Source organism: Pyrus communis, chromosome 9, assembly GCF_041283825.1.
Source record: "Pyrus communis isolate YQ-2024b chromosome 9, ASM4128382v1, whole genome shotgun sequence".
NCBI lineage: Eukaryota > Viridiplantae > Streptophyta > Magnoliopsida > Rosales > Rosaceae > Pyrus > Pyrus communis.
The window spans coordinates 21,102,880-21,174,968 of record NC_142573.1 but is presented as its reverse complement, the minus strand read 5'-3'; the positions used below and the strand labels follow the sequence as shown (position 1 = coordinate 21,174,968).

The 72,089-nt window shown below is 36.6% G+C and overlaps 2 protein-coding genes and 2 long non-coding RNA genes across 8 annotated transcripts; all 4 read left to right on the top strand.

The window, feature by feature from the left end:
- Positions 1-9,137: 9,137 nt before the first annotated feature.
- LOC148694390 (uncharacterized) lies at positions 9,138-10,946 on the top strand. The gene has a single exon (XM_088700049.1). It carries the CDS (start codon positions 9,138-9,140, stop codon positions 10,944-10,946), a length of 1,809 nt encoding a protein of 602 aa, XP_088556175.1.
- An 8,274-nt stretch (positions 10,947-19,220) lies between these two features.
- LOC148694389 (uncharacterized) lies at positions 19,221-21,819 on the top strand. 2 transcript variants are annotated; one of them, XR_015966961.1, is made up of 2 exons: positions 19,221-20,932; positions 21,256-21,819. It is a non-coding gene; the product is annotated as an uncharacterized LOC148694389 (long non-coding RNA). The 2 variants fall into 2 exon arrangements; XR_015966960.1 differs by having other exon boundaries at positions 21,035-21,819.
- A 27,343-nt stretch (positions 21,820-49,162) lies between these two features.
- LOC137739432 (pectin acetylesterase 8) lies at positions 49,163-53,720 on the top strand. Of its 2 annotated transcripts, XM_068478997.2 has the most exons (13): positions 49,163-49,513; positions 50,251-50,372; positions 50,506-50,588; positions 50,865-50,994; positions 51,187-51,266; positions 51,407-51,493; positions 51,574-51,698; positions 51,801-51,861; positions 51,945-51,998; positions 52,078-52,155; positions 52,748-52,853; positions 53,039-53,184; positions 53,268-53,720. In XM_068478997.2, exons 2-13 carry the CDS (start codon positions 50,252-50,254, stop codon positions 53,391-53,393), a joined length of 1,197 nt encoding a protein of 398 aa, XP_068335098.2. In that variant the 5' UTR covers positions 49,163-49,513; position 50,251; the 3' UTR covers positions 53,394-53,720. The 2 variants fall into 2 exon arrangements, with proteins under 2 accessions (XP_068335098.2, XP_088555860.1); XM_088699734.1 differs by lacking the exon at positions 52,078-52,155 and having other exon boundaries at positions 49,183-49,513.
- A 9,961-nt stretch (positions 53,721-63,681) lies between these two features.
- On the top strand, positions 63,682-69,348 carry LOC148694388 (uncharacterized). Of its 3 annotated transcripts, XR_015966182.1 has the most exons (6): positions 63,682-63,916; positions 64,670-64,736; positions 65,744-65,792; positions 66,220-66,733; positions 66,808-67,033; positions 67,110-67,739. It is a non-coding gene; the product is annotated as an uncharacterized LOC148694388 (long non-coding RNA). The 3 variants fall into 3 exon arrangements; XR_015966184.1 differs by lacking the exons at positions 66,220-66,733; positions 66,808-67,033; positions 67,110-67,739 and adding exons at positions 68,261-68,580; positions 68,661-69,348; XR_015966183.1 differs by lacking the exon at positions 66,220-66,733.
- Positions 69,349-72,089: the final 2,741 nt, after the last annotated feature.

Genomic DNA, 72,089 nt, shown 5'->3' with positions numbered 1-72,089 from the left:
CGTCAAAACATGAAGACATTACGTCGGTCCAAACCGACACTAATTCTGACAAACTAACATTTTTGGACTTTGCGTCGAAATATTTGGACCTTGCGTCAGTTCAAACCGACACTATACCTGACACAGACTAGCTACACCTAGCCTGTCATTCATTTTTACTGAAAAGCCTAACACACTTTTGACTAAGCGTCAGTGGCGTTGAAATAGGGTCACATTGCGTCGGATAAAACCGACATTAGGTTGACAGATTTCTGTGGCGTCGAATGATAAGAGCATATTTATCCAACTTAGTTAGCTTGTTTTCTTGCATTTACATAGCTAATTTCTACTTGTTAGAGTGTTTTAAGCTATTTTCGTGTGTTTTCAGGTTCAATTGACAAAGTTGGCAAGAAAGTGCAATTTGGAGCATTTTAGAGCAGTTTTGGGCTTGGAATGGATTGCACATGCATGGAGCAAGGTGAATGGACGAATTTGAAGATCAAGAGAGGCTAGGAATGTGATTAACATCTGGAAGAATTAAATTAAAGACTCGGAAGATAAGGAATTAGCTACAAAGAAGGAATATTATCCAAATTACCTTATCTTATCCAAACCTTATCCAACCTTATCTTATCTTATCATATCCTAATCTTTTGCTAACTTAATTCCAGCTGCAAAGAGGACTCCTTTTCACATTAAATCACCTAAATATTAGGTTCTAGAAGCCCTATTTTCGTGCCCTAAGTTTATGCCATATGTAACCCTTCTAGAAGTTCTAGAATCTGCCACAAGGACCATTCCTTGTCTTCCTTGGAATCTGATTGAAAGTGTCTTTGCTCTTTGGTGATTTGGAGTCCTAATTCCTCTCCTTTTCAGCCCAATTTCGTGCCTTCCCTTCACCCTATAAATACATGATGCCGCAACACTCATAAAACACCACTCTATACCACAATTTCACACCACACCATATTCTTTGTTTTCAATGCTTAAATTTAATTATCTTTGTTTTGCGAACATGAGGAACTAAATTCGTTTTAGTTAGAGGTGAATTCAAAGCCACGAACATATATGTGATATGAATTGATTTCATCCAATTATTGTTTCATAAATCATGAATGCGATTTACTTATCTGTTTAATTGATAACTTATTCTTATATGTTGATTAAGAAGGCCTACTTAGTTTGCATGCATGAATTTGATGCTAGAATATAAGGGAATTTCACGTAATAGTTATTCATTTATATTCACAAGTAGTGGAAGTCACTAGTCATGATTATGTGAAGTGAAACCTTGGCAGGAGTCTCATGCGTTTCATAGTGATGAATGTCTGGTCAATGCTTATGATTTTCATAGAACTTAATGACTTTTGATATGTATCTCTATCATGCATTTCATATAGGGAACTTGAGAAAGATAATTTGGTTGTAATGCGTATTCATTCAATTTAATGAAATAAGGAAAATCTGATGGTTGGTTGTGCGATGCAATTAACTTGGGGCATTGTCATTCATGGTTTAAAGGAATAATAACTGGAAATCGATTTGTATGCATGTGTGTCATGTGTGGAGAAGGACCCTCTAGCTAGCCATTCACCCATATTTCACCCAAGTTGTTTAAGAGTCTTTAATCTGCTTGTCTTTACTTTAATTTCGTCCAAAACCCAATCCCTTTTACTTTTTTGTGTCAAATAAGTTAGAATATGTCCAAGCTTGTGTTTTTAAGTGTTTTGAGTCAAAGTTAAGTTAGAATTCTCCAAATCACCCTTTAGAGTCTAGTTTGAGTCTATTTGATTGTTTTGTGTTGTTTTGAGTCTTTTTAGTTTGTTTTGAGTCATATAAGTCTATTTAAGTGTTTTTAAGTTTAGTTTTGTGTTTTTAAGTCAGTTTAGAGTAGATTAGCAGCCCTTCTAATCCCCGGCCTAAAATGATCCCTACTTTCATATACTACAATCATAGGGTTTTAATTTGAGTGTTAGAATATTTCACATCATTGAAATAAGGAAGCTTTGCGGTGAATTAATAAGAGGTTGCATCGATTAAAAATGATGCCAACTCTGAAATGATTGCAAAAGCTTTTCCAATCCATTTTCCCGTGCAAAAAAACCAGGAAAATTCCCACCCACAATATTTGAATTAAACCGACACAGATGACATATGCTGTCAGCTAAAAGCAATAGGAAGCAAGCCTTAAAAAAAAAAAAAAAAAAAAAAAAAAAAAAAAAAAAAAAAACCGTTTAACCCAAAGTTAAAAAAATAAGTTGTTATGTTATCTCATATAATATTTTAATAAATAAAATTTAACTTATAAATAATACTTAATAAAAAACAGAAATATAATTTTATGATAAGATATCATCACACACTAATTGAAACATGGTCTAATTAATATATAAAATAATTAATATACTTATTCCCTGTCATCATCTGTTAGGTCGTCGTCGGCATTGACTTGATTAACGAACTCGGTAAGCAACGGTAATGATTCAAGAAAAGGAGTTTCTTCCATGCCAACCCTTGTATGGAAATTTTCATTATTAAGAATTCGATCATCCAAGTTAGGTATGGCATAATCATCAACTGCATCACTATCTTCCAATACGTCAAACAAATCCCTTGACTGGGTTCGAACAACTACGTGCTAATCTTTTTCAATTGTGTCATCCACGTAAAATGCTTGTAGTGCTTGTGATACTAATATGAAATGATCCTCTTTAAATCCCAATTGATTGGAATTCACCATGATAAATCCATATTGATAGGTCTTCATTCCTCGTGGACATCTTGAATTCATCTATAATAAGTATGAAGATAAAAATTGATAGAATAACTATAAACATGTTATAATTAAAATGCAAGACAATAAATAAATAATGTGATTGTTATATTGTGACATCCCACATCATCCAGGGGAGTAATCCTTATATGTATATTCCCATCCCTACCTAGCACGAGGCATTTTGGGAGCTCACTGGCTTCGGGTTTCGTAGGAACTCCGAAGTTAAGCGAGAAGGGGGCTAGAGCAATCCCATGATAGGTGACCCACTGGGAAGTTGCTCGTGAGTTCCCAAAAACAAAACCGTGAGGGAATGGTAAGCCCAAAGCAGACAATATCGTGCTATGGTGGTGGAGCAGGCCCAGGAAGTGATCTACCCTGGGTCGGGATGTGACAGTTTGGTATCAGAGCTAGGTTATTGTGACATCCCATATCACCCAGGGGAGTGATCCTTATATGTATATTCCCATCCTACCTAGCACGAGGCCTTTTTAGAAGCTCATTGGCTTCGGGTTCCGTAGGAACTCCAAAGTTAAGCGAGAAGGGGGCTAGAGCAATCCCATGATGGGTGACCCACTGGGAAGTTGCTCGTGAGTTCCCAAAAACAAAACCGTGAGGGAATGGCAAGCCTAAAGCGGACAATATTGTGATACGATGGTGGAGCGAGCTCGGGATGTGACAATTTGGTATCAGAGCCTAACCCTGGCCGTGGTGTGCCAACGAGGACATCAGGCCCCTAAGGGAGGTGGATTGTGACATCCCACATCACCCAGGGGAGTGATCCTTATATGTATATTCCCATCCCTACCTAGCACGAGGCCGTTTAGGAGCTCACTGGCGATTAAAGAATAATCGAGGATATAAATCTCTCATCCGATCTTCAGTCTCCCAAGTAGCCTCCTCCGCTGAGTGATTCCTCCAAAACACCTTCACTAAATTCACAGTCTTGTTCCTCAAAACCTTTTCCTTCCAATCCAGAATCGTTACCGGTTCCTCATCATAAGTCAAATCCGAAATAATTTCTAATGGTTGAGGAGGTATCACATGTGACAGATCTGCAATGTATATCGGATTGTAGATGTGAAATGACGGTTTTGCCCCTAATGGTTTTGTTTTTGGGAACTCACGAGCAACTTCCCAGTGAGTCACCAATCATGGGATTGCTCTAGCCCCCTTCTCGCTTAACTTCAGAGTTCTTACGGAACCTGAAGCCAGTGAGCTCCCAAAAGGCCTCGTGCTAGGTAGGGATGAGAATATACATATAAGGATCACTCCCCTCGGTGATGTGGGATGCCACATATATCAACTCACATGTTGCTTGAACCATTTTGGAAATTCTTTCTTACTTAGCTCCTTAATTTGTCGCATAGTTAACCTTTCTCGACGATGTTTAGTTTTCAAGAATTCCTCATGTTGCCTAGACAATTATGTCCAAATTTAGATAATTAATTTTTCAAAGTTAAGAAAACCAATAAAACATTAAGATGTATGATTAAACGTTCTTACCATCGAAATGGGCTAACTTCATCACAATTATTTACACTAGTGGATACCACAAAACCTTATGTTATACTTAATGAAAGTATAAACAAACTCTTAAGTGGTAGGGAATCTATTGTTTTGATGGGATACGCATTCTACGAAACTAGTTTCAACATTCCAACCGTCAAACATGTTTGTATATACTTTGAGATCGCATATGCCAAAAATTGCAAAAAACAAACATTCAGAGATCAAGTAACAGGAGAAAACTTTTCGATGGTTATCAATGAAAAATCACAATTTAACGGTTATTTTAACTCCAATTTTGATGATTTTTTTACAGCTACACTCCTTGACCCTATATAATACATTGAATTAACTCGATCTTCAATTTAAAATATTTACACTAGTGGATACCACAAAATCTTATGTTATACTTAATGAAAGTATGAATAAACTCGTAAGTGTTAGTGAATCTATTGTTTTGATGGGATACGCATTCTACGAAACTAGTTTCAACGATCCAACCATCTAAGTGTTAGTGAATCTATCGTTTTCATGGGATACGCGTTCTACGAAAATAATTTCAACGATCCAACCGTCAAACTTGTTTGTATATGCTTCAAGATCGCGCCAAAAATTACAAAAAACAAACATTCAGAGATCAAGTAACGGGACAAAACTTTTCAACGGTTATTAACGAAAAATCACGATTTAACGGTTATTTTAACTTCGATTTTGATATTTTTTTACAGTTACACTCCTTGACCCTATATGAATATAATGAATGAATTCGATCTTCAATTTAAAATATTTACATTAGTGGATACCACAAAATCTTATGTCATGATGATCGATGAAAATTGAGGATTTTATAAAAGGAATAACTTGCAAGCTTTGAGTTCCATTGGCAAGGTTTAAACTTTTGAGAAAGGCTTCACAGCCTTGAAAACAAAAACTCTTTCATTTTGCATATCCTTGCACATTTAATATTTTGTAATAGACTAGTAGTGTATGGATGTTTGTTTATTAGGCTCTTATTTTCAAGTGCAGATGTAGTACTTAAACAACAAACGTGTTTTAATGTTTTGAAGTAATATTTATGTGGCAATGTGTGGTATGTGAAAATTTAAGAAAAAAAATACATTTTTCTTAACGGGTCATAACGGGTGTGATACGACATGACACGTTAAGATAACAGGTGTTACACGAAAACGACACGAACATGACAGACACGACCCGTTTGCCAGGCCTATCTACCAATGTAAGATAGGAAGAAGAAAACATGAGGGAGAGTATATAAGGACCATTAATCTGTCACTTACAACCATCACCGGGTTTCAAAATATTAAAAAAAACTAAAAGCGACACCCATACTTTATGTCGCTTAAAAGCGACAGTGTTTTGTTTAAAGCGATGCCAACACTTAAAAAATATTAAAATATATGTTGGTTATAAGTGACATTAAATGTTTACGTCGGTTTAAAAGTGACGTAGACATTTTATGACGCTTATAAGCAACAATAAATCCGACGTAATGTTCAGTTAGTGTCGCAAGTGTCTTGTCCACCACTATATTATATTAAACCGACGCCACCTACTGACACTATAAGGCCCTTTTGTAGTAGTGTTTGGTGCATTATTGTCTTTCAAGGCTACTTCGTTGCTTGTGGAAAATGTTTGGTTTGTTTGCTCCTTTCTTTCTATTTACTTTCTTTTGCTTCTTGGAAACACCTTCAAGCTCTTCGGAGTTGTCTTTTAGAGTTCCTACGGTGTCTGTGGGGAAGCACCGAACATCATGGTGGAAACATGTGAATTTCCTAGCACCTCCCTGTCCACGTGCAGACAAGTTGTGCCAGAAATTCCTTGACGAGCAAAATTCAACCTTCCCTGCAAAGAACACTTTCTGGCACCTCCATGTCTGCATGTTGACAAGCTATGCTGAGAAGTTTGTTAAGGAGCCTTGACCTTCCAATATAACTTTCCGGTACCTCCATGTTTGCTTGTAGGCATGCTATGCCGAGAAAATTCTTGATAAGTAGATCCGAGCCGCCGAAGATGAACTGTGATGACCCGTTCCTACTTTTCACTCTAATTTCTTTTCTGTTGGTGTGAGTTGATGATTTTACACCTTTTTGGACAAAAGTGAGATTAGACGTGGACTTGATTTTCGACTTTCAGTTTCTTCTTCCTGGTTTTGTACTTAAATTGTGCTCGTCGATACTAACGTGTGAGCACATGTTAGACTCAAATCGGACCTGTAAAGAAAAAGTTACGCTCCGTTAAAGTACGTTAATTACGGGTATTTTTGTGCACATGCGTACAAAATATCAGTGTCGGAAACACTGTTAAGGATACAGATTTTGTACATTTGGAATTGTACCAAATCTGAAAAATCCTTTCCCTCCCCTAATTGGTGGATCCGTGTCCCCCATTCCATCCACAATTTCAACTTTTCCACCATTTCCTCCCCTCCATTCCTTTCCCCCGTTTTCCTATTCACCAATAAAGTCATTTCCCTCAACTTTGCACCCAATCAGTGAGCACCCTCCACAAACCCAGTCACCAATCAAAACACTCAATCTCACACACACACTCTCTCTCTCTTCCTTCTCTCTCCGAAAGCACTCTCTCACTCTCTCACTCTGCAACTCTCTCAAACAAACACTAAACTTCACCAACATGACCTGAAACGTACACCATTGTGTTCATCTCGACTCCACGAAGACAACCATACCACTGGATCACGCACTGACCGAGTTTTGGACGTCGAACTCGAAAGGTCCGAACTCAGTGAGTTTTGTTGCCCTCACTACTGTGAATACTCTCTGAAAATTCTTCATTCCTTTCCCTAAGAAATTATTCAAATCTCCATTGAATTACATCATAAATCATATAATCTAACAATATCTCTTCCTTCTGTCGTTTTTTTTTTTCTACTGCAACTGATGCCTATTTATAGACATCCATGGAAGGCTCTAGAGTTATACGATGAGTAGAAGGAGCTCACTATGATGATTACCAAATTTTGGTGGAGTGGGTAACCTGGAAAAAAAAAAGACGCATTGGATAAATTGGCGAATTTTGTGTAAACCAATGACGGAATGAGGACTAGGTTTCCAAGACCTATACTCATTTAACCTTGCTCTACTTGCAAAGTAAGCTTGGCGGTTCGTCCACAATCCTCAATCTCTCGCCTTTCGATTGTTCAAGGCGCGATATTTTCCAAACACAGATTTATGCAAGTGCACTACTACAAAAGGGCCTTATAGTGTCAGTTGTTGCGTCGGTTTAATATAATATAGTGGCGAAAAAAAGACTTGCGACACCCAATGAAGATGACGTCGGATTTACTGTCACTTATAAGCATCATAAAATGTCTATGTCGCTTTTAAACCGACGTAAAAATTTAATGTCGCTTATAACCGACACATATTTTAATATTTTTAAGTACTGGCGTCGCTTTAGATAAAATAGTGTCGCTTTTAAGCGACATAAATTATGGGTGTCACTTCTAGGCGACACTAATTCTTGCTTTTAAATATTTTAAAGCCTGCGTCGGTTCTGAGCGACATATATTTTAGTTTTTTTAAATATTTTGAAACTCGGTGTCGGTTGTAAGCGACAGATTGATGGTCTTTATATACTCTCCCCCGTGTTTTCTTCTTCTTCTCTTGCACTTTTCTTATTTGTTCTTCCAATTTACAAAGCCTCCCCATGTTCTCTCTCTTTCACCTTTCTTATTTGGTCTTCCAACTTCATTTGTTCCTTCTTCACAACAGTAAGTTTTTCTTGCTTGTAATATTTTTATTTTCTCCTCTTATGTTTAATTTTTAGTTACAATTTATTTTTGTAGGGAATTTATTTGAGCTGGTTGAGTACATAAAGAATTGTTGACGTCGGAATTCTTCAACAAATCAAGTTTGTATCACTAACTTCTTTAATTTTTAAATTGTATAATACACAAGTTTATTTATTTAAAAATTTTAATTTAAGTACTTAGATAAATTTCTACTATTTTTGTTAAATTAATAAAAATTTAGTCGAATTAATTAATTTTGTCACTTGAATTGTTATGATAAAATGGAATGAATAATAGTTATAAGCATTTATGTTAAATTAACAATATTAAATATAACATAAACTTATAATATTGAGTAATATAAGAATATATTATGTTAATTTTTTTTTTTTTTTGCACTGTAATTGTTATTTTAATTTGTTGTTATTTTGATAATTTTTTGTTGTTATTTACTAGAATGGATTAGATGAACATAATTTGAATTGTTATGAGAAAATGGAATGAATAATATTTATAAGCATTTATGTTAAATTAACAATATTAAATATAACATAAACTTATAATATTTAGTAATATAAGAATATATTATGTTAAATTAATTTTTTTTGCATTCTAATTGTTATTTTAATTTGTTGTTATTTTGATAACTTTTGGTTGTTATTTACTAGTATGGATTAGATGAGCATAATTTGAATTGTTATGAGAAAATGGAATGAATAATATTTATAAGAATTTATGTTAAATTAACAATATTAAATATAACCTAAACTTATAATATTTAGGAATATAAGAATATATTATGTTAAATTATTTTTTTTTGCACTCTAATTGTTATTTTAATTTGTTGTTATTTTGATAACTTTTGGTTGTTATTTATTAGAATGGATTAGATGAGCATAATTTTGATAACTTTTTGTTGCTATTTTAATTTGTTTTTACTATAATAGGTGTTGAAAATTAAAAGATTGCAATCGTGATAGAGTTCGAGAGGTGAAAGATAGAAATTGAAAATTCTAATAGTTATGCCTACATGATAGGGATTGAAAGATTGTAGGCATCTTAGTGTCAACGTAATATTTTGCCTTCGTAAAGTGGTAAAACATGGACAAGAGTTGGTTGACAATACCCCGAAATTTTGAAGCGTATACAATTGGAATTAATTTGCTTTTGGATCAAGCAGTTGCAAATGGTGTTGGTCCTGATAAATTTAGATGTCCTTGCAAAAGATGTTGTAATCGATATACTTTTGTTAGGAACACTATTGTTGAACATCTCATATTGTATGATATGGATAAAGATTATAAAAACGCTTGTTGGCGACATCATGGGGAGCAAAACATTGGAGAGCAAAATGTGGCAATTGGAGAAGAAGAAACAGGAGATGAGGTGATTGGCATGCATGATTTTCTTAATGATGTATTTGTCCAACCATTAACAAAAGAAGGTGTTGGGCCGTCTACTAAACCCCCTATTGGGGAAGAGCGTCCAGAAGAGGTGCAGACTTTTTTTAAGTTGCTTGAAGAGGCAGATCAAGATTTATGGCCAGGTTGTAAGGAGTTTAAGAAATTGGAAGCAGTTGTAAGACTGTATCAGATCAAATGTTTAGCGGGAATGCCTGACGAGATCTTCACCACTTTACTGGAGTTAATTAAAAGAATGTTGCCTGAAGGGGATTGTTTGCCTGAATCCTGTTATAAGGCAAAAAAACTTATAAATGACTTGGGTCTGTCGTATGTGAAAATTGATGCATGTCCCAATGATTGCATGATCTATTGGAAAGAAACTTCAGATTTGACCGTGTGCTCGGTTTATGGTAAATCAAGATATAAAATTACCAATGCAGAGGATAACTCGAGGAAAAAGGTCGCAGCTAAGGTTATGTGGTATTTTCCTTTAAAACCACGATTGCAACGATTTTTTATGTCAAAGCATATGGTTGAACATATGAGGCGGCATGCAACTGAATGTCCTAAGGATGAGTTTATGAGACATCCTTTAGATTCTCTAGCATGGAAGCATTTGGATAATTTATATCCGGATTTTGCGTCAGAAATTCGAAATGTCCGATTAGGGTTGGCCAGTGATGGATTTAATCCTTTTGGGAAAATGAGGAATGATCATAGCACATGGCCTGTGGTGCTTTCGGTTTATAATTTGCCACCTTGGATGTGCATGAAGCAACCAAATTTGTTGTTGTCTCTGTTAATACCAGGACTGCGCAGTCCTGGTAAAAAGATTGATGTATACATGCGTCCATTGATTGACGAGCTGAATGAGTTGTGGGAGGTGGGCACTCCCACTTATGATGCGTATTCCAACCAAAGTTTTACGATGAAGGTTGCCGTGTTATGGACTATAAGTGATTTTCCGGCTTATGGAATGTTGTCAGGATGGAGTACACATGGCTATAAAGCTTGTCCACATTGCATGCATGATAAAGAATCTATTTACTTGCCAGCGAGTCGTAAGATTTGTTATATGGGGCATCGACGTTTTCTTGAAGATAATCATAGGTTTCGAAGGCAAACCATAACTTTTAATGGTCGCCGAGAGCATCGTAGTGCACCAAGGCAGTGGACTGGTTTACAATGTCTTGAAGAACTTTCTACATTGAGATTTACTTTTGGAAAACCAAACAAAGATGCTTCAGTTGGGCAACGCAAAAGAAGAACTTCGAGCAGTACAAGTAGTAATAGTCAGTGGAAGAAGAAATCTATTTTTTATGAACTACCTTATTGGAGGCATCTGTTGATTAGACACAATCTTGATGTTATGCATATCGAGAAGAATATATGTGACAGTGTGGTGGGAACATTACTAGATATAGAAAAGTCTAAAAATGGATTGGTTGCACGTGTAGATCTTGAATTCTTGAACATAAGACATAGTCAACACCTACGTAGAGAATGAAATAGAACATTTCGACCTCCAGCATTGTTCACATTGAAAAGAGAAGAAAAAACTGCGTTTTGTAAAGTGTTGTCTACTATTCGGGTCCCCGATGGATATTCATCAAATCTGTCGTGATGTGTGCACATGAATGAACGAAAAATACATGGGTTGAAAAGTCACGATTGCCATGTTTTAATGTAGCAGTTACTCCGCTTGCAATACGCCCAATTTTGCCTAAAGCTATTACTATGGTTTTATTAGAGTTGAGTGCAATTTTCAGACAGTTGTGTAGTAAAGATTCTGAGGAAGAATTTAAGCAACTGAATTCAATTTTTGACTCGAAAGGATGTTATATAGGTTTATGATAGGAGCATATTTATGCGACTTAAATGGCTTGTTCTCGTACATTTACGTTATGTTTCTTTAGTTATTTTAGTACTTTAAGCTATTTTCGTGTGTTTGTAGGTCCAAAGGGCTAAAGGAGCAAAAAGATGCATTTTGGAGACTTTTGGAGCACTTTTGGGCTAAGGACGGATAGCTTATGCTTGAAGCCAAAGTGTTGGACGAAATTGAAGACCTAATTGGAGCCAAAGTGTTGGAACCTTGTTCTCTTTAGTTTTAGGACATTTAAACCTTTCCTAATCCCAATCATGCCATGCATAACACACATCCATTCTAACACATTGTCATTGCACATGCATTTCCTTCATTAGTTAACCCACATGCACTTATCACTTATCATCACCACATATCATATCACTTAATCACTTATCACTTATCATCACCACTTAACCACTTATCATATCATAACCACATATCATATCACTTATCACTTATCACTTAACATAACATCCACCTACTTCACCTACAACATCCACTTCACCTACAACATCCACCTACTTCACCTACAACATCCACCCACTTCACCTACAACATCCACCTACTTCACCTACAACATCCACTTCACCTACAACATCCACCTACTTCACCTACAACATCCACCTACTTCACCTACAAATGACATAGCCATATGTTCCCTCCACTACTCCTATAAATACCCTTGCATTCATTCATTCATGGAGATCTCATTTCATACACAACACACCACAAACACATCCCTTTCTCTCTTAGCCGTGAGTTCCCCTTAGAATCCAAAACCGTGAGTCCCCATTCCACCATTCCTCATCCATTTCCATAATTCCCCAAACCTCACCTTAGACCTTGTGCTACAACAACGAGGAAGATAAGAGGGCCTAAACGTTCATACAATTCACGTTTGAGTTGTTGGAATGTTTACGCGTTTCTTTGATTTCAATGTTTAAATTCAATTCTCTTTGTTTTGTAATATGAGGAATGGAAGAGAAGAGTGCCTAAACGTTCATACAATTCAAGTTTGAGTTGTTGGAATGTTTAGGTGTTTCTTTGATTTCAAAGTTATGAGGAACTAAACCCTTTTTGGCTAGGGGTGATTTCAATACCATGATTATTTATGTGATATGAATTGATGAATTCCGGTTATGAACTCTTGATTCGTGAATGCAATTGGCTTAACTATTTGATGATTAACTTATTTGTGTTTGTTGATTGAGGGTCGACACTTAATTAGCATGCATGAATATGTGGCTAAAGTTTAAGAAGGTTTCACATAATCGTTACTAACTTATACTTGAAAGTAGTGAAGGTCGCTTGTCACGATCGCGTTAAGTTTAATTCTTAGCATGAGTAACATGATGTCATAGTTACAAATGCTTTGTCAATGCTTATGGTTTTCATTATTCTTAATGATCTTCGATTGTATCTCTATTATGATGACATGTAGGGAACTTTTGAGAATGTTTTGGGTTGTCGAATGATGCCATCCAATCCAATAATATAAGGAAAATCTAAGGGTTAACTAGTGATGTCACGGTTAATTTGGGGCATTGTCGTTCATAATTCAATGAAGGAATAACTGGAAATTGATTCATATGCATAAATATCATGTGTAGAGAAAGAACCCTTAGCTAGCTTCCCATCCATTCATTTCCGTCAAATCCATATTTACAATTTGTTTTAATTGCAATTTGTTCATTTAGTTTAATTTTGTCAAAACCTAAATCCCCCTTTACTTTAATGTCAAATTAGTTAGAAATCAATTTAGTTTGTGTTTTTAAGAGTTTTGAGTCTTTTGAACTTGTTAGAATCTGTTTAGTTTATGTTTTAAAGTATTTTTGAATTCTTTGAGTCTAGTTTAGTGTTTTATATTGTTTTTACGTTTTTAAGTCAGTTTCCAAGAGATTAACAATCCCTCCTAATCCCCGGTCCAGAACGATCCCTACTTATACTTATACTACAATTGTCAAAAAGAGGGTTTAATTTATGCGCGTATAATTCTCGCATCAAATTTTGGCGCCGTTGCCGGGGATTAGCAACTTTGCTAATCCCTTGGTTCTTTTCTTTTTTTTTGGTTTAGTTGTTTTCGTTTTAGTTTCTAACTTAATGTTGTTTTCTTTGTTTGTTGTTACTTTTGATATTTGATTTAGTTCTCTTTCTTTGATTTTAGGTACTAGAGAAGTAAGATATGGATTTTGCTAGCATTCAAGCTCAATTGGCAAATCTTACTTCTAAATTGTCGCCGTATGCCGAAAGGACCACAATGCAGAGTGTCCCTACATTTGGTGCTTTATATAGGCAAGGATTTCAAGCCAATCAATGTCCACAAAGAGATTGGAGGGATCATTCAAACTCTATATGGTGGGAAGATCAACAAGTTCAACGTGAAGCATATTGGCAACCATATGAGGAGTTCTATTCAAGACCTATGCAGCCACCACAACTTCATATGCAATATGCTCAATTAAATTCAAGTTCGCCAATAGATTATAATCAAATTCTTAATGAAATAAATTCTTTGGCGCAGGGGTCACAAAATCAAGCCAAGGAGGCTCAACAAGAAGCATATTGGCAACCATATGAGGAGTTCAATACAACACCTATGCAGCAACCACAACCTCCCCCACAACAATTCCAATCAAGTTCAAGTATGTCCATGGATAATGATAAAAATTTTCAATTACTAACCTCTTTGGCGCAGGGGTCACAAAATCAAGCCAAGGAGTTGGGTAAATTGGACGAGCAATTTGGGCAGATTATGGAGTTCATGAAACAAATTCAAGAGCAAAGTGAACTCTCCAACTCAACTATTGAAAACTCGAAGGAAGATTTTGAAATCCATAATGCTATCACTTTGGGAAGTGCTATGGAGGTTGGAGCTGACCTAAAAATGTCCAAACATAGCCTAGAAGTGGATGAAGAGCTGCTAATTGAGGAGGAGGAAGAAGACATGCACACGGCAAGGGTAGAACAACCCTTGCCGCAGCCCCCTAAGCCCTCTAAACCACCCACCACCAGTAAGGACGTCCCAATTCCATGTTATTCTGATGTTATTCCACCCAATGTCCCTTTTCCTAGCAGGTTTTTGATTCCCAACCAAGAAGAGAGTAAAAAGGACATCGTGGAAGCCTTCCCAAAGGTGCAAAATGCTATTCAAATTCTTGGTGCAACACAGTAAGTTTTAGATGGTGTTGAATTCTTCAAAGGACTTTGTACACCAAGAAGAATGATTCAAGAGAAGGTAGTGGCTGGAGAAGATGTAGAAGGCATCAAAGAGGACATATTTGAAACCACAATTCCCAAGGAAGTTGGATTTTATGACACGGGACAAGTCATAACTTTCGAAGAGGTGTTTATTCTGGAGTTCATTTTGGAGCACACAGGTAAGCCGCCTCCCCGAATTTCAATTTTCTTTTATACTAACATGTGGTTAATGATCCAGGCACCCACTTTAGAATTTGAACCAATGCCGGTTCACTTCAAGTATCACCTTCCATTCAAGGACCAATTCCATGCCGTTTGATTTTATTTATAAAAAAAAAAAAAAAAAAAAAAACATGGCAGAATGATGGAGCTTCACAAAGGGCGTTTACTTGAAGCCCCACTACTGGGCAAAACTCTAGAAGCAGGAGGCATAGATGCGGAAGGCATCGGAGCAGAAGGCATCGAGGCGGAAGGCATCGGGGCGGAAGGTATCGGAGCGGGAGGCATCAAAGAAGAGGCCTCAATACTTGGCCAAACGCTGGATGAGCCCGGAAAAATGTGCCTCTGGAAGTAAGCCGCAAGCCTTTGACGGTCAGTTTGACGGTCACTTTGCATCCGACCATTGGATTCTTGTAGCTCATCAAGCTTCCTCTTCATACCCGTCGAATAGTTGTTGGCAAGCACGTGCAAACTTCTATTCTCGTACTTAAGCAGTTTGATCTCCTGCTTGAGACTTTCCACCTCTGCCATCAAAGATTCCACCTGACGGGAGCGGGCAAGCAGGCGTTGGCCCATGTTGGACACAGAACTCGCACACTGAACACTAAGTGCGAGGGATTCTTGAACGGCCAACTCATCGGACCGTCCTGACAGCAGCCTACTATCTTTTGGAGTAAGGAGGTTCCTAGCTACTATTGTAGCTGTTGTGGCGTCCTGCATCACGGAGTCTTCACCTGTGAGAGGACCGTTAGAAGATAAGAAAGAAGGGCGCCATACGTTACCTTGACGCGGCGCGGCCGTATCACTGCTAAGGCTCAATTCCAAGCTAAGGTTCGATGAGTTTGCCATTTTTCAAAAGTGTTCAAAGAGAAGGGATGGAGTTAAATTTCAAAGGGCCGGAGACGATGTTCAAGAATGGGAAATCTTCAGAATGTGTTTGTTGGCGGTGATCGATACTTCTATAAGAAGCCAAGGCGACGCGTCCACTGATTCAAAAAACCGGAATTTCCGGCGTAATTTTGGCGACGCTTTCTCGGCGTTTCAAAAGACGCGTTCAGCTTTGTCAAAAGTTCACGTGGAGGTCATCATCGCAGCTACACTTTTACCGACAAGCGTAAATTTCGGCGACGCTTTCTCTGCTTTTCAGAAAACGCGTGCGACTTTGTCAAAAGAGCTCTGACAGAGCCGCATCCGCACTACCACGTGTCGTTCAGAAAGCGAAAGGGCGCCTGTGCAGAAATCGAAGGGGCGTCCGTTCAGAAATCGAAGAGCCGTTTGCTCAGAAATTGAAGAGACGTTTGTCGACAAGGGTAAAAGAACAGTACCACCACTTGATATTATCTCTATATATGTCGACCTTCGTCTTTTATGGCAAGGCAAACCTGAAGAAAATGTCCAACTCTTCCGCACCTCTGAGGGCGATCTCCCAGCAACGCCTTTTGAAATACTCAATTTTTTCTCCCCCAAAGAAGATACCAGAAACCTGGAGTACAAATAAGGCAGAAGGAAACGGTCGATCGAAGCATGTGGAGACAACCACAAATACATGTGCTGCTTCATTTGCCGTTTCTTCAAAAGCAAAGGTATCTCATATCATCAAGGTCTAAAGCAAAAGTATCTCATATCATGCTCTTTCCCTGTCATTTTCTTTGTCCTTGTTCTTACTCGCATGGCAAAGTGAAAGAAGCAATCAGCCGGCACTTGGAGTCAGTCTTCCGAGTTGGAGCCAACTGCCTGGAATCTATTCCTGATTGCTTACCTAGCATTGCTCTCGAGTAGTCATCTTCAACGGTTGATACACTTCCAGAGAAGGGACCACTTCTGCAAAGGGGAGCGAGTAAGGCAAGTGAAAATGATACATTGAAGCATGTGGAGACAAACTTAGGCTGAGTTATCCTCCAACCCTTTTCAATACGAATTGGAAAGATTGAACAAAGAAACAGACCAAAGGAGTAAGCTCAGACCTTCGGGGGAGACCAAAAGAATCCTGCTGCCCAGTTCAAGAGTAGCACAAAGGAAAATCAACGATGGGAGGAACCCCTGTGGAATCAACAACATCAAGCCTCAATGAAATCAACAAGGAGAAGATGGAATTTACATTCCACAACCAGATTTGCGTCTCTAAACTCTTCTCTTTGTTATTTACATTCTGCCATGTTTAGTATGTTTAAATGCTTTTTGTGTGTTTACTTATGCTTTGTATGATTTTAAGCTTAAAACATTGAGGACAATGTTTGATTTAAGTGTGGGGGGGTAACTAATGTTGTTAATGCAAATTCGTGGGATTTTATCGCCCATAATTTCAAATGTTGTTCCTTACTGTTTTAAGGTGTTTTTAAGTTGTTTTAGAGTGTTTTAGTATGTTTTGTTTTTATAACTCCGAAAATACCATAAAAATTTGAAAAAAATGTTTTGAAAAGCCTAAAAAGAGTGTTTTGAGTCGTTTTTGTGTGTTTGTGTCTTAGGGTACCTTCCAACACAATAATGAGGATTTGGTTTGTAATTGCATGACTGTTAAAAAGAGTTATAAACATGGATGAAAGTTTGATTTACTCTTGGTATATGCTTGGTTATGGTTATAATGTATGACTTCACATGCAATCATAAAAGAAAAATTCGTTTTTGTAACATGCTTGAAGGAAGGAACTCAAACAAACGCTACAACCCTGAGAGACTCGAGCCATTACTTTCTTTGGAGAGTTATTTTCTGTGATTCTTTGTTTTCTAAAGTTGTTGCATGATCTCATTATTCCTTGCTTGGTTGCTACTTAGAATGCAATTGTATCATGATAGAACTAAATGCTAGAACTTATATCCGTTTCATTCAAAGCATGATATTGATTGCATAACATATATCAAGATGAAGTTGTGTAGTTGCCACCATAGCCAAATAGCCTTACTTCCCATATTTCGTATATATTGTAAGTTTTAACCCCGTTGAGCCTCGTTTAACCTATTTTCTTTGCTAACCACATCAACCCTTACCTAGCCTAGATTAGGACCATCCGTACCCTTGTTCTTAAAAGATAGTGAGCATGACTTAAATGAATTCCTTTTGAGTACATTATGAAAGAAAATGAGTGTGGGGGAGAGAATGTTTTGTTCTTAAGCGTTTATGTATGTTTTGAGAAAAAAAAAAAATAAAAATAAAAAATAAAAAAATAAAAAATTGTGAAAAATATATGTAAAAGAAAAACAGAAAAGAAAAGAAAGAAAGGAAAAAGAACTTGTTCCCCCTTGATCAAAAGTTGAGTTTTCATTCAAAAGTGATTTCTACGTTAATTCAAATGCTTTGCTCGCTATTTCTTTGAGAACCTTTGTTTTCCATATACCTTCTTTAGCCAAACACCTTTAGCCCCGTTACACCCCTTTGACTTCTATCTTGATCGTTATGTGTTTAATAATGTGGAGTTTGGAATTGATATGAGCTTATGGTGTCACTGGTTCTCGCGTCTAAGTAGTAGCATTCCATTCATGAGATCATATCTAAACATGCTTATTAACTCCAGAAAATGCTTTCCTTATTATAACATATGTGAGTGTTCGTCTACATGTTTACATCAATCTTCTCACATATACCTAGTGTAGGGTGTGTAGTCAGAAAATCTGTGTGAAAAACGAGAGTACATCTAGTAAGAAATTGAGGGAATTCTCTAAAGGCATGTTACTACATTTGAAATGTGTTTTAATTGCTTAATTGTGAACTAGTATGTGGTGACTATGATTAAGAATGTACTTAAGTGTAAAGATGGCTCAAATCTGTGAGAATAATGATTTTTAACTTGTCATGTGCATTGGAAGTCCCTGATACGATTGTTGGAAGGTGTAGGTTGTGTTTTGCTCTTTTTGTTTTGTTTTTCTGTTTTGCTCGAGGACTAGCAAAAGCTAAGTGTGGGGGTATTTGATAGGAGCATATTTATGCGACTTAAATGGCTTGTTCTCGTACATTTACGTTATGTTTCTTTAGTTATTTTAGTACTTTAAGCTATTTTCGTGTGTTTGTAGGTCCAAAGGGCTAAAGGAGCAAAAAGATGCATTTTGGAGACTTTTGGAGCACTTTTGGGCTAAGGACGGATAGCTTATGCTTGAAGCCAAAGTGTTGGACGAAATTGAAGACCTAATTGGAGCCAAAGTGTTGGAACCTTGTTCTCTTTAGTTTTAGGACATTTAAACCTTTCCTAATCCCAATCATGCCATGCATAACACACATCCATTCTAACACATTGTCATTGCACATGCATTTCCTTCATTAGTTAACCCACATGCACTTATCACTTATCATCACCACATATCATATCACTTAATCACTTATCACTTATCATCACCACTTAACCACTTATCATATCATAACCACATATCATATCACTTATCACTTATCACTTAACATAACATCCACCTACTTCACCTACAACATCCACTTCACCTACAACATCCACCTACTTCACCTACAACATCCACCCACTTCACCTACAACATCCACCTACTTCACCTACAACATCCACTTCACCTACAACATCCACCTACTTCACCTACAACATCCACCTACTTCACCTACAAATGACATAGCCATATGTTCCCTCCACTACTCCTATAAATACCCTTGCATTCATTCATTCATGGAGATCTCATTTCATACACAACACACCACAAACACATCCCTTTCTCTCTTAGCCGTGAGTTCCCCTTAGAATCCAAAACCGTGAGTCCCCATTCCACCATTCCTCATCCATTTCCATAATTCCCCAAACCTCACCTTAGACCTTGTGCTACAACAACGAGGAAGATAAGAGGGCCTAAACGTTCATACAATTCACGTTTGAGTTGTTGGAATGTTTACGCGTTTCTTTGATTTCAATGTTTAAATTCAATTCTCTTTGTTTTGTAATATGAGGAATGGAAGAGAAGAGTGCCTAAACGTTCATACAATTCAAGTTTGAGTTGTTGGAATGTTTAGGTGTTTCTTTGATTTCAAAGTTATGAGGAACTAAACCCTTTTTGGCTAGGGGTGATTTCAATACCATGATTATTTATGTGATATGAATTGATGAATTCCGGTTATGAACTCTTGATTCGTGAATGCAATTGGCTTAACTATTTGATGATTAACTTATTTGTGTTTGTTGATTGAGGGTCGACACTTAATTAGCATGCATGAATATGTGGCTAAAGTTTAAGAAGGTTTCACATAATCGTTACTAACTTATACTTGAAAGTAGTGAAGGTCGCTTGTCACGATCGCGTTAAGTTTAATTCTTAGCATGAGTAACATGATGTCATAGTTACAAATGCTTTGTCAATGCTTATGGTTTTCATTATTCTTAATGATCTTCGATTGTATCTCTATTATGATGACATGTAGGGAACTTTTGAGAATGTTTTGGGTTGTCGAATGATGCCATCCAATCCAATAATATAAGGAAAATCTAAGGGTTAACTAGTGATGTCACGGTTAATTTGGGGCATTGTCGTTCATAATTCAATGAAGGAATAACTGGAAATTGATTCATATGCATAAATATCATGTGTAGAGAAAGAACCCTTAGCTAGCTTCCCATCCATTCATTTCCGTCAAATCCATATTTACAATTTGTTTTAATTGCAATTTGTTCATTTAGTTTAATTTTGTCAAAACCTAAATCCCCCTTTACTTTAATGTCAAATTAGTTAGAAATCAATTTAGTTTGTGTTTTTAAGAGTTTTGAGTCTTTTGAACTTGTTAGAATCTGTTTAGTTTATGTTTTAAAGTATTTTTGAATTCTTTGAGTCTAGTTTAGTGTTTTATATTGTTTTTACGTTTTTAAGTCAGTTTCCAAGAGATTAACAATCCCTCCTAATCCCCGGTCCAGAACGATCCCTACTTATACTTATACTACAATTGTCAAAAAGAGGGTTTAATTTATGCGCGTATAATTCTCGCATCAGTTTAGGAGAAAATGTGGAGCTCGATCTAAATGTTCTTGATCAGTGCCATAGATACATTCTAAATAATTGTGATGAAGTTAGCCCATTTAGAAGGTAAGAACGTTTAATCATACATCTTAATGTTTTATTGGTTTTCTTAACTTTGAAAAAATAATTATCTAAATTGGACATAATTGTGTAGGCAACATGAGGAATTCTTGAAAACTAAACATCGCCGAGAAAGGTTAACTATGCGACAAATTAAGGAGCTAAGCAAGAAAGAATTTCCAGAATGGTTCAAGCAACATGTGAGTTGATATAACAATCATATTATTTATTTATTGTTTTGCATTTTAATTATAACATGTTTATAGTTATTCTGTCAATTTTTATCTTCATACTTATTACAGATGAATTCAAGATATGATGCTAATGACACATTGATATCTCAAGACTTGCATTGGCTAGCTAATTATCCTAGTAGGGTTTTGAGTAGATACAAAAGTCACATTGTTCATGGATTTAGATTTCATATAAAATCTGTGGATAATAAGCATAAGAATCAAAATTATGGTGTCTTTGTACCTGCAAATGTTCCTGGAGCAATTGAGCAAATGAATTGTTATGGCAGAGTTGTAGATATGTTCGAGGTTAAATATTGTGGTCCTACTGAAGCAGGAGATAGGGGTCAAGCTGTGATGTTATTTAAGTGCGAATGGGTTAATAGTGAAAGTCCACGAGGAATGAAGACCGATCAATATGGATTTACTATGGTGAATTTCAATCAATTGGGATTTAAAGAGGATCCTTTCATACTAGCATCACAAGCATTACAGGCATTTTACGTGGAGGACACAATTGAAAAAGATTGGCCTGTAGTTGTTTGAACTCAGCCAAGAGATTTATTTGACGTATTAGAGGATAGTGATGTTATTGATGATTATGCCATACCGAACTTGGATGATCAAATTCTTGATAATGAAAATTTCCATACAAGGGTTGGCGTGGAAGAGACTCCTTTTCTTGAATCATTAGCGTTGCCTACCAGGTTCATTAATCATGCCAATGCCGACGATGAGCTAACAGATGATGACGGGGAATAAATATATTAATTATTTTTTGTATTAATTAGACTCTGTTTCATTTTGTATGTTATGATATAGTATCATAAAATTATATTTCTGTTTTTTTTTTTTTTTTTGCTTGTTTCCTGTCGCTTTTAACCGATGGCATATGTCATCTGTGTCAGACTTGGCGTCGGTTTTAACCGACGCAACCTTAGCCTATTTCGACGCAATGTTAACCTTACGTCGGTTTTATGCGACGCAATGTTAGCCTATTTCGACGCAAGGTAAAAACCTGTTGTGAATCATATGTATTAATGCGAAACAAGGACGATTATTTTTTATTATTTGCAGTTTTATACCCCTAATAATAATAATTATATATTAATTTAACAGTTTTATACCCCTAAAAACTATAATAATTATATATATAATTATTATACAAATTATACAAAACTAATTTCAACGATCCAACCATCAAACATGTTTGTATATAATTCAAGATCGTATACGCAAAAAATCGCAAAAATCAAACATTCTGAGATCAAGTAACGAGACAAAAAATTTCGACGGTTATCAACGAAAAATGACAATTTAACGGTTATTTTAAGTCCGATTTTGATGATTTTTTATAGCTACACTCCTTGACCCTATATGAATACAATGAATGAATTCGATCTTCAATTTAAAATATTTATACTAGTGGATACCACAAAATCTTACGTTATACTTAATGAAAGTATGAATAAACTCTTAAGTGTTAGTGAATCTATCATTTTGATGGGATACACATTCTACGAAACTAATTTCAACGATCCAACCGTCAAACATGTTTGTATATAATTCGAGATCGTATACCGCCAAAAATTGCAAAAAACAAACATTCTGAGATCAAGTAACGAGACAAAAAATTTCGATGGTTATCAACGAAAAATGACGATTTAATGGTTATTTTAAGTCCAATTTTGATGATTTTTTACAGCTACACTCCTTGAACCTATATGAATACAATGAATGAATTCGATCTTCAATTTAAAATATTTACACTAGATTTTATGTCATGATGATCAATGAAAATTGAAGATTTTGTAAAAGGAATAAAATGCAAGCTTTGAGTTACATTGGCAAGGTTTAAACTTTTGAGAAATGCTCATCTAATCCATTCTAGTAAATAACAACCAAAAGTTATCAAAGTTATCAAAATAACAATTAGAGTGCAAAAAAAATTAATTTAACATAATATATTCTTATATTCCTAAATATTATAAGTTTAGGTTATATTTAATATTGTTAATTTAACATAAATGCTTATAAATATTATTCATTCCGTTTTCTTATAACAATTCAGATTATGCTCATCTAATCCATACTAGTAAATAACAATCAAAAGTTATCAAAATAACAACAAATTAAAATAATAATTAGAGTGCAAAAAAAAAATAATTTAACATAATATATTATTATATTACTAAATATTATAAGTTTATGTTATATTTAATATTGTTAATTTAACATAAATTGACACACCCCGATCGAGATCAGGGCATGTTGGCCGTCACGTGAAAGCGACGTAACCATGTGCACAGTGCGGAAGCTAATAAAATAATAATAAAAGTAGTACGAATAAATAAAAACCAGCTTTACACAAGTATAAACAAACATGTGCAAGCATAAGTGTGAACACAAAGTTCAAAGCACGAAGACCTAATGCAGTCCGGGAGAAAACGACACAACAAAAGCACACCCGAAGGTGGTCCTACACTAGTGATAGTCTGTCAGATATGCCGGGGAAAATCCTCAGGGAAGCCACCAAACGTGCTAGCCAACTAGAACCTGGAGGGGCGCAAAACAAAAGCGTGAGTGGGCAAAAACAAAGCCTTTCAAAACCATTTCATAAATAAGTTCTAACCCCTCGCCGTAAAACCTGTATACTTCCCAGAAAATATAATATACATATATATATATATATATATATATATATATCATGTTCGGAAATATGCCATGTCAAAACTTCTAAGTAAAATGCAAGTGCTCAGGTAACAACACATCAATACCATACAATCTGTCAGCCGGAGTCACTTAACGTGACTTGTACGGCTGAATCTAGAGCTCAAATCTCCATCTCACTAACTATACCTGCACACGAGTCGGAACCACCTAAAGTGGTTTGTACGACAAGCCTGGGTGTAATATAAGTACGCTCAAGTGCTACGATCACGTGAAGGCTGGGCAAGTAATCGCGGGTCACCTACGAGTTGGAACCACCTAAAGTGGTCTGTACGACAGGACTGTGCACCTAACTTGGATCCAAGATGAGCGTGTGGTGCGGGAGGTGAACATCACGTGAAGGACTGTGCCCAACTCTGGGCGGGAGCACTAACACCGGGGGTGCAGGTTATGAGCTCTCTAAGCATCTCAATCACTACTGAACGTAAACATAAATCGTAACTCACCTGGCACTTACCTGTGCGTCCGCAACACCAAACATATATATATATGCAACTAACAATGCATAAACAAACGGCAATATAATGCATAGCATATAAACGAATAAACGTTTTAATTCACTTTCTGGGAAAAGTATAAGTATATAGGTATATACGGAAAACCAAAAGCCCACTCACTGGAATGTGGAAGGGTCGTAACCCCCTTGCCTCGAGTGACCACGCTCGTCCTCGGGATAGGTATTACCTATATGCGAAACAACTATAAAAACGTTAATTTTAAAGCACATAACCAACCTTATGAAATAACTTCTCATACAATGCTCAAATGGGGTGTATGAATACACCAACGTGACCTACTCAACCTCAGGAACATCCCCATATTTTTAGAAAAAAATTTCACTGTCGCACGTGCCCCCACGCCCCGGCCAAGGCACGGTCACACGCGCCGGCCACGCGCAGGCACGTGCCTGGCACGCTGACGGCGTCAGTTAACGCCGTCAGGAATATTCCGTTAACTTTAACGGATTTCGTCAACGGCGTTAGGAATATTCCGTCCAAACTGACGAAATATTCCGTCACCTTCTCCGGCGAGGCTCCGGCGCCATCGCCAGCGCAGGAAAATCGGGAAAACTTCAAATCGTCCTATCTTCTTCATTTTTCAACCAAATTTCACAAAATTGGTACCAAATTGAAGCTTACAACGAGAGGAACAAGTTCATATCACTTTCAAGTGCTAAAATCCATGAAATCTCGCCGGGAAAACACCACCAACTCCGGCCAACCTCAAAACTCACGATTCCGACGTCCAAAATCTTCAAACGAACCACCCCGAGCCTCCTAAGGACCTCACCAAGCTTCCTACAAGCTTGAAATTCCCAAAAGCATAAGAATTTAGGTGTGCATGAACAATGACAAAATCGGGGTATCCCGAGTTCGACGTGAAAACGAAGGTATCCTTACCTGAAATGGGTATGGTTGAACTTCTACGGACCTCACGAGCATGGATATGTACTTTGTTTCTTCGATCTGTGAAGATTACAAGGGTTTTGGGGTATGTCCGTACAAATGGAGGGGAAAATAGGAGAGAGAGAGGGCTCGGGACAGGGGGTGCAGGGTAGAGAATGGTGAGGGTAAGTGTGTGGAAATGTGTGTGGTCCACAACCAGCCACACCAAGCTCAAAACAACCACACAACGTAAAAATCACACTAGGGGCAAAATCGTCCTTTCACACGTACGTTTTAAAAATTTCCGGGACGGGCTGTCACATAAATGCTTATAAATATTAATCATTCCAACTCAAATTATGTTCATTTAATCCATTCTAGTAAATAACAACAAAAAATTATCAAAATAACAACAAATTAAAATAACAATTACAGTGCAAAAAAAAATTAATTCAACTTAATAAATTTATTTATTAAAATATTATATGAGATAACATAACTGATTATTTTTTAATTTTGGGTTAAACTTTTTTATTTTTTTTTTGTTTTTGTTTTTATCCTTGTTCCCTTTTTTTTTTTAAGTTCAAACTTTTTTTTTTTATGTTGGGCTAGAATTTTCCCGATTTTTTTGCACGGGGAAATGGATTGGAAGACCTTTGTCAGTCACTGTCATGTCAGGCTTACTTTGGTTTTAACCGACGCAAACTTATCCAGTTTCAAGACTACTTGCTACGGTGGTCTTTCTGTCAGAGACACTACACAGATTTGTTCTTATTTCGACGCAAATTTGTTCTTATTTCGACACAAACTTGTTCTTATTTTGACGCTATAAAAATCTGTCAGGCTAACGTCGGTTTTAACCGACGCAATGTGACCTTATTTCAACGTTATTGACCTTTCAGTGAAAAGTATGTCAGGCTTTCAGTCAAAAGTATGTCAGGCTACGTTTTGATGGGTCGAGTCAGATATAGTGTCGGTTTTAAGCGACACAAACTTGTTCTTATTTCAATGTTATGCAAACTAACGTCGGTTTTAACCGATGCACTAGGACCTTATTTCGACGCTATGCAAACTAACGTCGGTTTTAACTGACGCAATGATCTTTCAGTGAAAAGTATGTCAGGCTTTCAGTCAAAAGTATGTGAGGTTACGTGTGTCTAGGTCGAGTCAGACTTTGTGTCGGTTTTAACCGACGCAATGTGTTCATATTTCGACGCTAAGTTTTTATCCATATTTAATCTCCTTTATTTCCCATCACTTCCGTGATTCCACTTCTCTCTCTTGTTTTTTCCCTCTCTTTCTCCCATTTCAGGCTTACTCTTTCCCCCATTTTAGCCATATTCCTTCTCCTTCCATTAAATTTTGCTATGGATAATTCTCGTGAAGATCAACATTCTGAGGAATTTCATTTGGAAGAGGATGAGGGTGATGCTAGTTCTTTTTTGAATTATTATTAATCTCAGTTTTTATTTTTATTTTTTTGTGTGTGTTTAAACTATTATTATGCCTAAACTGAAAATATACATTTGTTTCCTGGTTTTTAATTGTGTTTTTGTATTAACAAGGTACATCTCAACGGAGGCGTGGACCCTCAATTCCTAAATGGACGAAACAGCTTTGTTCGTTTGATTCGTCCGAAAAATGCATTAGTGATAATGCTAGTGCTTTTTCAAAACATGTAGCAGTGGAGGTTAGAGACTATAGAAATCTCCCGTTGGAGAAATATTGGCATAAGGTTACGGAAGAAGATAAGGAAGCTTTCTGGAATGGAATAAAGGTATAGGTATTTTTATTTTTAGTTGAAAATAGAAGAATAAGTCAATGATTGTAATAATAATTGACTAGCTTGATTTTTTTTGTTTTTTGTTTTTATGGATGTAGGAAAATATTTTTTTTGAAGATGCAGATATAGTAAAAATGCCTTTGATCCGTCATATGACACTTAAGATTGCGGAGCATGCGCACAAAGAGTTTAGAAATAAGTTAAAAAAAAGTATATACTAAAAGAGCAGAAGAGGTGCGCAGCCAGCCTCCTCCTGATGTGATTCCTGTCCAATGGGATGATTTGTTGGCATATTGGAATGGAGACAAAACAAGGGTAAACCTTACATGATTTATTTCGTTATAACTTTAAATTTGCCTAATATAATCCTTTTTTTTTTTTTTTTTTTTCAGGAGGTTGCTGAAAAAATTAAGATTAATCGGGGATTGAAATCAATGAACCATACTACTGGTACAAAATCCTTTGCAAGAGTGCGGGAAGAATATGTATGGATTGTACATTTTGAAGAAATGATTAATTTTAAATAATCTATAGTTATAAATTTTATTTTTAGTATGAGGTTTGCTTAAAATTGTTTGTATGAAATTTTATTTTTGATAAAGCGGAAGAAGCATGGGAAAGAAGCAGATCCTGTAACCTTTTTTCGTGAATGTCATACACGAAAAGATAAAACATGGATTGATGAAACATCGGAGCGTACAGGGGTAATTGATTTTTTCGTGTTAGTATTTCATTTTATTAATTTTTATTATCTATAGCTTATTTTTCTGTTTTACGATTGAATTTTTGTTTTTAAAAATTGTAATGCAAGGCAACAATGGAGAGCAATCTGCAAACTTTGATTGAGTCAGGCCAGGAGGATAATGAAGATCTTAGGACCCAAGTTTATGTTGATACAATGGGTCCTGAGAAGCATAATAGAGTCAGAGGATACGGTCATGGTGTGACTCCTGATATGGTGTCCTATGCATCTTCTTCATCTTCTACATCAATTTCCTCCAGGAGATCATCTAAGAGTTCAATGGCATTACTGATGACTCAAAATAATGAGTTGAAAATGAGGGATGGAAATAATATTAAACGGATTTCGGACCTAGAGAACAAGCAAAATCAGTTGTTTGCATGATTTTTCCAAAGATTTCACCCACAACCACCGTATAGCCAGGGAACCCAACAGTTAGGCCAGAGTCAGCCTCCTCAACAGTTGGGCCAAAGTTAGCCTCCCCCTGCATATCCGTATGCTGGCCATAATCAGCAACCTCCATATCCTATGTATCTGATGCCTACGCAGCCCATGACATACATGCAGCAGCCACCCATGCCATACATGCAGCAGCCACCTTATCAAGTGCCAGTATATCGACTCGAGATGGCTGCTCCTAGTGGATTTTGTCCTGAAGTTCCAGCTGGGGGGTTTTCTGGAAAGCTTGCGGGTGTTGGATTTGATGTGGACTTGTCGAGGATTTTTGGATCAGATGGATGATCTCAAGGAGGAGGATCTCAAGCAGAAGGATCTGGATGACGTTCAGGTGCAGATTCGGTTGGGTAGATTATTTGGTTCATTTTCTTGTCGGCTAAATATGACACTTCAATCGTTCTATCCTTTTGTTTTTTATGTTATGTTTGTAATGTCGGATTTAGTGTTTGTTACGACGGATGACTTTTTTGTATTTTATGTGGAATGTTAGATGTACAGTACTTGTATGTTTTGGCACTGCTGTTCTTGTTATTTATTTTCATTAATGTTTATTTAAATCTTGAAATTTATTATTTTGATTATATAATTTATTTTAGTTGGAATTAATTGAAATTGCATGCAGTTGTCCATCTATTTTTATTATTATTAACAAAGATAGTGTCGGTTAAGACCGTTAGTAGATTTCATATTTTATTTATTTAATTGTTATCTAACATCGGTTTAAGGGATATTTTATTTATTTTATTTTATTACAATGTCGATTAAAAGCGATAGTAGGTTGTATATTTTACAATTAAATTGCTGATGCACGTCGCTTTAAACCGACGTAATGTGTAAGTATACGTTGCTTTAAACCAACGTTAAATTTAGTGTCGCTTTAACCGACACTGTGTAGTGGCGGATTAAGCCCACAAACCGACACTGAAGCCCTTTCGTGACGCTAGCAATAGTGTCGCTATTCCAATGCGACATTACATTGTTTTATGTCGGATTTGTGCCAAATTTCCAACAGAAATTTGATTTCTCGTCGGTTTTTCCTCCGCCGGTGATAGCATATATTGTAGTAGTGGTGAAGCTCACGGCTAATTTTTCATATTGTTGGAGAAGCATAGTGTGCTCGCAAAAGGTCTAAGGTGGCAGGTAGGTAATGGCGAAAGTATAAAGATATGGAAGGACAACTGGATTCGAATGGAAAACTTCTTTAAGGTGATCACCCAACCTTCTTTTCCATGGACTTGTAAGGCTACGGTCAATAATTTATTTTCGGAAAATTTCCTTGCTTGGAGTAAAAACTAGGTGAAACATTTGTTCATTCCTGAGGAAGCAAAGTTAATTTTGTCTATTCCAAGAAGTGCCCAAGATATACCGGATCGAGTACTTCGGCAATTTGAACGGAATGTTAAATTCTCGGTTTGTAGCGCCTATCATTTGGCGCGACACGAATAGAAACTAGATAGGGCGGCACCTGGAGGTTCTAGAATGAGCGAGGAAGAAGGAACACTATGGAAAAAACTTTGGAATGTCTGTGTGCTTGGAAAGGTAAAAAATATTAGCTTGGAAAGGATGTTTGGATTCACTACCCACTCGCCACAAACTTGCAAAAAGGAGAATGGGAGTTGAAGAGATGTGTTTATTTTGCAATGGACAAATTGAAATATTTGAACATGTGCTTCGGGATTGCGCAATGGCGGCAATGGTGTGCTTTACTAGCATGAGGTTGCAAGTGAATGGTTGTATAACATGAGCTTAATGGCTTGGATCACCCAACTAGCACAAAAGTCTCCTCTCACTTTTTTGATTTGGTGTTGATGAGCTTATGGGGGATTTGGAAGGCTAGAAATGATTTATTGTGGAATGGTAAGCACAAATCACCAAGGGAAATATTTTTGGAAGTTGAGAAATGGTTGGCTGCTTGTCGCAGCTGCCATCATTCTCAAAGGACAGAGCGGCAAAGCAAATGCAGAAATAGAACAAGCTCAGTGAAGGTTGGAACAAATGCAACTTTGATGGAGCATGGCATGAAGGTTCGAAGAGTGGTGGTTATGGAGTAGTGTGTCGCAACTGCTCAGGGGAATTTCTGGGGGCTATGACTAAGGCAACGAGGTTGTGGCGTCGACTTTGCAAGCAGAACTCGTGGCAGCACGGCTTGCAGTCCAATTTATGGAGGAAAATTTTGCAACTGGAAGCCAAGTAATCTTCGAGGGTGACTCGAGTCTAACACTAGCAACAATGAAGAATATGGGGGACGATACCTCTAATCTTGGCCCTCTGATAAATGACATTAGAATCTTTCTGAGTGATATTTCCCGGAAGAGCTTCAGTTTAATTCGACGCGAAGCAAATAGCATTGCTTACAGACTAGCAAGGACAGGTATTGGAAGCTACCAGCAATTGATGTGGTTTGAGGAACCATCGGATTTTTTTATCTGATCTAATTTTTGAGGACTCATCTATGTAACTTTATTATTCCGGAGGATAGTTAACTATTGTGGTTGTGCGGGACACTTTTTTTTTTTTCGACCCAATTGAAAGCCCCAACAAGATTTTTATCGAAGCCCATCTAGACACACTATTCTTAGAGATTGTATGTTATTATTTTCTCAATTCAATGAATGTCGTGCTTTTTTTCGAAAAAAAAAACAAAAAAAGAAAAAACTTCACCCATCAACTGTATGTAGTCTCCACGTCTTGCATTATTATTTATCTAATAGAGTTCATGTTCTCTTTTGTTGCAAAAATATAAGGAGTTTATGTTTTGCACGTCATTTCCCTTTTGTAGGAAGAAATCTATATATATATATATATATATATATATATATATTCTTTTATTTATTTATTTATGAGATATTGATCTATAGGTTCACATTTTGAGATGGATTACATTTCTCATTTTGTCTTGTAGCTTGATCCAACTTGTATGGACTTTATTTCTTTTTTTTTTTTTTTTTTTTTTTTTATGTTTTATTTTTTGTTCAACAGCCTCAACCCAACGAGAGTACTCGTGGTTGAAGTGATCGACATATTCACACAATGACTTGTCTGACTTCTGATGAATGGTGTATAAATCATTAGCGGAGTGTAAGCGATCAGCTTGGAAGATGTGTTGAGCTAGGAAGAGTCTCCTTAGCTTAGTGAAGGAATCCACTGTATCAGGTTGAAGACGACAATACCAATTGAGAGCTTCGCCAGAGAGAGTGGAGGGCAAAATGAGACATCGTTCCTCATCAATGTGTCTTTGGTATGCCATGGTGGATCCAAAGAGGTGGATATGCTCAACTGGATGTCCCCTCCTAATATATGATTGCAAGCCAAGCTTCTGTTTCATTTCTCCTTGTAGACGGGTGCTGAGGATCCTTCTTGTCAAAGGGCTTGGCCTCAGCTGATTTCAGTTAGGTATCTCGGCATAATGCTCGACCTTTAGCTTGTTTACTTCCTTGAGGTCTTGTAGGATATGGGGGCCCTGAGTGGAGTTAAGCACCATTGGAACCTCCTTCGTAAGTTTCCATCATTTTTTGGAAGTAGAGAAATTTGGTCAAGCGCATGTGACCTTTTCTTGGATTCAATGTACTGGCTTTGGGGACGTGCCTGTTGGAAGTCCCCCGAGTCTCGTATGCCTTCTTGTCCCTCAAAGTCTTGTCATTCTTTCCTTAGGATAGTAGTTGGCCTAGGTTGTGGTAAGGGACCAATTCCTTTGATGACTCTTGGGTTATTGATCTTTGAGTCTATGTGGATAGGTTTTTCTCAACGTTACCTTAAGATGTCTCGGCAGTCATGATATAACTTTTAATCCTTCCATTCCTTTTGCAAGGAGATGTCTTCCTCCACTCATGTTGCTTCGATTTGAAACAGCTGGGGTTAAGAGAAGTCTCATGTTGTTTAATATCTTGGTGACAAGGTCACTTCTCATTGAGAACGCCCATTTTAAAAACATGTGAACCTTCACGTTGGTGGGTACCTATGTGTTGATTCGCGGTCACAGGGGTGACATACTCATGAGACTAAGTCTGTTTAGCCTTGTGGAGCATCTTGAAGAGCTTCTCATACTGTTCTTGGAGGATCTCATTCCTGATCGCTATGTTGTTGTTTGAAAAGTTGCTCCGGTCACCTAGTGAAAATAATATGTAAAGACATAAAGATAGGGAAGCAAACACAAGCTGTATGTGGTTCACCCTCAATTAGGCTATGTCCACGAGGGTAGAGAAGTTCTTGTTAATAGTAAGGAGTTTACACAATACATAGGTTCAAGCATAATCATCATTAATGAGTTCTAATGACGAGTTTAAGTACAATAATGACATTAGGAATTAATTGTTAGAGAACGGTCTCCTTTTATAGTCAAGGAGAGTCTCTGGCTCCCGTTCGCGGTCAATGTGGAATTCTAGGAGTTTTATTTTGATGTTGACACGTGCCATATTGTGAATGGTCTCTTGATTAGAGAGGAATGAACTCTTCAATGAGTCCTTGAAAGTATGAAGTTGATTGGTGCTCAATAGTTTCAAGAGTGGTGAACTATGGTATAAACACACATAACCCTTCTCATACCTTGTGCAAAACATCCCTATTATTGAGAATGCCCTTCCAGGCTAAGGAATGATTTGTTCGAAAATATGTGTGTGTGTCTTTGGGTCAAGCCCAATCAATAATTAATTAGGCACGAACCCTACTTAATAAAATATTAACAAAGACGAGCGTACTTACCGACTTGCTTATTGAGTTCAACGAATGAGCCATCGATCTCATAGTATGAAGCCTGCAATACGTACAACCCACTGCTGTCTCGCAAAACAAGTTAAGGATTCCCAAGAGTACTAAAATTACCATTTTACCCCATTTTACCCTTAATTGGAAATGTGCACAAATCGTCTGTTGCACATCCGATTTACGTCTCGTTTGCGCTTATGTGTTCGTCGGGACACGTACTACCTAAAAAGACGAGAAAAAGGACAAAGAGTGACTAGAACTCCAATGTCCTCGTAAGATTTCTACTAAGCTTGCTAGAGGCATTTTCAAAATTTCAATGATCGGGAATAAAAGACAATTAAAATTAGCACAAGATATGACATTTCATGTACCCAACCATACTTCGAGCGATAGCATTAGTAAGTTAAATGTTAGATTAGTCACCAACAGAGTTTGAACTCACACCGTCTTGTAAGGGCACATCATCTTTCTACCACTGCGATAAAGGGCCACTTGATGGACCCAACCATACTAAACCATCTTTTTATTACATTTTCTTATGGGTATGTATGTTTGCAATGCATATCCCTAACCATTTTTTTGATTTTGTTTCGATGCCTGTGGGCCATATTAAAACCGCAAAACACATTCTCCGAATACTATAAAACACAAATAATTGACACAAATAACTAATGCTATAAAACACAAATTAGTGCAATAAGTAATAAATATAAAATGTAATTGTAAAATGCGTAATTCTACCTATTTTTTTTATATACAAATCAATTTATATTTTTTGACGAATTTAGAACGAATCGAATTGAATATTATGTTATCAATGTCAACCCTCTAGCAAATGGTACTTTAAGTTACTAGTGAATTCTGTACCCAAACGTACCGCAAAATTGAACTGTACTCTATTTCTGGCGACTATGAACCGAAGACCGAAATTTTTGGGTATGGGAATTCTTGATACCAAAACTGAGCCAATTCGTTCGCGATCCCGCTTTTGGTAATCCCAAGAATAATTTCGGTTTCAGGGCCACCTAGGTATTGGGCAAAACCAAATTTTTGCACAGCTGCAGCAAGAAAACAACAGCAACAGCACAATAGCTACAAACAACACAGAGAGGTAGAAAACTATCGAAAATTAATCCCTAACTCTGATGCAATCAAATTAATCCCATGCATGCCCTACTAATTTCTCCAAATTAAAACTATCAAAAATTAATCCCCAATTTGACAAATTAAAACCCTGATTTGAAATTTTAGGATTTGTAGAATCCGTGAGGACCAGAAAGGAGTAGTGGACCCATGGGGTGATGGCTGGGCGACAGAGTGTGGAGGTGGTAGAAGGAAGGGATGGATGGTGGTGGTGGTGGTGGTGGCTGAGGTGTGAATAAAGAAGAAACAAACAGCGTGTTGAAACGACCAGTGGTGGTGATTGTGCGAAGGAGTCGTCTGTTGGTGGTGCGCGGTGGCTGGGCAACAGAGAAAATTGAGAAGTGAAGTGGTGGACTTCGATTCAAGGTTGAGAGTTGGTTCAGCTCGATTTAACCGAACTAACCAAGGTTTCATACCGATTTCTGTACCAAATATTGCGATTTCAGTTCGGTTTTAGGTACTGAATTTTTCAACATTCTCGTTTCGGTATTTTTTTCGATTTGATTTTGATACGGTTTCGGTTGCTTTCAAAATTTTCAGTATTTTTTTACCACCCCATAATATAGAAGATTTGAGAAAAGAGAGCTCTCAAGGAATTCAAGCTACTAAAATTCACTTAATGTACATGGACTGATATATACTATCTTTTGTCAATTTCTCTCCAGTCCCTTCAAAGTTCAAACTTGAAAAAGAATAACATGAAATTTACATAATTAAATCTGATTTTGCACTTTTAGGAGTAGAATGTAATCATTTTGCATCAATATAATCAGTATAGGGGGTGAGAAAATCGAACGTGGGACATCGCAACTGTAACCAATGAGTTACAAAAAATTCAAACTCTAGACTTGATCTCGCAACTACTACACTCCACCACCACAACCTCCATGACATCACTTTCAACCTCCTTCACATTTCCCCCTTTCACAATTGTGCAACTTCATATGGATGCCGAATCTGGCTTCTCATATTTTGGTCTATAATTGGGTTTTGGGGAGGAGTCAGGTCGATCTATAATTGGGTTTGGGGAGGAGTCAAATCGATTGTCCTTCAATCTTTAAGATCATGTCACTGGTAAGTCATGCCCTCCTTCTGACAGGATCAAGGTTAATGTGGATGGGGCATGGGATAAGGAAAACAACGTAGGTGGTGTAGGGGTGGTTTTTAGGGACTCGGAGGGGAAGCTTTTGGGTGATGTCTCTGGAATTTTTGAAGATGTTTTCCCTCCTATCCAAGCGGAGGTGCTGACAATTAAAGTTGAGCTTGAGATTGCGGTTGAATGGGGCTTAAATATGATCAACTTTGAGAGTGATTCTCTTTAGATCGTCTTGGTATTGCAGGACTCTTCTACTAATATGTCGCACATGGGATCTATTATAGAAGATGTAAAGCACCTGCTGTCTACAATCTCTGAAGCTTGTGTTGCCCACATCCGTCGCTAGGCTAACTCGGTTGCACATCGATTAGCTCATTTTGCTCTCCATTGTGGTAATGATTATACTTGGTTAGATGCTCCTCCATCTATAATTTGTGACCTTCTTGAGGAGGATGTTCATGTACCTTGTACTAATTAGCCTTTTCATGGCTTCAATGAAATATATGCCGTCCTTTCTTCAAAATAAAGATCATGTCACTGGCAGGATGATAATAGCACGTGCCTTAGAAGTTGGTACAATTTCCAATCATGCCAAAAACAATAAAAAAAAGTGTTTAGACCACAGCGCCGAATTTATGTCTAGTGGCTGACATATATAAATAAGATTTAAAATAGATCAAAACTTGTTGCTTAATTTACTGTCTAGTAATATTTCTCTTTATTTGTAAGTGAAAGGTCTTAGGTTTGATTTTCACCAAAGACGAATTTGAACCACATTATTACTAATCTATTATGAAGCTAAGTCCTCCACCTCTTTTTAGTATAAATAATATCGTTTTTTTCAAAAATGAACCAAGGCTTAAACAAATCAAACATTTTAAAAAATAAGAATAAATTAAATGAAACACTATATATTGGATAGATCGGTTAATTAAGCCTGGTAATATATATATATATATATTGATTTTTTTTCCTCAAATTCGAATCTCACTCCTATTAAATAAAATTGTTACTTACATAAAAAATCAGTGCCAAATTATTATTTAAAAAAAAAAAAAGAATAAGAAGAAGAAATCGTTGTTATGGGCAACATTGATGTGACTTTATCCTGTACAGGAGGCAACCTAAATGCAGGCTGACTCCTTTGTTTTTTAAAACGGAGCGGTTCAGATTTCTAAGGTGCAAACATAGGTTTGTAGATGGTGTATGTGGACGGGATGTGAACCGTAATATTAAATTTGAACAGCTAAAAATCAAAGCATTAGAAATGGTTTAGTGTGAAACCAAGTTAAAAAAGACCCATGAGTTAATGAAAATGATACCCATGGGAATTCAAAAAATAGGGAATTAAACTCTCCTCCCCCTCCCTCCCTACGACAGCAACAAATGAAACTAGAAAATTTTCTTCTCCTCCCAAAAATCTCCTTCTCACCCTGACATCATGCTTGGTCAAAACTCCGGTAACTTTCAAAAAGTTCGTTGTCGTTTGAAACCCAGTCGGAGTCTTGTTGTGGTTGTTCTCTCCGACCTCAGTGTACTTCGACATTTTGGCATCTTTGGTTTTGTGGATAAGCAGTTGCTTACACGGAAAAAATTTGGTGGTTCCTTGATTGGAGTGGGTTCATAGTCGTTGCTTCCGTGAAAGTCAACATCAAACTTGATTTTGGAAACTTAATTTGAAATTTGGTGAGTTTCAAAATTTGAAACCCTAGAAAATAATTTTGTTATGTATGTAAAAGTGTGTACTTTTGTTAGTGTTTATGGTTAATTATGCAAGTGGGTTGATGTAATTAGTTGATGTGGAAGTATTTGGAAATTTTTGTGAGATGTAGGTTAATGAATTGTGGTTGACAGGTTGTGTACAAGATATATGTGCTTCAGTTTGTTTTGTTGAATTTAGATTGTTGAGTTGAGAACGATTTATGTTGATGAACTTTTGTTAATTTTATGAATTAATTTGGTATTTCTTAACTCATCAAATTATTTTCATAGTAGATGGACAGTTATGAGAACTTATTGACAGGTTGTGTCAATGATAAACATTGTTGTATTTGGCTGTTATCAGGGTATATGTTGTTCAATTTGGTTGTGATGAATGCATATATTGTTATGTGTACATGAGATGGTAAATCAGGGGGTTGAACTCGCAACAAAAGAGAAAGAAGCTTATAGGGGAAGGGTTTCGCTAGTCATATCCTAGAAGTTATGCGTCATAAGTTTAATGATGCACAACTTGCTGATTTTAAGGCCGCATGCTTTGGACACTTGGAAAATGTTGATAAATTAGTCTTTAGCTGGCACATGAATTGTCGATCCGTAGAGTGGCAAATCAAGGGGCGAAGGACTTAGAGGGACTCTCATATTTAATAGGTTGTGAGGTCATCGGGTTCACAAAGAAGGACTTTTGCTTCATTATGGGGCTTTGTTGTGATGAACCCTATGATTTAGAGGCTGAGCCTTCCAATATTAGGTTGTTGACTAAGTATTTTCCTCAGATGCTTGGTTTTGTGGGAGAGAGAGTAACAAGGGTAAGGGTAAAGATAAGGGTGTGTAGGGAAAAGTTAAAGTGAAGACCGCCCCTAAGAAAGCTACCAAAAAGGTTTCACTGACATGTGCCGAGCTTGAAAGGGTGTTTAAAGAATGCGAAGATAAGGATGATGCGTTGAAGATGGGGTTGGTTTACTTCACCAAGGGTGTGTTGATGGGGTCGAAGAGCAATATGGGTGTGAAACTAGAGTACTTGAACCTTGTAAAAGACATGGATAGGTTCAACACTTATTCATGGGGCGCGATATCGTTCGAACAACTACAAGACAACCTCTTTTTGCTGCTGTTATGAAAAGGAAAGGAATGATAGGAGCATATTTATGCAACTTAGTTAGCTTGTTTTCTTGCATTTACATAGTTAGTTTCTATTTATTATAGTGATTTAAGCTATTTTCGTGTGTTTGCAGGTTTAAATGGCAAAAGAGGCAAGAAGGTGCATTTTAGAGCAATTTTGGGCTGGAATGGATAGCTTACATATGGAGCAAGGTGGTGATAGGAGCATTATTTAGGCGACTTAGTTAGCTTGTTTTCGTACATTTATGTTGTTAGTTCATAGTTATTTTAGTAGTTTAAGCTATTTTCGTGTGTTTTTAGGTTCATATGGCTAAGAAAGCAAAAAGGTGCATTTTGGAGCATTTTGGAGCAAAAGGAATGGACGAAATTGAAGACCTAAAGGTGTGAGAATTCCTAATCACAAGAGGATTCCTAATCACAAGAGGATTCCTAATCACAAGAAGATTCCTAATCAAAGGAGGAATCCTAGTCAAAGAAGGTTTCCTACTTGAAGTAGGAAAGTTAAGCCAAGGTTTCCTATTTTGGTTTAACCTTTCCTAATCCTAAAAGACATTATGTTTCAGCAACATTGAAGACTCCTATGCATTTTAGGACACAAACCAAGCCTTCCTTGCAACCTAATTACCCTTGCCGTGCATTCCATAGAGTTTCCCTTCCTTGCCGTGCAAGGGAAGTTCTTATTTCCTATTCTATGTCATAAAATCACATTCCTTTTCACCCCATTCTCAGCCGCACCTTACATACCTTTTCTATCCCAAATCCTTGCCTAATTTCAGCATTAAATTGCATTCCCTTTCATACAATTGAATGCCGCAAGTTTCCATCCCTTTTCCCTTTGATTTCTGATTTCATATCTCCTTTTCCTTATGGATTTGGGGGTCCAATCCTTTCCTAAACTATGTAATAAACCTTAGGATTGTTTCTCTCAAATAAATACCAAAGCCGCACCCTTATTGAGATGAATCACTCACCCACACAATCTGCCATCCTTCATCTTTTCTCCCAACCTTTGCCGCACCACCCTACCAACCTAAATCCATTCACAACCCAGAAATCCATCCAAAATCACCCAAGAACTCGTGTGCCGCAGCTTTGCAAGGAAGAAGAAGAGAAGAAGAAGCCTTGGACGTTTGTGCATTCAAGTTGGAGTGTTGGACGTTTTTAGGTGTAATCTATCTTTTGTTTTCAATGTTTAATTCAATTTTCCTTTGTTTTGTTGTGAACATGAGAGGCTAAACTCGTTTTAGCTAGGGGAGGCTTTGAAACCATGATTATATTTATGATATGAATTGATTAAGTCCAGTTGTGATTTCATAAATTGTGAATGCAATTTACTTAACCGTTTGATGGATAACTTATTCTTGTATGTTGATTAGGGAGGCCTACTTAATTTGCATACTTGAATTTGGTGCTAGAATATAAGGGAGTTTCACATAATCGTCACAACTTATATTCACAAGTAGTTAAGGTTGTTTTCACAATCATGTTAAGTGAATTCCTAGCATGAGTATCATGATGTCATAGTTACAAGTGCTTTGTCAATACTTATGATTTTCATTGAACGTAATGATCTTTGATTGTATCTCTATTATGATGTCATGTAGGGAATTTTTGAAGAATGCTTTGGGTTGTCATATGATGTCAACCAATTAGTAATGTCACGGTTAATCTGGGGTGTTGAGGTTCATGATTTATCGGAAAAGCAACTGGAAATCAATTTGTGTTTGGATGTATTATGTGTGGAAAAGTATCCTCTAGCTATCTAATCATCCATTGTTTTTCTCAAATTCGTCCAAAGTTTACTCAAGTATTTTAATTACTTGTTTTTCTCTTAAATTCGTCAAAAACCCAATCCCCTTTACTTACTTGTTTCAAATCTGTCCTAAAGAGTGTTTTTAAGTATTTTGAGTCAAAACCAATTCTATTTTCGTCCAAATTGAGTCCTAGAGTCTAGTTTGAGTCTTTTTTATTGTTTTGTGTTGTTTTGAGTCTTTTAAGTTTGTTTTGAATCATATAAGTTTAGTTAAGAGTCTTTAAGTTTGTTTAAGTGTTTTTAAGCATATTTTTGTATCTTTGAGTCAGTTTTCATTAGATTAGCAATCCCTCCTAATCCCCGGCCTAGAACGATCCCTACTTATATCTATACTACAATTGTCAAAAAGAGGGTTTAATTTGAGTGCTATTATTTATCACATCAGGTGGATGGACGAATTTGAAGTCAAAAGACGTTAGGAACAAGCTACAAATCTGGAGAAACAAATTCAAGACAAAAAAGATAAGGAAAGAGCAAAAAACATGGAACCTTATCCAACCTTATCTTATCCAAACCTTATCCAACCTTATCTTATCTTATCTTATCCTAACCTAATCTTATTCCACCTTAATTCCAGCTGCAAAGAGGACTTAATTTAAAATTAATTCACCTAAATATCAGGTTTTAGAAGCCCTATCCTTCTCTTACAAAGATGTCGCACCCTTTCATCCCTTTCCTTCTAGAAACCTGCCAAAATACCATTTCTAGAAGGTCCTATCTGTCCCTAGATTGGTGCCGCACCACCCCTTTCTAGAAGGCCCAAACCCTGCCGCAGGTTCTTAATCCTTTCTCCCTTTGGTTTCTGCCAAACCCTAACCTTTTCCCCTGAGGATTGTGCAATCCTTTTCCCTTCAAAAATTGTGCAAAACCCTAGCTTATAAATACATGTCTTTGCCACACAATTCAAGGGACCACACCCCATATATTCACACCATAATTCACACCACATACACAGAAATTCCTTAAGTGCTGCATCAAGGAAAGAAGGAAGAAGAAGGATTGGAGCCGTACCTACCACCATCCAAGGGAGTGTCATTGCCTACTTTGTACTGTTGGAGCGTTTCTGGGTTCTTTCTATCCTTAGTTTTAGTTTGATGTTTATTTTAATTTGGTTTTCAATTATGATGAACATGAGGAACTAAATTCTTTTTAGTTAGAGGCGAATTCAAAGCCATGGACATATGTTTTATATGAATTGATTTCCTCCAGTTATTGTTTCTTATATTGTGAATGCAATTTACTTAATTGATTTATTGAGAACTTGTTCTTGTGTGTTGATTAAGGATGCATACTTAGTTTTCATGCATGAATTTGATGCTAAAATATAAGGGAATTTCACATAATCTTTATGAACTTATATTTACAAGTAGTAAAAGTCAATAGTCATGATTGTGTTAAGTAAATTCTAGGCAAGACCATCATGCGGTTCATAGTTTCATAGTTACGAATGCCTTGTCAATGCTTATGATTTCCATAGAACTTAATGATCTTTGATATGTATCTCTATTATGTTGTTCATGTAGGGAACTATTGACGAATGATTTAGTTGCCGATGCGTTATCCATCCAATTCAATGAATTTAGGGAAATCTGAAAGTTAATTTGTGCTTCTCACTATTAATTTGGGGCATTGTCATTCATGGTTTAAAGGAATAATAACTGGAAATCGATTGTGTTGCATATGTGTCATTTGTGGAGAATGACACTCTAGCTAGCTTTTCACCCTTAAAACAACCAATTTCGTGTCTAACCTGTTTACTTTATGTAATTTGTTTAGTTTAATTAGATTTGTCAAAATCAATCCCCCTTTAATATTTCGTGTTTGAACTTAGTTAGAATCTGTTTAAGTCTATTTATATTAGTGTTTTAAGTCAAGTTAAGTTTAAAATTCATCCAAATACCCTTTTAGTTCTTGTTTGTATTAGTTTAGTTTCAATTCGTCAGAATTTGTCCCTATTTAGTACTTTGAGAAAGTTGTGGTGGTGTATTAAATGGTGTACAAGAAACCAAAGAAGAATCAAGGGGTGGTCAAAATGGGGTGAATAAGGCAAAAAGGGGAAGCCGAATGATCAATAGGGAAGGAGGTTATGGGAGGTATGGAGGAAGTGGGTTTCCAAGAACCTGTAGGGACTGTTGATTTGGAAAGTCCTGCAGATGTGTGCAATAAAGTGCTTCCACTGGTTGGAGAAAAGATAACGCATGAGCACCTGCATCATTTTAGGCGGTACATCCGTGCAGCAAATCAAAACTGAGGGGGACCCTTGCCCTTTCAATCTCTTAGTATTTGCACTCCCGCTAAAAGGGATTTTAATCCTATCTTTATCACCCAAACCCTCCTCACCCCCCCCCCCCCCCGGGCCCAAATTGCATTCCACTTATTTCAACCAAGCCCAAACCTCTCTCTTAAGTCCTCATAGTTTTGCAATTTCATTAATTGCACTAAATTATGGTAACACCAACCAATTCACGTCCATTCAAAATCACTACACTAACGACACCCAAAACTTCATCCCAAATCCTCTTAAATAACGTACATCCATAACTCTTCCTCCAATTAATACCCCACCTCCCAAAAACAAATCCCATCATCTTTAGTAATTCCAATAGCAATTGTGTTTGGCCAACACCAAACTCCAAATCTCAGCATCCAATCACCGTGAATAAACCCACTACCAAATAATCAAACTGTAGCAAGAAGCGGCCATCCGAAGCCATGTGTGGCTACGCATCTTTACAAGCATGTGTTTTTAGCAATGTTCTAAAAATTGGCCTAAGCAACCACCTAGGCACTAATTGGTGATGTGTTGTTCCGATTAGGTGCCAATCAATGGACAAAAGCAGGGAGGGGTTAGGCACTCGTCTGGTCGCTCCTAAGCTGCCTAGACAGTGTCAAGGCGGCGGTGCTAGGCGGTCCTTTTTTTTTTCTAGCCTTCTCTCGTAGCCGCCATTCTTCAATTGCCTTCCACCTCTGGTGGCACCGAGTCACGACCTCAAATTTCCTGATGAAATATAAGTGAAAGAGAGAGGGGGAGAAAAAGAAAGAGAGATAAAAGGACGAAGAGACGTAACGATTTGCTACATAGGGATGGAGGGGAGGGACATGGATGGAAAGGGAGAGGAAAGTTGCTAGTTTGTGTAGAGAATGAGACAGAATAGAGAAATAGCAAATGAGATTGAACTTGAAAAGAAAACTAGGTGGGTGCGACTAACTTTACAGGGTTAGTAAAGTGTTTTTAATTAAAAGTTTGTGACAATTTTTTGAAGATTTTTAGCCGGCCCATCTTCAATTTTTTTAAGGGAACTTTAACGAAAAGTTCCCGGTACTATTCACTTTAACGAAAAAACCACATTTTTACACTAAAAAGTCAATCCTGATATTATTCACTTTACCTTTTCTTTTGTCCTTGTCGTTAAAACTCAAAGTTTTTAAGCCCTTTTCATTAGTTCTTTTTTTTTTTTTTGGTGGTAAAAAAAAAAAAGAAAATATGGCTCAATAATAACTTGAAAGTTATGATCTTGAAAAAAACTCTTAAGCTTTATACAGTACTTATATAGTATAATAAATATTTATTGTTGTATGTTTTGTATTTTATTTTTATCAACATGTATGAATTTTTTGTGTAAACATGCACTTATTTATATGTTATTCAAAAAATAGAAATTTGCCTAGTCCGCCTCGGCGTCCACTTAGGCCCCAACTCGCTGCCCGACTAGCGCTTAGCGTTTTTTAGAACCATGATTTTCAGGTAGACATATCTCAACACAGTGTATTTTGCTTTGGAATAGTATACACCTTGACTAGGAAGGGGAAATCAAATGTATTCATGGGGAGGTGAATACTATTGAAAGCGAAACCGAGACTTAGAGACGGAGACAACGAGGTTGCAATCTGGCATCCACCACATGAAGCACTTGAATGGAAATTATCCAATGGACAATTCAATGCAGTACACCTACACAAAGGAGGAAGTTAAAATGAGGAAGAAGCATGTTGTGCGCAAAGGGGTTAATTTTATGAAGTTTAATGCCCAACTTGTGATGCCCAATGATCAAGAAATTCTTCAAGTAATCGTACACGAGGTCCTTGGTTATGGTAATGCTTCACCTATTTAAGTTCGTGGGGCTGGGATGAGTATATGTTTTTTGGAACAGAAATGCTTGTACAAAGTCCTTATATTTAGATGTGGGAGTGGGATGAGTACATATTTCTTGGAACACAAATGTTTGTAGAATGTCTTCAAAATTAGATGTGGGAGTGGGATAACTACATGTTTTTTGGAACACAAATATTTGTACTCTTTCTTCAACATTGGATGTGGGAGTAGTCACATGTTTTTGTGTAGGACTGAGTTTTTGTCTCACTTCTGTGTTTGAAAATTTATTTTCTACTATTGGAAGGACCAAAGTAATGCAACTGTCTAAGGGCCGACACTGGTCTTCATAAGTGTTCAAAAACACATATATACAAAACCATCAATTTTTTTGGCGTATTAAATGTGACAGTATATGAACTCAACATTTTGTTGCCACCACAACACATTCTTAATGTCGTTACAATAAAAGGTTTAGGATTTGGAACGATTTTTTATGAACAAGAAGTTGTAAACTCAGTTCCTGACAGCCTAAACACCATTGTTCACAAGCCGTTATATACCTACAATAGATAGTCATGAATAAGTCAATTCCATCTAACCTTTGTTGGTCACATATTTAATGACTTCTAAATTGATCATCTACAAATGGAAACCAAGTACAAGTCATTGGACAACATTTGGTTTGTCCACAATACATTCCTAATGTAGTTACACAAAAAAGGGTAAGGAATTGGAAAGATTATTGCTAACAATCTAGTTGTAAATAGACAATCCATTTCCATTCATTTATGGCTTGTTCTGCTATTAAATGATATCTAAATTGACCATCTATAATATGCATGCAAGAACAATTTAGTAGCCATGGTTTAGGCACACATGTCATGGCTCTTGCGGAGAGTGACAGTGATTCCGATGATCCAACCGATCAAATTGCAAAATCAAAGGGAAAATTTTCTGCCAACTCATGCTCAATCAATGAGTGGCATCAAAAGTGCCTCGAGAAGGAGTCCACATTGGTTACATTACAGCGACAACTAAATGAGGTGTGGTGCAAATCAACAAAGTAAAACACCTAATACATAGCTGAAAGCGTAAGTATGAAGAACTAGTTCAAAAAAATACGGAAGATGTACGTCATAGGTCAATGTATTCATGGCAAACGAAGCAGCTCCAAGAAGAGTGTGACTCCGCTTTTTATGATGGGTTTGAGAAATTTCGTTCCTATCTTCATTAGCTTCAGTCTGGATATGATTAAGATTGCATTATGGCCTCGCAAATGGAAGACATCATCAGAGATGGTGGTGAGTACACCGAACACAAGTACGTGAAGATGACTCACAACACACCCACGGATGCTTAGCCTCATATCTTCCTTCCTATATATTTGCTCCCATCCTAATTATGTACACTTTCTAGGGACTTTTATAACTATATCGTAATTTCAAGCTCAAGTAAGTCTTGCAAGTATAAGTTTCATAGACTTTCCTATGCATTAACAAATATTCATAGGATTTCCTAACATATCACCCACAGTTAATCACACATTCCATCGCTGATTTGACCAACACAAACTTTGAAAAACCAATTGTAGCCAAGGTAAATAATAATGCATTCCCCTGCAAAGTTAACACATCTTGTATACAAAATGAATAGCCACGATTTAAGTTTCACACCCTCTGTAATGGTCATTCATTATATATTCGTAAAAATCATCAAGCACTCTTAAATTACTGCTTGTAAGTTCAGTGTTGCTGCTTTGGGTTGGCATTGAATTAGGCTGAAGGTTAGTAGCTTCATTTTAGCTGGTAACATCACTAGGAATGGGGCTCGGTGTAACCTGTCTGTGTTCTTTGGGCTCACTTTGGCAGAAACTGGACAATTACAAAGCAATCCAAGGTTATTTCAAATATTACAACCACAAATATATTGTCAACCAAACCATAAGTGATATTTCATTTTATTACGCTGCGTACCTTATGTCTGGCCGTGGACAATTCGTCTTCCCACCCCTGCGTCTCCGATTTTGACTTCACTTCTCTTTTGTACTTGTCTTCAACACCCATTTTCTTTTAACTTGAATGAGATCTTTAAGCACCTCAGTTTGGGAACTCTTGCCTCCCTGTCCAATCTGTTTTCTTTTTCGACCACAGTTACCACCACCTTAACAGTTCATTTTCGTATCCAACACTTTCAAAGTCTGGGACAGAAGAGCGGCACCTTCCTCTGACATCACCTCCTTGTCAATCAAGTCTGAAGCTTTTTTTGAAGGTTGAGCTCTTTTGGACACAGTATAATTGTCAACGTCTTTGCCCATTTCTTTCCCTTCCGTGTCCAAAGCAATGTTGCATTTGGCAGTTTTAAACCACATTTTCAGCATGTAACGTTCCGACAAAAACTCTATTTATTTCATTCTCAAATACGCCAATATGTGTTGACAAGAAGGTCCCCAAAACTCCATCTCTTTGCAACTTCATTTAGCGTAACCTGAGGTCGTATCAAACACCAACCTCTTCATCTTTGCTACCCTCGCAGCCCTCTTAAGTACGTCATACGCTGCCTCATTCCCTTACCGAAACTACTCTCTCAAAAAACAAGTCAAACTCTTCAATTCCTCCACATGAAACTTTTCGAATGTAAACTGTGTGTACAATTTGGCCATTTGATCTTTTATTAGCGTGTGAAGTTGGAATAGATGGGCACAATTTTCATCATTATAATACCAACCACCTTTTTCTGATGTTTCCATCCAAGGGCTAGATTAAACCAGATGATGAATTCAATCAAATAGTGCTTCATGTGCACATATGGCTTGAAAACGAAAAAAAAAAAAAACAATGACAACCTCTGACACGCTCACTGCTCGACAATCTGACCGAAAATTCGTGCTTAAAAAATGCAAGAACCTATTGTGCACGCAAGTCATAAATGTCCTAAAGCCACATTTTATCAACCAACTCATGTTCTTCTACCATATGCAATCCGGTATGCAATCCGGTAAATCCTTGAAAGCGCCCTCAAAGTCTTCTTTGCTTTCAATATCCCATATGCAATCCGGTAAATCCTTGAAAGCGCCCTCAACCCAACCCTTGTTAATGAAATTGTTACTAATATGCCATATGCAGTACCAGTGACAGGTGGTTGGTACTTTTCTGTCAATAGCCTTTGCTAGGTCTCTATCTTGATCCGTAATTATGACTTTCAGCGGCTCACCCGACATAGCCTTAAGCATTTTTTCAAACAACCACTCAAAGCTCTCGGTTTTTTCATTTTTCAAGAGTGCACAACCGAATACCGTGGTATGACCGTGGTTATTAACTCCTAACAAAGGAGCAAACATCATCACATAGACATTGGTGTTGAAAATGGTGTCAAACACAATCACATCACCAAAAAGGTTGTAAACACGTTGTTACTTAGCATCTGCCCAAAAGAAATTCCCAAGTGTTTCGCCTTCGTCAATCTCCATCTTGAAATAGAGTGAATTGTTTTTTTTCTTTCCCATCCTAAAAATGCTCTTTCAACATTTCGGCATCATGCTCAATTAGATAAGCTCACAATTGTTGTTCTACGTCATACATATCCTTAGGGGTGCGACCAATATTTCCAATTCCTCCACTTAGCACCTCCAATAAAACCACTTGTTTACTTATGGAAATCTTGGCCTCTGCGCGTTGTCCAATCATTGCTTTCTTTGACTCCAAAACTCAACTGTGTGATCTAAATAAGTGTGACGCACTTGACATAGGGTGGTTGTGTCCTTCATTAAAAACTGTTACAACAAACTTTTCACAACCACTGCCCCTATTCAATAAAAGTTTCGCCTTACACTAAGTTCTAGCATCTCTCCTTTTTCTTTTCTTATTATGTTTGGGATTACCATCCTCCCTCTTCTTCCCTTGTTTGCAACAAACAAATTCTTTCCTTAACTAACATCACCATTAATGGACTTTTGACTACTATGCTCCCAAATCCCAAACCCCAAACCCCGCTGTAAGTGCATAATTGTTGTAAAAGCTATATACCCTTCATCTAACGAATCAAACTTTATTCTCAATTTGGGTTTCAACTCTTCATCTATTCTTGGTACCACAAATTCAACCCTCCCTGCATCTAATTCATCATCCTTGCATCTAATTCATCCCTTGCATCTACATCCTCTTTTTCGACAATAATTTCTTCTACTTGTACCTCACGCCCCATCGAATTATACTTCAATGTTGACCTGCAACAAAGTTACACAAGTACAACACAACTTATCACAAGTCAGCACAACTTTTACACCTATATATCTAAAATCCACTTTCACAATTTCAACTAAATCCACTGATAACCACCCACCATTATGGCTTCAAATCCCAGATTTATAAAAAATAAAATAAAATAAATAAACCACACTGGAATGGAAATGCATTATAACATAGATTCTGCAATTATTCAAACACTCACCTTCACAATCTGGGTTTCTTCTGGGGTTGTGGATGAACCAACTGTGTCAACTCCAATCCAACAGCTTCAATCCGCTAAAATCAAGTGCATACATACACCCTTCAACACTTCTCTCTCTACCCTTCTGTCCCTCTTTCCTGGCAGAGACAACCCTAATTTACCCTTTCCTTGCCGTCAAAAACACATCAACTGAACAAAAACAAAAAAGCTATGGGATTACTGGGTCGTAGCCGCAACTCAACTTCGATCCACCTCAAATCCGTTCCAAACTCCAGCTTCCTCTCTCTGCCTCTCTTCCCCTCTCTTTCTCTCTTCAACGCGCGCAATAGCCAACCCTTTTTTCCTGCTTGCTCCCTGTTTCCCTCCCTCATACAAAAACACGCCAACTTTATAAAAAAAATTAAAATTTTCTAAATGCACTAGGTAACAACGACCCAGTTTTACTCCTGAGCTCATCCAGTTTTAGCCATTAGATCCTTGTATGCACGGATTGTCCGCACACTTTGTCCACACCTTAGAAACGCCCATTGACCGATAATTTGGATTGCACAATTTAGATTGAATGGTCTAAATTCCTAAATCCATATGAAGTGGGCCGAAATGGGAATTGCAAAATTTAAATTGGACCGTCCAAATTTTCTGATCCGTGAGCTCCTTTGGAAGCAACTTATATATAACTTATTCATTGTCTCAGAACTAATAAATGTGTGATATGCTTAGAAACTTGTACGTATAGGGATATGATATCCACACACCCCATTTTAATTCTCACACAGCTTTTTAATTTTCGGCCGTCGGATCGGATGAATTGAAGAAAATCAACGGACATAAATTATCAAGGGTGTGTGAGAAATAAAATGGGGTGTGTGGATAACACACCCCTTGTTTTATTAAAACTGGATGCCACAATAAGGACGACGAAACACACACCCCTTGTTTTATTAAAACTGGATGCCACAATAAGGACCACGAAGAACCTGTTTCATGTAGGTGGTTTCACAATAAATGAATCACGCGTACACCGACAAGATTTGTCCTAGTCATTGGCTGCTTCTTTCCTCTTTCTCCTCTCTGCTTTGCAGCTCAGCAGACCAATAATGTAGCTTTTATCTTCTTCACCAGAATTGCTACAAATACTCTCAAAATCTCTCTTCACTGGGAAGCACTTAACTTCCTCTTCACATCTCATTTAACTCTGACACAAGATATACAAACACACACAGTATATATATAATTGGAAGAATAAGCTCAAACATTCAACTGGGTTTCTCTCACATTCTTTCTTCCACCATCTCATTCAGATTATTCTCTATTACCAGGTACAGACTACGGAGAAATGCTATTGTTTTTTTTTGCTTTTCTTTTTTTATTTTTGGTATTTTGTATTTATTATTTTATAGGCAGATAAATCTGTTCTGTTTTAGTTTCCTCTTATCACTTGGTTTTCTTAAGAAATCAAAACTTTGATTCGTTTGTGTTCATTTGTATAATGCAACTTGGTGGTTCTAACTGGATTACAATAAGACATGTATTTATATGAGCTTAATCAATGTTTGAATTCTCTTTTTTCATAAAACCCCATCAAGCTGATTGAGCTTAATGGCTTAAAGTTATATACAGTTTCATATATTTTGTTAGTAATATTATGTAATATATGATTTGGAATTGACGATTAAGTAATGCGTAAATTTTTGCTTTCTTTCTATATTTTGGATTTGTACTTTTTTTCTCTTTCTATATATTTGTTAAAATTTGATTTCTATGCATTGAGTGGATAAAGATTCATGGTCTTGGTCAGATGGAACTGGATCCTTTGACAGTACAAAGATCAAGGGTAAGATTTTGTTGGCCCAAAACGATTTGGAGGATTCGTTTTCAACTAAATGTATTCGGGACCGTCCCTGATGGAGGATACCTTTGATAAATTTATAACAAATATACAGACTCTACAGAGACATATTCTTTACTAGATTTAGACAGAGATTTTTCAGTAAAGAATAAATTCGTAGGATCTTGACAACATATGATATTAATTGCTGAAAATTTGTATGTGCAGAATGGCCTGTAAAAGATTAGGCCAATGGTTAACTCTTCTAGTATGTTTACTGATATTGCTGAAAGCAGAAAGCCACCCTGTGGGAATCACTCTCGTTGAAAATGCAGTCGCTAAAGGAGCTGGTGAGAAATACTGTTGCACACCGCACAGCCAACTGATTAGAATTGAGTCTGTTACCTAAAGTTTCATTGTTCCAATGTCTGTTTCTTTTCAGTTTTATCTTAGTGGTGTTTCTAAATTTGGCACTCTATGCAGTGTGTTTGGATGGGAGCGCACCCGCTTACCACTTTGACAAGGGATTTGGTGCCGGAATCAACAATTGGTTGGTTCACGTCGAGGTTTGTGTTTTTCCTATCATGCTAAAATGGATTTTAAAGATGAATGATAAGGGTGGGAATGTTAAACTTAAAACCCATTTATCTCCAACTTTTCAATACGAACTGAAAACTATTTATTGTATCTGAGCTCTGTTGTAACTTTAGTCAAATATAGATCCAGAATTCAGAGGTCTTGTACCTTAAACCTTTTTCTCTTGTCCATGCAACTAGGTGGACGATTCATTAGGCTTAGTAAGCTTAGTTATTTTAAAATTTTGCATTGATATTCGTTCTTAGGGTGGAGGATGGTGTAACAGCGTTGCAACTTGCCTTGATCGCAAGAATAATCACCGCGGTTCATCAACCAAAATGGAAAAGACAATGTCTTTTTCCGGGGTTCTTGGTAACAAGCAGCAGACTAATCCAGGTTCGGTTAGGTTTTGTACCTCATTAATAGCTTTTGTATCTCAATTAATGTTTTGCCTTGCTGTGAAACTCTGTCGAAACAATAATATATATCTTAAGAATGACTCCGTAGTTGATGAACACAGCTCTCATTTTTCTCTTCTTTTTTGTTTTTTTGGCTAACACTAAAAATCAATTTTCTTTTCAATGCCAGACTTCTACAATTGGAATAGAATCAAAGTTAGGTACTGTGATGGCTCGTCATTCACTGGTGATGTTGAAGCGGTAGACCCAGTAAGTTTTTTAAGGTTCAATGAGCAACCCATGTTTTACATTAATTGATACAAAAGTCAAAACCTGGTGTCTATTGTACCTCCTCAACCCTCCGCTTTCCCATCACATGACATGTATCTAATCAAAACTAATTTGATCAGGCAACAAATCTTCACTTCAGAGGAGCAAGGGTTTTCCGTGCCATCATTGATGATTTATTGGCAAAAGGAATGAAAAACGCTCAAACTGTATGGACCATTCTACAAATGTATTTTTTTTCATCTTTTCCTCACTGCCGATAGCTCAACACCACCACTTGTGATGACAGGCTCTTCTATCTGGTTGTTCGGCTGGCGGCTTGGCCTCGATTCTTCATTGTGATAACTTTCATTCTCTCCTACCTGTGGGTACTAAAGTAAAATGTCTAGCAGATGCTGGTTACTTCATTAATGCGTAAGGGCTACGCACGCACTTCTTATCTTTAGTCATGAAAGCTTGACCTAATATTATATTTATAAACTTTTCTAGTTTCTGAAGCCCTATAATGACTAACAGGAAGACTGTGTCTGGATCACAACACATTCAAACCTTTTACAGTGAAGTGGTTGCGCTACATGTATTGCATCTCTCTCAGGCCTCCGTTCTGTGCATGTGATAAGCGTTAGCTCCTAATACTGATAATTTATATGTTTTGTGCAGGGTTCGGCGAAGAACCTACCTGCATCCTGCACTTCAAGAATGAGTCCAGGGCTGGTATGTGTTTATATTCTTGTATGATTTGCTATTCGCCCTATCCTTATTACTTCTGATATTTCGTTCTACAATATTGAAGTGCTTCTTCCCACAAAATGTGGTACCCCAAACCCGGACACCAATATTTTTTGTCAATGCAGCTTATGATTCGTGGCAGGTTAGCTGATTCTCTTAATTCTTGAATGCATCCTGTACTTTCGAGTTTAGTCTACTGTTCTGTGTTATTGAACATAGTTTTCCTGAAGTTCAATGGCGTATAATCCTGTATATGTGACCCTGAATATATAATCGAGTAACAGCTTGGTTTGTAATTGTAATAACTTTTTTTCTTTTTTGTATGAATTATATGCCTTCCTTGTATACTTTGTTTTATCTAATTTCTTACGAAAACCTACTCCGTAGCCTTTCATATTGAGTCTCTTGGTTCATTTTTTATCCTTGACACTTACAATTTACAGTCACTTATGTTTTACTGTAACTTTGCAAGGATAGATTTTATAATGCTTTCTTTGTTGAACTTGACGAGAGGAACAACGAGATTATCTTTTTTTCAATTTGTGCGCATTTTATCCTATTATTCTACAATTTATGAATAGAATGATAATTAGAGGTCACCTGAAATATGCTAACAAGCAACAATTACTAGTTCTCGATCTTCAAATGTATATAGACGTTGTTTACTCGTTTTTCCACATTCGGAGAGTATGTTAGGGTGCATGTTTTTCTGATTCATTGTTGTATCCTCTCAGATAAAGAACATTTTGGCACCGGGTGTTGCTGATCCTAAAGGTGCCTGGAAAAATTGCAAGCTTAGTATAAAGAACTGCTCACCCAGTCAACTTCAAACCATGCAAGGTATTTCAAAACCCTCCACTTCATACCAGCAGCCTGTTCACTTCGTACCACTGTCCACGAGTTCCAATATATAGAAGCTTTGTTGGATCTTACCAAGAAAAGGTTTTGGCATGTTGCAACATTGCAAAAACAAAAACGTCTGCTGGAAAATTGACTTGTCTTTTCGTCTTGGAATATATTTTCAGAATATAGGTTACAGTTCTTAAACGCAGTTGCTGGTGCGAGCAGTTCTTCATCTAACGGACTGTTCATCGACTCCTGCTACGCTCATTGCCAAATCGGAACACAGGAGACATGGCTGGCAACTGATTCTCCCATGTTGAGTAAGACGGTAAGAGTACCGTGATCTTCGTTCAATCTTGGGTTCATTCGGTTTTAACATGAAAAACTGAAACGTGTTATTGTGTTATGCAGACAATTGCAAAGGCAGTTGGAGACTGGTATTACGACCGCACTCCGTTTAAAAATATTGATTGCCCTTACCCTTGCAATCCCACTTGCAAAAACCGTGAATTTGATTCAAACGATCAGCAAGATTAATTTATTTTATGTTGAAAATATAGTTTTTATGAGCTACGAACATTGGTGTTCTATCTATGTACTTATGGTTCTCAGTAAAATTTAGAGTTTATTTAGAAGTGTTTTAAAATAGGTGAAAGTGCTTTTAGTGAAAATGTGTTTCAAACAAATTCTAAGTAAAAATACTTAAATCTTAAAGAAGCATTAAAATGCTTCTTGGAAGATGTACATAATTGTTACTTGCACTTGCAGAAAGCACTTCAAGTGCTTTGGAACTCAAAAACATTTTCCCTAAAAGCACTTTCAGTAATTTTAAATGCACTTCCAAATGAGTCTTTATTCATTTAAGCTTTTATTTGAAAGTGATAGTAAACATCTTGTATATTGTCGCGAATAGAGTTATTTTAGGAATGTGATTGCAAAATTAAGTAGAATCCAATAAGATCTAGGACATCTGTCCTATTATTAAGAGTTAAAGAAAACCTAGCAATGATGAGTAGAAATAAAGACACAAGGCCAGAAAAAAAAATACACATCTCACAAATAGCTAAACCCCTTCTCTATATCCATCCCCATCTTTCCACCACTTTCTAATTATTTTAGGGGCATTTAACCTAATGAGTCATCTGACTTAACCTAATAATCAAACAAATACTCGACTATACTTAATAATGACTCACAAAATTGGATTCATATCAAACTTCCCCATTATTTCGGCATATTATTCCACAATACGTTATTAGCACGTGATGGTTTAAACGATAATTATTGAAGAACATATCCTTCTCCTAAACTGTCTGTGATTGGGCATATTATCGAAGACACGAAAGTTTTGATTGCATCAGTCACTGGAGTTTCTTCTACCCATGTCCGTCGTCAAGCCAATGGCATTGCTCATCGCCTAGTGCACTATGCCCTTTGTTTTGAAATTAATTGGTACTTGGGTTGAGGTTCCAGCAGACCTCATTTCAGACCTACTAGTTGAGGAAGCTGATCTGTAACTATTTGTTTTTTTTTTTTTTGGCAAACGCTGACCTGTAACTATTTTGTTGTTTTCCTTCTGCACTCCTCAAAGAAATCCATCGATCTTTTCTCCAAAAAAAATAAAAATCCAAAAAAAAAAGTCTAATTTACTTTTCAAACTATATATCCTACTGTGATTATTATGATTTGATATACACCAATTTCTTGTTGACACGTGTCTGGGAAGGGTAAAACTAGGGAGATCAAATTTCTAAACCAAATGTTGTAAATCAAATAGTGTGAATGTGGATGATTGAGTTATTACTTAAGTGTTGATTAGTGTGCTTATTTCCTATTAGTAACACATCATTTGACTTGCAAATTAGTTTAAAATTTTGATCTTCCTACCATCATATGTGTGGGAAATCAGAAATTTTTTATTTTCTTGAAAACCCCTAATCACACAGGAGACGTGGCTTTGGGCCGAGCCAAGCTGCGCGCTGTCCATGTCCAAACCCTAGGTCACTTCAATTTTTATGTCGTCTTCTTCCTTCAAACCAAGCTGTTGCTTCTTATGTTCTTGTTGACATCATAATTACAACTATGTTATTCTTTTATTTCCTAAATTTTATGCTACCATTTTTTTTTTAAATTGGTTGTTTGATGTGTCTATTAATGAGTGTTTATAACTGACCCTAGAGATGACTTTGGAGCTATTTCGTGATTTTCAGGCTAAAAGGATCAGAGCTAGGAAGAAATGAAGTCTATAAAAAGTATTCCAACAAATCATTGGTGTCTAATTGGATGTTCAATGCGCAACTGTGTGGAAAATCATGTGAAGAACGGCCTCACTCCAGGGATTGTCAAAATTTTCTCAGGTTGAACTCGGTTTAGTGCCACATATGTGTGGAAACTGGACGTCTAGTTTTCTGTAGAACTTTACCGATCATGATTCTAAGAGCATCTCCAACACCATCACTTTCGAGTACTCATTTAAGGACTTAAAGAGAATATTTATGTCTATAAGAGCAAGTTCGCCCCTAAAAACCCCTTGGGCAATAGTCAATCCAAGCCGCCCAAATAAATAGTAATTGATTGCTATAAATAGTAATTGACTGCAATAAATAGTAATTGCCCAAGTGCATCTCCACCCCTAAACTGAATATCATAGTCAATTCGTATTAAAGTATTATTAATTTTTTTATAAAATAATGAAAAAAATAAATATATGGTAATTTTGGATATGATTTTTAACCAATCTTGTTACGTAACATGTCATTATCCAAAAGTACAATTTTTGTGGATCGATTTTTAAGTAGAATTTGAACCAATTCCGTAGCGCATATGTCATGATTCTGTAAGAATTTTATGGATAAATTTCTGATAAGATTTAGAACTAATCCCATCGCACAGCGTAGACCTGACATTTTAGACCCGACCCGTTAACCCAACCTAACCCGACCATCTAAAACTAGTATTTGGGTGGGTGCTTAACGGATCGGGTTGCTAATGGGTGAACCCATTAATTACCCGTTAAACAATGGGTCATTTTGGATCAACCCACCAACCCGTTAGCCACCCGTTAACACCAATTATTGAGGGCTTTTGTGTAATTTCAATGGACATAACCAAAAAAACCCTCACTGACTCTCTCCGTCTCACACTCTCGCACGCTCTACGCCGTTCTCTGGTTCTCCTTGCTTCTGTCTCCTCTCGTACTCTTGCTCTCTACTTTGTCTTCAATCTTTTATGATTCATGGCTTCTTCTGGTTTATCCTGTTTCTCCGCCATTCTCAGTTAAGTCTTGAGCTCTGCCATTTTACTGTATTTTTTCTGCTTTTATTTCTTCACATTTTTTCTTACATAAAGTTGGTTTGATTGGTTTTTCAGGCATCAATAATTTTGATTTTTCCAATTAAATGTGTAATTTAACTGTCTGGGTGCCTCTCAATTGTTCATGTGACCACTGTTTTGATGAAATTATGGGTTTTCATTAATCAATTTTTGGATTTTTGAAGTATGATGATTGATTTTTCCTTGCAAAATCATGGGTATCAATTAATATATTGATGCTTAGGTAATAGCTAATAAGGGATTACCATGGCAGCCTCTTGTTCTTTGAATGTCATGAGGTTTTGATCATATTTTGTGTTTTCATGAATTGGGTTTAATTCTGTATGTGAAATTTTAGTCTTGGTCAGTGGTTTTGGTTCTTAAAAGTTGCTTCTTAGGATTGAAAGTCCTTTGTTTCAATTTGTTTTTTTTTTTTTACTTGTATGTTAATTGATATTATCTGCATGTGAATTTGTGATCTGTGTAGTTGGGTATTGAATCCTAAAAGGCACTGATCAGAACTAGAGTTGATCTCTAGAGTTGCTGAAAAGACACCAAAGTCGCAAAATCCTACATTTACACCTATATAGTTAATCTCATGAGTTCCTTCTGTAAGGATTTTAATATCTATATTGACTACTCTCTATAAAATTTTATTACATTGATAGGAGCATATTTATACAACTTAGTTAGCTTGTTTTTTTTGCATTTACATAGTTAGTTTCCATTTATTATAGTGTTTTAAGCTATTTTTGTATGTTTACAGGTCCTAATGGCAAAAGAAGCAAGAAAGTGCATTTTGGAGCTATTTGGGGCAGTTTTTGGCATGGAATGGATAGCTTGCATATGGAGCAAGGTGGATGGACAAATTTGAAGTCAAAAGAGGCTAGGAACATGCTACAAATCTGGAGAAACAAGTTCAAGACAAAGAAGATAAGGAAAAAGCAAGAAACATGGAACATTATCCAAACAACCTTATCTTATCCAAACCTTATCTTATCTTATCCTATCCTAATCTTTTGCTACCTTAATTCTAACTGCAATGAGGACTTAATTTCACATTAGAACACCTAAATATATGGTTCTAGAAGCCTTATCCTTCTCCTAAGAGGCTGCTGCACCCTTATGCCTTTCCTTCAAGAAAGAGGAGGCATTCAGAACCTAGTCCACCTAGTTCTGAGGCCGAATCTGAAGAAGAAGAAGTGAAGAAGAAGAACAAGTCATGGCTATGGATAATCAAACAATCAAGGAACTTTCAGCCTCGAGATTAGACAATGCCATGCCTTTATGCATTCAATATCCCAGGGCAACTCAAGGCAAGACCGATGAGTTCGAATTAAAGTCTAGCTTGTTGCATCACATTCCTAAATACCATGGGCTATCCATGGAAGATCCAAACAAGCATCTTAAGGTGTTTGAAGTGGTATGTTCAAGCATGACACCCATCAATGTCGATGGGAACATTTTGAAGATGAAAGCCTTTCCATTTTCTCTTTTGGAAAAGGCTAAGGATTGGCTCTATGAATTGGCACCTGGAACCGTCACTTCTTGGGAAAGCATGAAGAGAGCATTCTTAGAGAAGTTTTTCCTAACTTCGAGAGTCATTCTCTTGAGGAAGAGAATTAGTGGCATTCAACAAAACCAAGGAGAGTCTTTTCCAACATACTATGAGCGTTTCAACACTCTAGTTGCATCATGCCCTCAACATCAAATAAAGGAAGAGCTTTTAATTCAATATTTCTACGAGGGACTCCTTCCAATTGAGAGACAAATGCTAGATTCCTAGGGAGGGGGTGCTTTGGTTAACAAAACACTGGTGGCTACCAAGATCTTAATTGCAAATCGAGCCTTGAATGCACAACAATACAAGGGAGTTGGACAAAGAGACCCCCCACGGCAACAACAAGTGAATGAGGTAAGTGCAATTTTTGAAATTCAATCTCAATTAGCTAATCTCACTGTTCTTGTGTCACAGGTTGTTAATGGATCCAAAGTGCAAAAAGCTAGTGTATGTGGCGTGTGCACCATGCAAGGACACCCCTTTGAGCAATGCCCTCAATTGATTAAGAATGGAGGATAGGAATCTGCCAATGTTGTGGGTTATCAAGGCCAAAATCAACCTAGGCATGATCCATATGCCAACACTTACAATTCGGGGTGGAGAGATCATCCAAATATGAAGTGGAGGGAGCCTTAACAAACTCAACAACAAGGGGGATTTCGTCCACCACCCCCCTCGGATGTTTCTAAGGCCATACGTACCAATTCAAAACCAACCATAATCTGCCCAATCAAAAACACGTTCGTCCATGGATAATGATCAAATTGTTCAATTATTAACCACTTTGGTGCAGGGAGTCCAAAATCAAACCCAAGCAATACAAAATTAAGCCAAAAAGGTGGATGAATTGGAGAAGCAAATGGGGCAGATTTCAGAGTTCCTTGGGCAGTTTCGAGAACAAGGCAAACTTCCTAGTTCAACCATTGTGAATCCAAAGGGAGGCTTTGAAATCGCCAAGGCCATTACGTTGAGAAGTGGCAAGAAGCTTGGAAATCACCCAAAACCATCCAAACAAGGCCTTAACGAGGAGGAAAAGCTGTTGCAAGAAGAAGAACAGGAAGCAAGGGCCATAGCAAAGGAAGACCAAGACCACAACCCCCTAAGGCCCCAAAACCATCCCAAACCACCAAGGTAGGTCCAAATTTGAATTTTTCTAGTTATATTCCACTAAATGTGCCCTTTCCTAGCAGGTTTAAGCAATCAAAGAAAGAAGAGAATGAGAAAGACATTCTGGAAGCCTTTAGGAAAGTTCAAGTCAATATCCCGTTCCTTGATGCAATCAAGCAAGTTCCTAAGTATGCCAAATTCTTGAAAGAGCTTTCCACAACAAGGAAGAGGATTTCAAACAAGGAAGTGGTCCAGGTAAGTGAGAATGTTTCTGCAGTGTTACAAAGGAAACTACCACCTAAATGCAAATATTCGAGTAGTTTTACAATTCCTTGTGTTATTGGCAATACTGAGTTTGAACATGCTATGTTAAACTTAGGAGCTTCAATTAATGTCATGCCTTACTCAATTTATGCATCTATGAACTTAGGAGAGCTTAAAAAAGATGGTGTGATTATGCAATTGGCCGATCGTTCTAATGCATATCCGAAATGAGTTTTGGAAGATGTTTTGGTTTAGTTTAACAATTTGATCTTTCCAGCGAACTTTTACATGCTTGACATGGAAGATTCAGCCCATTCTACCCCATTGCCGATCCTCCTTGGGAAACCTTTCATGAAAATAGCCCGCACCAAGATCGATGTGTGATAGGAGCATATTTATGCTACTTAGTTACGTTATTTCCTTACATTTAGTGAGCTAATTACTACTTATTATAGTGTTTTAAGCTATTTTCGTTTGTTTGTAGGTCCTAATGACAAAGTTGGCAAGAAAAGGCGATTTTGAGCCTTTTAAAGCAATTTTGGGCTTATTATGGATAGCTTGTATATGGAGCCAGGTGGATGGACGAATTTGGAGTCAAAAGAGGCTAGGAATATGCTACAAATCAGAAAAGGAAAGTTCAAGACAAAGAAGATAAGGAAAGAGCAAGAAATATGGAAACTTATCCTAACAACCTTATCTTATCCAAACCTTATCCTATCTTATCCTAACCTAATCTTGTTCCACCTTAATGCTAGCTGCAAGTGGACCTAAAAACCTACTTTCTAGAAGCCTTATCTGACCCTAAAAGGGTGCCGCACCTTTCCCCCTTTTATGTCTTCTAGAACACCCAAAATCAGCCACAAAACACTTAGTTTCTAGAAGGCCCAATTTTGGATGAACTTCCTAAACCTTTTTCTAATTGGATTCTGATTTAATTTGGCCCTTTTCCTCTTTGGTCGAATTTCCTAAACCTTTTTCTGAATGGATGTTGATTGAGGGTCGACACTTAATTTGCCTGCATGAATTTGATGCTAGAATGTAAGGGAGTTTCACCTAATCGTTGTGAACTTATGTTCACAAGTAGTGGAAGTCACTAGTCATGATTGTGTTAAGTAAATCCTTGGTATGAGTATCATGCTTTTCATAGTTACGAGTGCCTCGTTAATGCTTATGGTTTTCAAAGAATTTAATGACCTTTGATATGTCTTTCTTTCATGCTTTTCATAGTTAGGGAATTTGATAAGGATAATTTGGTTGTGATGCGTATTCCATCCAATTCAATGAGTTAAGGAAAATCTAAAAGTTAATTTGTGCTTTTTCACGGTTAATTTAGGGTATTGTCATTCATAGTCTAAAGGAATAATAACTGGAAATTGATTTATATGCATATGTCATGTGTGGAGAAGGACCCTCTAACTAGCCTTTCACCCATTCATTCACCTTAATTTCGTACCTTTTAGTTTGTTTATGCAATATGTTTGTTTGAGTCTTAAATTTGTCAAAACCAATCCCCCTTTAGTATTTTGTGTTTGAACTTAGTTAGAATCTGTTTAAGTTTAGTTATATTAGTGTTTTGAGTCAAGTAAAGTTTAAAATTCGTCCAAATAACCTTTTAGTTCTTATTTGTGTTAGTTTAGTTCAATTCGTCAGAATCTGTCCATATTGAGTCTTTTGAGTCTTTTTAGTTCAATTTTCGTCCAAATCACTTTCTAGGAAGTTTTTTGAGTCAATTCAACTTAGTTTGTGTGTTTTGAGTCTATTTAGCTTGTTTTGAGTTCTTTGAGTCTAGTTAAGTGTTTTTAAGACTAGTTTTGTGTTTTTAAGTCAGTTTTAAGTTGATTAGCATCCTTAGTTAATCCCCGGTCTAGAACAAATCCCTACTTACATATACTACAATTGTCAACATTAGGGTTTAATTTGTGTGTCAAGTTAATTTTCACATAATACATTTATATGGGTACTTCTAAATGTGTTGGACCCTCATGATTGAAATATTGATTTAAAATATATGTAATTTGTATTGGGATGCAAAAGTATTAAAAAAAAAAATAATGTTACCGGTTTTAATAGGTGACCTATTAGCTTAACAGGTTGGGTTTGGGTGACCCGTTAGCTTAACGGGTTGGGTTAGGGTAACCCGTTATCTTAATAGGTCGGGTGAAATCTGACCCAAACCCAATAAACCCAACCCGTTTACAGGTTTAGCACTACGTATCACTATCTGTTTAAAATCTTTTAGAATAGATTTCAATAAGATTTTTAACCAATCATGTTGTGCCATGTGGCATTATCTACAGCCCCATCCTTCCTTTTTTTTTTGTCCATATAAACCCTACATCTATCCTAAGTCATGCACCAAACTCAAAATAGCTCAGAATCCTTCTTCATAGTTTATAAATCTTGAGTTCTTACAATGTCTTCTTCAAGGAGATTGTTAGAAATCAATGAGCAAGACAAAATAATCTAACGTGCTTCATTAGCCTTTTTTTTTTGCAAACAAAAGTATATGAAAAACTTTGGTTGAAAGTATTGAAAATATTGAAATGTGGTGAAAAGTGGAAGATGATGGTAAGGTATTTATAAAAAAATAATAATAATTTTTTTGTTTTATTTTTCCTGTATTATTAAACAATTTTTATAAATTTTTATTAAGTCAATTAATCTGGACGAAATTGGACACATGGCCAATGGTAAGATTTCTAACATTTTCTTCTTTTTTCTTTTTATTTAGGTCGAAAAAATTGGATCGTTGATCTGGAAATCGAATGGCCTAGATTTTGCCACGTCACTAGCCATTGGATTTACCGTTGAAAATCCAATGGTTAAGAAAACTAGTTGTTCGAAATCCAACGGCCATCGCCGTGCCACGTAGCCCAAGTCCTGCATCCCCTTAGTACGCTTATAACGTGAACCCTCCCCTCTGCGGGCTGTGGGGAACGAGCGCGTGCTTCCCACGCACCTTGCACAAAAAAAAGACTTCACGTGGCTGACGTCAGATAGGCCGGGTATTGGGTCAGCCAATTTTCAACTAGGTACCTTGCTGGCCTCTTCTAGAACCTAGCGAATATGGTGAGGTGGACTGGGTTCTTTTAGGGGGGGGGGGGGAAGGGGAAAAATAGGATGTTGCCTAGGTAAGAGAGGTCGGGCTGGACTTGCTCTAAAGGAATATTGCCTCCAATGGTAGAGTTCTTATGGTAGAATCCCTAAATTTGAAGTTTTATGATTTTATATGACAATTTGATTGAGCGCACATTTTTTTGTTTATGTTAACCTTTTTTTAATTAATTAAAAGTACTAAAATCTTCAATCAAGATTATGGGCCATGTTTCTCACTCAATGTGCACATTTTTTTGTTTAAAGTAACAATTTTTTAATTAATTAAAAGCATTATAATTAGAAGCATTAAAAACATTAAAAGCTTCAATTAAGATTGTAGGCCCTGTTTTCAACTCAGGGTTGTCCCTATACAATCCCTATATGTGAGGACATACACTATGTATCCGGTTTGGGTCCCTCTACTTTAAGGACTCACTTTCTGATCCATTGGAGATTCATGTTGTCCCTATATTTATTGTATACTCATTTTATACAGTGGTTGTCCCTATTTAGGGACTCTGCTTGTAGAAGAAATTAAACATGTTTTTGTGTTGAAGGGCCAGCTCATAGATTTGCACGACTTATGATTAGTGGCATACAAGTTACTGGTTTTGGTAAGCTAAGTTGAAACTAGTACTAAATGAAATCACCTGAAAATAATATATATAAATTCTACAAGACCTACGCCTAAGGGTAGTAAGAACCCTAGAGAACAATATAACAGGTGTTGCAACCATAATTTTTCATAATTGGAGTAAAACGAATACGAATACGAATAACTCAATAGTTCGATCATAGACTCAACAGCTTCCAATTTGGAGCTCTACAAACGAATTAAAGTTGTCACCATCATCTTGTTTTGGATCAATGGGTGAAATCCGTCAACTTCACTGAGATAGCCCATGCTAGTTTTGAAAGGTATAGAAACATAATCCGGTTTGGAACTTAGCCAAGTTTCCTATATTCTTGGAGATTTCTACAATCTAGGGATTTGCGGTGTGTCACAACTAATCAAACTCTTCATGTTGCTAATTACATAATTAATCGCTTGCCAACTTGTCTTTTACAACATAGTTCTCAGTATGAAAAATTATTTAATAAACCTCCTCAACATAGTTTTTTCAAATTTTTTTGGTAGTGTATGTTATCCTTACTTGTGTTCATATAATAATAATAAGTAGCAATTTCGTTCTAAACGGTGTGTTTTCTTGGGTATTCTTTAGGTCGCATTTGGTACACGAGACGGGACGGAACAGAGTAGGACGAGGCGTTCTGTCCCACGTTTGGTATGCCTAAAATGAGTGGAACACGCTGTTCCACGGAACAAGTTTTGGATGATGTTTTGTTCCACCTCCCCTCCCTGGAACGGATTGTTCCACGTCCATGAGACAGAAATTTCCAACATTTTAAGACAAAAATGCCCCTTGTCTTTTTCAAAATTTACAACATCAAAATCATATAACAAACCCTAAAAACTGTCTTCTCTTCTTCTCAGCCGTTCTTCTTCACCTCTGCATCTCTCTCCCCTTCGCAACCTTCCTCCTCATCTTCTTCCGTGTAGCCTCTTCACCTTTGCATCTCCCCTTCACATCCTTCATCCTCGTCCTCTTCCGCGTAGCAGCTCTACATCTCCCCTTCGCAACTCTTCCGTGTAGCAGCTCTGCGAACCTTCCTCCTCATCCTCTTCCATAGCATCTTCAACCCTGCATCTTCGTTCCAGGTTTGATCTATTTTTGTGTAGCTCTTGGTCTCTCTTTCTTTGTAAAAAAAATATCTTTGTAATTTGATGGCATTATAGTGAAAACCAATTGTTCAAATGTTTTTTATTTGTTCTCTGTAATAATCTTAGAAGAATGTATATTACTACGGTACAACGCTAGTATTAACCGATGATCCTAAAAAAAACTTGAGTATTGCTTGATTTGTACGGTTTAGAAGAATGTCCAACTGTTGTTGCTCTCAACTAGTCTATATCATGAAATGTTGAGATAAACAAAGTGTGGTGCTTGTAAAATGTGTCACCTTGCTTGGAATACTAAACTGAATCCTCGTTTACAATTAAGGGCTTTATGTGGTTGACATTTCCACTGCCCAATCATCTTCTTCTTATTATTATTCTTTATCTCTCCATTTTTTTCTTTCAATCTGTTTAATTTAGTCGTTCAATTTTATCTCTCTGTTTTTTTTTCTTCGAATCTGTTTAATTTAGTCGTTCAAATGTGTTCAAAGTATCTATTTTTTTCTTCCCTAATTTGAACTGTTTTGATTCTGATTTTTCTTCTTCTTTTTCTTTTTCTTGTTCTTGCGTGCATTTTGCACAGGAAACTCAACCATGTGATTCTGATTGTTCTTACTTTTTCTTGCATTTTGCATTTTGCACATGTGATTCTGATTGTTCTTTTTCTTTTTCTTGCATTTTGCATTTTGCACATGTGATTCTGATTGTTCTTTTTCTTTTTCTTTTTCTTGTTAGTGTGAAGGGTTTGTTGAAAGCTGAAAAGAAGAACCTCAACCATACATTTTGCACAGGAAACTTGCAGGTGCTGTATATTTGTATTTCTTGCACTTTTTGTTGTTTCTCATATTTTTCTGGTAACCATTCTTATGTAGCAGTGGGGAAATGGGCTTCTTGTCTCTTGTTTGTTCTTGTTCTTCTATCTGCTTATGAACAGAGCCTAATGAGGCCAAAGATTGATACTGTGTTTAAATTTGATGTTGGGAAAAATTGCTTTTCTCATAAGTGCTTTTGAAATTTGAAATTACGAGGAGAAACCCAGTTGCCAGAAAACCATGCTGATTATGTTATATGGGTACGTGGGCTGTTTGTGTTGAGTGAAATCGCATCCTCCATGTATATGGAGATGTGTGAAGTATTAAGTAACACTAAATGAGTGCTTGAACTTTAATCAGTAGAAACTTTGAAAATGCTTAATTTTACTGGTGTGGCTTAGTGCTTAAGTCCACAAATAAATTAATTAAGCATGAAATGGAAAAATATATTTTTTTTTGTAGCATTTTTTGTTTTTTCCTAACCCCTTGATCTCTTGTCGACCAATATCTTTTTATCACAGTAATATTGATTAAAATAGTAAATCACTGAAGATTTAAAAGTTGTCTATGTATATGAGGAAGCTATAAAAGAAGAAGGCTCCAGAATCAATTCATAAATTGAATGGAAATACCACTAACTTGGTTATAAAGCCTAATATTTAGTTTTGAATTCTAACCATAAAACTAAGGGGTTGTAACATTCTACAAGAACCATATCTGACTCTTCACAAATGAGGTCTCAGGGAAACATGAACATTCATTTGGAAATTTTATGTTTTGCTTTTGCTGTAGTTCCATATTACTGTTGCTATATTTATTCATTATTTAGATATGCTTTTTAGGTTTTGAGAAGTGCATATTTGATGAATCGTAAAACCTTAATCCCACGCAGAAGGAACTAAGCTAGATATGTGAATATAAATCTCATGTCAATTTTTTTGTTATGCAATCATATCTTATTTGTTCTCAAAAACTTAAGGTTTGTTATCTATAACAGGCTTATCAAGAGTCAACCAAAGAAAAGCGGCGTGCTCGAATTGCTCAAGGTTTCACTCCATCTCCCTTCTATTTTCTTCCTTCCCATTTCTTGTGGAAGTTCTCAAAATTTTATTATCGGTTTTATGTGTTCATAATTCTTTAGATGGATGGAAAAGTGAATACAATTTGAAGTTAGAGAAAATTTGATATGTTGTTGAGTAGATCATTACCCTTGCAAAAAGTGTGGGACTTTGTTGTCATATTTCTCACTGAGCATGTGAGTTCATGATGATCATATGGCTCAATGGTTTCAATGACTTACTTCATTAGTCTAAACCAAACCCTCCAAGTGAACTATTTTGCGTTGTATAGGTTGTTGGGCCTTGCTTTTTATTATACATTATATTATCATTATTACCAAGTCCAAGTATCTAAAATGAATTTAGCGTATGTTGATGCTCCACTCATTCATGTGTTGTTTTTTTGCATGTGAAGGTATGGATGAATATGAGACTCAATTCTTTGTTCTTTTGAACGTTTGGATTTAATGGCACAAGTCTTTACTATGAATGCACAATTGTTGAGGTATAGACAACAACAAAGGAGACAACGGGAAATAGCTAGTTTAAACCAAAGGACATTTGTTAGACTTCATGTTAGGAGAGAGGAAATAAATCATATCACGCGATTGAGTGATACTAACTGTTTGTGGGAGCTGCGAATGGATAGGAATGCATTTGCAGTTTTATGTGATTTACTACAAACTCGTGGTGGATTGGTAGATGATGGTCATGTTACAATAAAGGAGCAAGTAGCTACTTTTGTTAACATATTAGCCTACCACAATAAAAATAGGTCAATGCAAGTTAGATTCATTAGGTCTGGTGAAACTATTAGTCGATATGTCCGTAGAGTATTGCGTGCATTGCTAAGTTTGCAAGATGTATTGTTTGCAAAACCAACCCCTATCCCAGAGGATTGCACGGAATCGAGATGGAAATGCTTTAAGGTAATAATCATAGTAAAATCATTAATAACATAATTTTGTAATTGCTAATTAACATAAGTTTTTCTTTTGTCTAGGGTTGCTTAGGAGCGCTAGATGGAACATACATAGGGGTCACTGTGCCTAATGCCGATAGACCAAGATATAGAACAAGGAAGGGTCATATAACAACTAATGTGTTAGGCGTATGCACACACGACCTCAAATTCATATATGTGTTTTCCGGTTAGGAGGGATCAGCTACTGATTCGAGAGTTCTTGGTGACGCTGTTACTAAAGCTAATGGCCTCAAGGTCCCAACTGGTAAGATAGACAAGCACCTAGTATTTTTCCTTGCCTTTGTTGGCCAACAACTAAAATTTATTATCAACTAATATAGGTACATATTATTTGGTTGATTCCGGATATACGAATGGTGAAGGTTTTCTGGCACCGTATAGAGGCACTAGATACCATTTGCAAGAGTGGGAAGACAATTCATGTGCACCTAGGAGTCATGAAGAATATTTTAATATGAAACACTCATGTACTAGGAATGTCATTGAGAGATGTTTTGGCCTCCTCAAACGACGTTGAGCTATCTTACCAAGTCCTTCCCACTATCCAATCAAGATTTAGGGACGAATGATCACCGCATGTAGTTTACTTCAAAATTTTATCAGAATGTATATGGCAGTTGATCCTGAGGAAAATGCAAGGCTTGCATTTGATGAATTACCTATAGGGGAAGATTTACGAGAAGCATTAGCCTACATTGAAACCGTTGAGTTAAGCCAAATATGGACTCAATGGAGGGATGATCTTGCAAGAGAAGTATATGATGAGTGGAGAGGAATGAGGGCTTGAAAATTGGTTAACATGGTAGTTGTTGTAATTGTCTTTTATTGAGATGTGGACTCAATGTAGTTGTTGTAATTGGCTTGAAAATTTGTAACATCAAGACTATTGAGATGTTTGTTATTGTAATATGGTAATTGTGAGTTATCTAGATGTTATGGGTTATTTGATATGTTTATTTGTGTTACTAAATTTTAATAAATTTTAAAATTAGGGTGTAGTTAGTTAGGATTTTGAAGGAGGACTTTATAAGACCTCTGAGGATTTTAAGGCTTCTTGCATTCCTATTGTTGCTCTCTTCCACGTAGTTGTACTCAGTCATGCAAACCTAGTGCTAAAACCTCTAAGGTTGATAAACCTAAGCTTTGGGAAAACCCTAATTTATATCTGTTTTCTGTGAAATTGGTTTTCAATTTGTAAAAGATCTATGCATTTTTAGGGAAATTTGACTCATCTTGGAAGCCTTTCTGCAAAACCCCATTCGTTAATTTGGTGGCTTTCAATTTGTACAGTCGATAAATAATTTTGATTTGGTAATTGATTAGTGCAACTAATATAAATTTAGTAATTGTCATTTGATTGTGTTTCTAATTTAAAGATTTCAATGGAAACAACAACACATGAATGTGGTTTTCTATTCATTATATCTATGTTTATTTGTGTTACTTATGTAATATATGGCTTCTTTGATAGATTATAAGGCCACCTCACATAATTGGATTGATCATGAGGAGGATGTACTACTTACCATCCTCGAGGAGATGGTTGCTGATGGTGTTAGATGTGAGACCGGCAGTTTTAAGGCTGGTACTTTTGTAACGATTGCCTTCAAGATGAGGGAACAGATTCCTGGCATTAATATAGAGTTGAAGCATATACAAAACAAATTGAAGCATTTGAAAGAAAAGTATTCGTCTGCATATGACATGATGAATACATCTGGATTTGGTTGGGATGATGAGAAAAAATGTGTTGTTGTGGATAGTGACGAAATACTATAGGAGTGGGTGAAGGTAAATTTTTTTTTTCTTATTCTTTATCAATTAGTTGCTTTGAAAGTCTTAACCTTGATTTCTTTGGGTTCTTATTGTAGAAACATCCCAATGCATCTTGCAAACCAAATAAGCCATTCCCGTTGTATCCACGGTTATGTACGGTGTTTGGGAGAGACCGAGCCACGGGTAGCATTGCTGAATCAGCAGTAGATGCAATTGAAAATATGGGTTTGGAAAGTGAGGATTGTGAGACTTCCGAGATACCTCTGCTTTCACCTACCCCATCTCCTTCTGTTGCTACATCTAGTGCTTCTCAACCTGTTTGGAAGAGGAAGAGGAGTAGGAATGATGGTGATGCAAATATTGTATCTGTTATCAGTGAAGGTTGGAATAAAGCTGTTACTGAAATGAAGAAATTAGGTGAAAGTTTTACTTTTAGAGAAGCAAAAGCTAGACTATGTGAAGAAATTAGGTGAAAGTTTTACTTTTAGAGAAGCAAAAGCTAGACTATCTTCTGAGCTTCAGGCCATAGGTCTCCCATACGATCAGGTGTTAAGAATTTCAATGAAGTTAGTGAATGATAGCAATCTAATGGGTATTTGGACCATTGGATGAATCACAGAAGCCAGATTTCATTAAAGTGTTTATGGAGAGCCTTTGAGCATTTGGGGTTTTAGTATTTGTGGTTTTAGTATGGGGAACTTTATCAACTTCTAGTGTTTTCATTATTGCTTTAGCAAGACATTATTTGTTTTTTAAGTCAGGACGAATGTTTGATTTCGGATATTTCATGTTTATGTTATGCATATTTTATTTTCTTTGTTTAAGTTCTAAATGTTTAAACCCTAAAACGTTTACGATATGCATGATCATTAAACTTATATATTTTTCAACATTTGTCATGTGCTCTTATGTGGTTTGCCTTGTTCCTGCAATGGGGAATATTTAGAGGGGTGTCCTTCTAAACAAGGCCAATTCTAATGTTTGTAGAACCTGAACTCCCTGAACAACAACCCACAATTGAAAGGACCAAAATTAGGGACTAAAAATTGAATTGGGGTGTGGGTTTTGCAATTTGCATAATAAAATTTGATGTGTTTGTGGTGAAAATTCGAATGGAGGTGTAGAAAACGGGAAAAATTACAAATTGTAAAGGGGTTTGCATGTGGAACACAACATATACCTATTAAATTTGGACCAAGAAAAACAAATAATGGATAATAGCGTTCAAATTTGAACAACTTATACAAAAAAAAAAAAAAAAAAAAAAAAAAAAGAGTTTTGTCCCATTCCGCCCATAAAATTGTACCAAACAACAGACGGAACATGGGTATTTTAGTCATTTTAATCTTTTGGTTCCGCTCCGTCCATGTGCTACCAAACGCAGGACGGAACAACCGTCCTGTTCCGTCCTGCGCGTACCAAACATAACACAGAACATCCGTTCCGTCCCGTCCTGTCCGCATACCAAACGCTACCTTAAATCACCATGGTTATAGAAGGGGAACATTTTTGCTCACCACCGGCTAATTTTTTTTCGAAATTGAAAAAGTAACATTTAATGTGAAAGTTAACTAGAATTAAGTGAATGGACACGTGTTAATTGATTAGGTGCATGGTGAGCATATACCATAGTTATGATAGTGAGAAAAAAATGCTCCCTTATAGATGTTTGATAAAATTATTGGATAATCAAATTTCAATTTTTTCTTTAAATGCACACTGATTGAATAATTAAAATGAAATTCAATAAGTGTGCATTAAAATTTTTTTTTTCTTTCATTTAATTATTCAATAAGTGTGCATTTCTCTTTTCAATTTTTTTTTTTTTTTTGAAATGATAAATTTTATTAGATTACATGTTAGATTAGTCATCAATGAGATTTGAACCCACTTTTTCATGCAAGAGCTTAATACCTTTCTACCGTTATGGTAAATAGTCACTTGCTTTCAATTTCAGGTTTTCACTGTGACTAAATGTTTCTAACCTCGGAAGTATCTGGAAACAAAAAGAAATTTGGTACCAAAGGGCAATCATGATGATTTCCTTAATGATAAGAAAATTAGCCATTTATGTATATAAGGAAAATACGGGAAGCACTTCTATGGCATAGTTGTAAGTTGTAAAGTGGTGGTTGCATTCTACGCCCATGATATTGGCACTGTTTGGACCTGAAAAAAGCATTGAGTTTGACTATTTGGACTTGAAATAAGCATCGACTGTGACTGTTTGGACCTGAAATAGGCATCGAGTCTGATCAAGGCCCATCTTGTTATTTTCACTTTCAAATGTAGTTCGGTATTTAGTTTTATAGAAGTGAATGGTATGCAAGTCCAATAATTCAAAAATATTTTACCGGTGGCTTTGTGGGTGGTAGACACCCTTTTCACACTGTGCGATTAGCCATGTCGAATTTAATAGAAGAAAAATGTTTTCTGATAGCACTTTGGTAGTTTTGAGAGGATGAAAGCTCATGACTCTAAATTCTTATCCTCTGACAGTAGTCAAATCAACAACTGGGAACATAGAGGATTAATCTGATAGGGAAATGCTTAAACTAGAAGAAATACATGTTCTATAAAAGGCAGTAATAAGGTAGAAGACAATGACACTCAACTCACAACAAAAAAACTTTGAAGCTTTGCTACCTACATTTTCAAATTCCTTTTGTAATTCGACGCCTTTGCAATTGCATTTACAATACATAGCCTGTAGTATCGATTTCGTATTATAAACTTCACTTTGAAGCATTTTAGTTACTGGCAATAATTTGCCCGACTAGTAGTTGAACTTGTCCTAATAGGTTTAAACTTTGACCGGTTACTTGTATTTCTCATTCCATGTCAAGTTATTACTAGAATATTTGATTATTGTTTAACTTCATTTCCTACTTGTCTTTTCAATTTCATATAGTTTACATACATTCCATGATATTTATAGGAGAATTGCAAACTGAGTTGAACGAAAACCCAATCAGTTTGTGGTTATCACTTGGCACACGGAAATAAAAACATCTGAAGTCCTTTACATAACAAGGTATACAAACTAACTTAACATAGATTTTGCCCCCTTTATGGCACAATCTCTTGATTAGAAGGTCAGTTTACTTGTGGTGCTCGTTTATAATTAACAATATCATTTAATCTTTGTCTTGGTCTTAGCCAACAGTGACACGCCTGATAATAACAAATAAACTCATATAAAAGAGTTTAAAGCCTACTCAACGCTTTTAATAATATTTTAAATTGACAAAGAGTACCAACACTTGGAAGGGAATTGTGATGCCAACAGGCATAAGATGATACGATAACAGAGTATAAGCGTCACGTAAGCTATTTTTCGGTATACAAGTCACGTGGTGTCCACTTTTAGATTATATTACTAAAAACACATTCCCGTGTTATAGTTTGAATATAATAGTAACGTCTTGCACCTATATTCAGACAGATTGAATCGAAAACAAGGTTTTCTTTTATGAGTTAAACTAAACTGAAATGGGAAAGAAGTATTGAACTTGTTTATACCA

Coding starts and splice junctions, on each gene's coding strand:
- LOC137739432 (XM_068478997.2), top strand. CDS start 50,252: ATGGCCTGTAAAAGATTAGGCCAATGGTTAACTCTTCTAGTATGTTTA. Junction 52,854..53,038: donor TCAACTTCAAACCATGCAAG/GTATTTCAAAAC, acceptor ATATATTTTCAG/AATATAGGTTACAGTTCTTA. Junction 53,185..53,267: donor CTCCCATGTTGAGTAAGACG/GTAAGAGTACCG, acceptor TGTGTTATGCAG/ACAATTGCAAAGGCAGTTGG.
- LOC148694390 (XM_088700049.1), top strand. CDS start 9,138: ATGGACAAGAGTTGGTTGACAATACCCCGAAATTTTGAAGCGTATACA.